The sequence below is a fragment of the Manihot esculenta genome, chromosome 2 (assembly GCF_001659605.2).
Source record: "Manihot esculenta cultivar AM560-2 chromosome 2, M.esculenta_v8, whole genome shotgun sequence".
In the NCBI taxonomy this organism is placed as follows: Eukaryota; Viridiplantae; Streptophyta; class Magnoliopsida; order Malpighiales; family Euphorbiaceae; genus Manihot; species Manihot esculenta.
In genome coordinates, this window is record NC_035162.2 from 12003966 (window position 1) to 12074066 (window position 70101).

At 34.5% G+C, this 70101-nt stretch overlaps 8 protein-coding genes across 13 annotated transcripts in view; 3 read left to right on the top strand and 5 right to left on the bottom strand.

Moving 5' to 3' along the window:
* Positions 1–6285: 6285 nt before the first annotated feature.
* On the bottom strand, positions 6286–8167 carry LOC110609271 (ethylene-responsive transcription factor RAP2-4). Its single transcript, XM_021748733.2, has one exon. It carries the CDS (start codon positions 7622–7624, stop codon positions 6557–6559), a length of 1068 nt encoding a protein of 355 aa, XP_021604425.1. The 5' UTR covers positions 7625–8167; the 3' UTR covers positions 6286–6556.
* Positions 8168–17889: 9722 nt separating this feature from the next.
* Positions 17890–22910, bottom strand: LOC110609152 (uncharacterized WD repeat-containing protein C2A9.03). Of its 4 annotated transcripts, none has more exons than XM_043954238.1 (9): positions 22625–22910; positions 22334–22507; positions 22076–22243; positions 21826–21912; positions 19365–19499; positions 19151–19261; positions 18966–19057; positions 18779–18884; positions 17890–18673 (listed from the first exon to the last, which is right to left on the bottom strand). In XM_043954238.1, the coding sequence occupies exons 2-9, from the start codon at positions 22484–22486 to the stop codon at positions 18173–18175; spliced, it is 1353 nt and encodes a 450-aa protein (XP_043810173.1). In that variant the 5' UTR covers positions 22487–22507; positions 22625–22910; the 3' UTR covers positions 17890–18172. The 4 variants fall into 4 exon arrangements, with proteins under 4 accessions (XP_043810173.1, XP_021604212.1, XP_043810175.1 ...); XM_021748520.2 differs by having other exon boundaries at positions 22334–22490; positions 22625–22909; XM_043954240.1 differs by lacking the exons at positions 22334–22507; positions 22625–22910 and adding an exon at positions 20076–20140 and having other exon boundaries at positions 22076–22127.
* Positions 22911–27348: 4438 nt separating this feature from the next.
* LOC110609362 (probable beta-D-xylosidase 7) lies at positions 27349–32113 on the top strand. The gene is made up of 6 exons (XM_021748892.2): positions 27349–28096; positions 28216–28515; positions 29085–29254; positions 29379–29476; positions 30469–31233; positions 31374–32113. Exons 1-6 carry the CDS (start codon positions 27707–27709, stop codon positions 31961–31963), a joined length of 2313 nt encoding a protein of 770 aa, XP_021604584.1. The 5' UTR covers positions 27349–27706; the 3' UTR covers positions 31964–32113.
* Positions 32114–35146: 3033 nt separating this feature from the next.
* On the bottom strand, positions 35147–37667 carry LOC110608025 (metallophosphoesterase 1). The gene is made up of 4 exons (XM_021747229.2): positions 37258–37667; positions 36427–37019; positions 35934–36020; positions 35147–35547 (listed from the first exon to the last, which is right to left on the bottom strand). Exons 1-4 carry the CDS (start codon positions 37522–37524, stop codon positions 35292–35294), a joined length of 1203 nt encoding a protein of 400 aa, XP_021602921.1. The 5' UTR covers positions 37525–37667; the 3' UTR covers positions 35147–35291.
* Positions 37668–38118: 451 nt separating this feature from the next.
* Positions 38119–42398, bottom strand: LOC110604617 (2,3-bisphosphoglycerate-dependent phosphoglycerate mutase 1). Of its 3 annotated transcripts, none has more exons than XM_021742880.2 (9): positions 41942–42398; positions 41141–41418; positions 40672–40895; positions 40264–40382; positions 40016–40172; positions 39776–39877; positions 39555–39674; positions 38529–38588; positions 38119–38390 (listed from the first exon to the last, which is right to left on the bottom strand). In XM_021742880.2, the coding sequence occupies exons 2-8, from the start codon at positions 41415–41417 to the stop codon at positions 38544–38546; spliced, it is 1044 nt and encodes a 347-aa protein (XP_021598572.1). In that variant the 5' UTR covers position 41418; positions 41942–42398; the 3' UTR covers positions 38119–38390; positions 38529–38543. The 3 variants fall into 3 exon arrangements, with proteins under 3 accessions (XP_021598572.1, XP_021598563.1, XP_043807892.1); XM_021742871.2 differs by having other exon boundaries at positions 38119–38424; positions 41942–42396; XM_043951957.1 differs by lacking the exon at positions 41942–42398 and adding an exon at positions 41513–41695 and having other exon boundaries at positions 38119–38424.
* A 3897-nt stretch (positions 42399–46295) lies between these two features.
* LOC110604959 (pollen-specific protein C13) lies at positions 46296–47364 on the bottom strand. Its single transcript, XM_021743243.2, has 2 exons — positions 47011–47364; positions 46296–46780 (listed from the first exon to the last, which is right to left on the bottom strand). The coding sequence occupies exons 1-2, from the start codon at positions 47162–47164 to the stop codon at positions 46455–46457; spliced, it is 480 nt and encodes a 159-aa protein (XP_021598935.1). The 5' UTR covers positions 47165–47364; the 3' UTR covers positions 46296–46454.
* A 5506-nt stretch (positions 47365–52870) lies between these two features.
* On the top strand, positions 52871–53980 carry LOC110606164 (FCS-Like Zinc finger 5). Its single transcript, XM_021744930.2, has 2 exons — positions 52871–53331; positions 53508–53980. The coding sequence occupies exons 1-2, from the start codon at positions 53042–53044 to the stop codon at positions 53668–53670; spliced, it is 453 nt and encodes a 150-aa protein (XP_021600622.1). The 5' UTR covers positions 52871–53041; the 3' UTR covers positions 53671–53980.
* A 15601-nt stretch (positions 53981–69581) lies between these two features.
* Positions 69582–70101, top strand: part of LOC110608819 (non-specific lipid transfer protein GPI-anchored 4-like) — a 690-nt gene continuing 170 nt past the window's right edge. Inside the window, exons 1-3 of the mRNA XM_021748111.1 lie at positions 69582–69831; positions 69919–69948; positions 70093–70101. The exon at positions 70093–70101 is cut by the window's right edge and continues 170 nt beyond it. Of these exons, the coding sequence (XP_021603803.1) occupies positions 69582–69831; positions 69919–69948; positions 70093–70101 (289 nt within the window). The remainder of the gene's footprint in view (positions 69832–69918; positions 69949–70092) is intronic.

The window sequence follows — 70101 nt, forward strand, 5'->3', positions numbered from 1 at the left end:
GTAGAGCATGCAAAACAGATTCACTTGCAACTCTACAAAGAGGACATAAATCATAATCAATAAATTTTCGCTTTCAGCGTTGAACATTAACCATGATTTTCTCATGTGCCACTTCCCACAAAAACACTTGAATTCGCTGTGGCACCCTAACCTTCCACAGCCCTTGCCAATCCATATTAGATCCTGACACTTCTGAATAAAACGTATCAAACCCTGACTTAACTGTATATAAACCAGAAGAAGAATGCTTCCACGCAAAACCATCCAAACACGATATATCATCAACTAAAGTAATTGATTGGAAATATAAAAGGACATCAGTAGGAAGAAGAGAATTTAAAATGTCCCAATTCCAGCCTACATTAGGAACCCAGAAATATCGAACACAAACCTGCATATTCAACTCAATCAACGGTTTAAGTGCAAAATTCCAAAGAGGCCCAACCGGAAGCCAATCATCCAGCCAAAATCTAGTGTGCATCCCATTATTCACATCTACAACTATCCCTTTTCGAAGTAGCTCCAAACCATAACAAAAAGATTTCCAATTGACTGAACCATTAGCTCGCTTAGCGACTTCCCAATGAACAAAACCCGACTCATATTTATTGAAAAGGCACCTAACCCACAAAGCTTGCGGATTCTTGTAAGCTCGCCAACACAACTTCCCTAATAGAGCCTGATTCATTTGTCGCATATTTCTGATGCCAAGACCACCTAACCGCTTCGGCAAGGACATTGTATCCCAATTAATCAGATGTACAGCTGGCTTCATATCCTTCCCATGCCAAATAAAGTTCCTGCATATTTTCTCTATTTCATTGCAAAGCGATACCGGTAAAAGAGCACTCTGCATCACAAAAATAGGAATAGCATTAAGAACTGATTGAACTAACGTTAGTCGTCCAGCTTTTGATAGAGCTCTCGCCTTCCAGCCATCAAGTCTGCCTCTCATTTTATCCAAAATACTACTATATGTCGAGACTGAAATCCTCCCATGAATAGATGGCACACCCAAGTATTTTCCTAAATCAGCAGTCAAAGGAATACCTGACCTTGAAGACAAAAGTGACGCCAAATCACTATCAACAAAAGGCGACAAATAAAGAGAAGACTTAGCTAAATTCACTTTCTGCCCGGAAACCTTAGCAAAGTCATCCAAACATGATAAAATCAAATCCAACTGTTCCACAGAAGCTTCTGCGAACAAAACCATATCATCCGCGAACATAAGATGAGAAATCATCGGACCATTACTCGAGATAGGAATCGGCTTCCATCTGCCTTGACGAACAAGCTGTTTAAACATTCTCGAAAGTTGTTCAATACACATAACAAAAAGATATGAAGACATTGGATCGCCTTGTCGCACACCACGAGTCGGTTTAAAAGATTCTAACTTCTCACCATTCCATAACACTGACATAGAAGATGTTCTAACACAATTCATAATATTAGAAATCCAAGCATCGGAAAAGTGGTAAGAACCCAGCACCCACTGAATAAAATCCCAATCTAGTCTATCATAAGCCTTTTCAAGATCAATTTTAATTGCCATAAAACCCCCTGATCGCTTAGACGTTCTCATAGTGTGCAAAACTTCTTGAAACACCACAATGTTATCAATAATTTGTCGGCCAGGAACGAAGCTACTTTGTTCCAATCCAATGAGAGAGCTCAAAACATCTTTCAATCTGTTAATCAACACTTTTGTAACAAGCTTATAAATCACGTTACATAAGCTAATTGGTCTGAACTGAGAAATAAATTCTGGACAAGCAATTTTAGGAATAAGAGTTAGCACCGTTTCATTAACTTCCTCTAGAAACTCCCTCCCGCCCAAGACCTCAATAATAAACGCTGAAACCTGTGAACCTACCGCATACCAAGATTTCTGAAAGAAAACTGCTTGTAGACAATCGGGTCCTGGAGCCTTGTAAGGAGACATAAGGCGCAAAGCATCATATACTTCATCATGAGAAAAAGGACGATCCAGAAGCAACCGTTGAGAAGAAGAAAGAGCAGGCCCATCAGGTCTAACAAAATGGCTGCAGTCAACCGCCAAATCTTTCGAATACAGCTCCTGATAGTAACCGCTAGCAAGCTCTTTAAGTTGACTAGAATCTTCAATCCACACATTGTTCCCATTTCTCAGCTTGAGAATTTGTTGCTTCTTGCGTTTAATCACGGTAGAAAGATGATAAAACCTTGTATTTCTCTCACCAGAAACAATCCATTCCTCCCTAGATTGTTGAAACCAGTATAATTCTTCCTGCTGCAAAACATCTTCAAGCTGTCGTCTCAGATTAAATTCCAGCTTCACTAAACCTCTCGTTCGCCGGATAGCTAAGCTTTTTTGAACACCATCAATTCGACGGATCAACCTCTGCTTATTATGAAAAATATTCCCAAACTCAGATCGGTTCCATTGGCTTAATGAGTCTTTGGTTGATTTCAAATTATCAAATAAAGAAGTATTTTGCTTCCAACCACGGGAAACAACATCAACAAAATCTTTGTGAGCTGTCCAAGCCGCTTGAAAATGAAAACGACGAACAGAAGAATTTGTAACTCCAAAGCAATTCATAAAAATAGGACAATGATCAGAATGCAACTTTGGAGCATGAATAACTGTAGCTCTAGAAAATGTCATGTGCCAAATCTCAGTACACAAGCAACGGTCTAATCGAGCAGCTTTATAAGAAGAATTAATACCACCCTTACTCCAAGTAAAAGGGGTACCTTCAAAACCCAAATCAATAAGTGAGTTATCAAAAATCCATTGCCGAAAATCACTAGCCCCAATACTGTGAACATTAACATAGCCGGTTTGTTCATTCTCGCTTGTAAAAGAATTGAAATCTCCCAACAATAACCAACTTTTCTCACTTCCATTGAAACCCAGAACCGAATGCCACAAACGTCTTCGTAAACTAATGTCAGGGCTGGCATACACAAAACTCACTAACCACGAGTCCCCATTATCAAGTAACACATTGCATGTAATAAATTGCGGATCTGTCGACACAAGCGTTAACTTAAAAAATATTTCTGACCATAAAATCCAGATACCTCCACTGAAACCAAAAGTCTCGACACGAACCCAATTATCATAACCTAGCTGTTTACAAACATTATCAGCTGAATGGCCAGAAATTCGAGGCTCAACCAAACAAAAAATCTGAGGCTTATAGATACGATTGTATTCCTTAAAAGCTCTCAAAAAATTAGAAGAAGCAGCACCCTGACAATTCCAAACTCCAATAATCATTAAAAATAAGAGAGAAAAGAAAGCCATGAGGATGACTGAACCATAATAGAACGAAAAATCTAGTAAGACCCCTCATTAGAAGGCATCTTACCAATTAAACCACTATTCTGAAATTCATTCAAGGAAGTCTGAGCAACAATTATCATCGCATCATCGTCAAGATTCATATCCTGATTACCATCTCCATTAGCTGCTGGGATATTGGGACGGGTTGGATGAGGAAACGAAGGATCATTAAAATTATCATGTTGATTCCTATCCAATTCTGTTTCTAAATTTGCAAGTCCCACCAATTTTGGGTTAGAAACAACCCAAGTCTTTGACTGATTCGTTCTATTATTCCCTTGAACAACTACATGGTCATCTTGTGCAGCAGCTTTTCTAGAAGATCCCTCTGATCCACTCGAAACCCCTCTAATTTTTAGAACTGAACTTTGCACAGCAGGCCCATTAGATCTCACATAGGAATCTAAAGCAATATTGGGAGTCTCCTCTCTTGTCACAGTAGAAACCACTTGACCCTTCCCTTTAGAATCCCGTAGCTTTTTCTTGCCCAAGACAGGACGAAAATCTTGTACCACTGGTGGAGTCCCATTATGTTCTATATGAGTCTCAGAATCCTGGAGAATAACTAGAGAACTAAAGGGATTATTATTGGCCTTCATCGTTGATTTACCCTTGTTTGACTCCCTCGGACCATGATCACCTGACCCAAATTTAAATACAGATTTTTCCTGAGGACGTTGATTACGTCTTCTATCCTTCTTAACCAGCATCCAATCACCAAAATCATCTAAAACAGCTGGATTAACCACCTGATTCTCGGGTAACTGAGCCACCTTAGGAGCAGGGTTACTATGAACCGAATTAGACACATTCTCTACATTCTCTGGCTGCAACTCTTTCCGCAACGAAGGACAATTATCCTTCATATGCCCAAAAATTCCACATGAAAAACAAACCATATGCAACGTCTCATATTCAATACGTCGAACTCTCCGGTTCAGCTTGAATTTCGACAAAAGAGGCTTCGTAACATCAACTTCAACACATAATCTCGCAAAATGCCCTCTTGTCACTCGGCTAGTGTTATTATCCACTCTGATAGGATCTCCTATCTTCCTCCCCAATCGCATAAGAAAATCCTCATTAAAATATTCAATTGGAAGGCATGGAAAACGAACCCAAACTGCCAAGCGTTCCAAGGAAACATTAAATGGATCAAAATCCGGGCACCATTGGCGAACTGACAAATAATGATCAGCTATAATCCATGGTCCACCCTCCAGTGCAAAATCAAAATCTTCCCTACTATTAAATCGAGCAAGAAAAAAATCGTTGTCCAGAGCAATTAAGTCAATAGGGGATTTAGGTTTCCAGAGTTCCTTCACCCTTCGCGATAAATAGGCATACCCTATTGATCTTCCAATCAGCTTGATAATCAAGGAGTTCTTCCATGGTTTACAATAACGAGATTTCTCAATTTTAGTAAGTTTAATATTAGGGCACTTTTCATCCTCCTCATCCTCTTCCCCATCAGAAAGCTCATACGACTCCTCATCATTCACTTCAACTGTGTCAGCAATCACAGTCTCGTTATTAGGACTCCCATTGACTAGCATATCCCTAAACGAAGGACCCATTGGAGACGGTTGTCCAACAGACTCAAACTTTCTACCGTCTTGTTCTTCTAAAGAGAAACCTCCTTCACCATCTTTACGCTTCCTACGGCCATTATGTTGCAAAAGATCATCCTCTTCCATACCCTCATTGCCGGAATCTGACATTCCGGTGGAATCACAATCGGCAAAAGTTCTAGAGCTATTGGCGGCTTCGGCAAGTTTTCCTAACTTAATCTTTATAATCACTTTTAAAATTTAAAGATAACTTTTTTATTAATATAATATAATAATCATAAAAAAAAAGTAATGAGTAGTTATTATATAACAGAATGTGATAAAATTTTAATAATTATAATACGCAATTGTAAAGTTTCTCCCATAAAAAAAATATTAAAACATCGTAATATTTGGTATTAAAAATATCAAAACTGGCTCTTTTCTAAACCATCAAATTTTTCATGAAATAAAATTACCATAAAAAATATATCTAACAAATCTCAATACATTTGTAATTAATTTTATCTACTAATTAATATCAATAAGATTTTTATTAAATTCAATAATTAACTTTTATATTTATTACACTTATTGTTTTTTAGTAAATTATTAATTTAAACGTAGAAAAATATATACAGACACTAACTAGATCAGTTCTTTGTCAATTTTTTTATGGATTAACTAATTACAATTCAGTTTATTTTTTATCATATTAATATTTATTTAAAATATATTAAATTTTATTAAATATTAAAAATATTTTAAATACTCTTAAAAAATAATAATTAATAAAATATTATTTTAAAAAAATAAAATAAAATATAATATTTAATGTATATATTATTATAATATCAAAATAAGAAGTATACATTAATTGACGTACAAAATTATTAGACCGGTGGATAGTTAATAACTTATAAATAATAATGGTATATTATTTTCTGTACTAAAAAAGAAATCTATCTTTAAGCTCAAATTGATTCAACAATCTTCAAATTTGAAGGCGTGAAAACATTATTTGGCCGTCCTTTTTCTAAATTTTCCTTTACTTTCGGCTGCAAGTGGCCTGCAGTGCACAATCATCGTTCCATCTGTTCATCATAGCGCCGTTCCATCCACAACAATGATGCGAGCTATGGCAAGAAGATTTTTTGAGACAATCTTCACTTTCAGAATTGATTTTATATATAGCTTTTATATACACTCGGCGCATCAACTCAACCGTTTTGATCCAATGCAATTTGGGACATTTGCTTCTATGTTAGAAGCCTTCAATCAAACAATTTTTTAAAATTTTGCTCATAATAAGGTTAACCATAAATCCCATGAGGGTATCGTCTTGTTTACGCAATTTTCAGTTGAATTACACATTCAAAATATAATAAACATTATACAGATACAATTACAATATTTTATCTAATATGAACACCAACTAGTACAAATTCTCCATGGCTAAGCAAGAAAAAGACAGCTAACCATGGTGCCACATTCACATCAATATCCACATTATTTACCCTAATAATACTTCTAAAGACATTGACGACTCTGACCCTGGCCCTGCAACTGCCAAAAACTTCATTGCAGCAACCACAATACCTGACCTAAAACCTTACACAAAACTAAAACAGCTGATCAAAATAAAAGCTAAGACATAAACATCACAAATCTAGGACAAGAGAGAAGCCCAGTCAATTTCATAAGATGGGTACTTCTCCAGATTGAAATTCCCAGAATCAACATCCAACGGTGCCTCTTCGAAATCCGGAAAAGTGAGATCTGACAAAGGCGAAGATCCACCAGAACCTTCGCTCTCCGTTAACAAGGGAGATGGTGTCTCAACCTTGCAACACTTGACCAGAGCATCTTCCTGCTGTGACTCGTCTTCCTTAGCCGCTGCTAGCACCGGAGTGGTCCCTACCTGAGCTTTCTTCTTGGTCGACGATTTCTTCTCAGCTTTTCCTCCTTGTTTCTGCGATTCCGCTAAGCTTTCACAAATAGCTTCGAGCTTCGCGTCAACTGAGGAAGGGAGAGGCTTGTACTCGCCGAACTTGCCTTGGATGTGGGAACCTTGGTGCCGGAGGTTGGGGAAGTTGAGCCTTGCGAAGTCACCTCGGAGCTTGTAAGCGGCCTTGTCATAAGCTAAGGCCGCCTCCTCGGCTGTATCAAAAGTACCAAGCCAGAGTCGGGTACGGTTCTTGGGGAGTCTGATCTCGGCCACCCATTTACCCCAGTGTCGCTGCCTCACTCCTCTGTAGAGTTTGGTGGGTTTCGGTGAGCCCACTTGCTTCATGGGGATGGGTTTGGGACCTAAAAAGCTGGGGGTATGGTGGTTCTGATTATAGTAACTCTGGAAATGGAAGCCATTTTGGTTCTGGAGTTGAACTTGGGTCTGGATCTGATGGATCTGGGTGGGGGTAAGGTGATTGAGCCCTATTGAACCGGGTTGCTGAAGAGCAGTGGGATCATCGATCGAGAACCCTGTTGAAAATTGAAGGGTAGTCGATGTGGAGCAACCATCAGGATGAAAAAAGGCCTGATCTTGGGAGGCAGAAGGAGAGTAAGAAAAGGGAAGGTAATTGTAAGAAGTAGAGGGAAGAGGTGGCAAAGAAGAAGGAGAAGGTGTAGTTGATGAGGAAGCACTTTTCATAAAAGGCTCAAGTGCTTCCATTAGCTCACCCCCGAAGGGAGCTGACTGAGGATGTCTGCTACTATAGAAATCCATAATAGCTGCCATGCCTTCAAAAGCTAAATTTCTCAACTAAAATTATTTAAAATCAAGATTAAACAGGAAAAACAACCTGTACTTAACCAAATTAAAGAACAGGTTTCTTTTGAAAGAAAGATCAAAGAGGTCTAGAATTAGACAACCCCTTTTTGATTCAATGCCTAACAACCAAACTTGAGGGACCAAAAAATAACCCTTCAAGCTGATTCAGCTATGAAAAAACAAAAAACAGCTGAAAATACAAGAAAATAAAGAGAAAAACTTGCGAAAGCTAATTAAAAAAACCTGGATCTCAATTCTGAAAACACCTGGCTTTCGAGAAATCCTTCTCAAGTTTGCTTTTTACTCATTTCTTTATAAAATTTTCAGAAAAACAAACCCCGAAAATCAGAACCTGAAAGGCAGATGATTAACAGAAAGGGATTCAGAGAGGCGGGGAGAATCAGAGGGGGAACTTAAGAAAAATGAAGAACACCAAAACCAGCAGCTAGAAATCTCTCAAAGCTCTCTTTTTTTGTCTCTCTTTTTCTAAACTCTCAAATCTCTCTGTTTACGCCCACACCTTCTCTAGCCAATATATAAAGAGGATAGGCCTTAATTATTTTAATTAACCACGTCGGTAATTCTGATTTTTCTCTCTCTAACCTAAATTTAATTATTATTTATTTGTTAATTTTCAAAGACCTCTCCCTCTCCTCATCAGCATAATCAGTCAGGCTCTACTGGTGACGTCTACCATGTTCAAATCAAAGCAAATGAGCCGTCCGATTTCTGACACGTGAAGGATAGTCTTAGTACTAATCGACACGTGTACAGCACTAACTGTCAAGCGACAGTGGGGAGTTGTTGTTGGCGTTAAATTTTCTCTCCAAAATTGTTGACTTTTGTTTTTTCCTTTCACACTTTCTTTTGTGGAGCCTCATAAAGGCTATCATGTTAGAGGGCAACGTTCCGCAATATTTTTAAAATATTTTTAGTATTTTAATTTAATTAAAATATTGTTATTTAATAATAAAAAATATATTTTTCACTCTCAAATAGCTTCAGCTTAAAATGTTTAAAATATAAAAATTTAATTTTGGGGATAAGGTTGTGCGCAATGACAATAGTGAGCCAGCACTGAGCAGAGTTGAATAAAAAAAACAGTTGCTGTTTTATTTATTTATTGGGTTCGACCGATTTTTGGAGCTGTGATCTCATATGAATAATTATTAATTTTATTTGGTAATTATTATTTATAAAATAAGATTTGTTTTATTGTTATTCTTTTTAGATGAGGTGTGGGAGTGGGACCATTATTCACTAATGGCTGCATCTAATTTTGGAGCTTTTATTTTACTCAAGGTTATGTTTTTATTGATTTTTAGAATTGCGTTACGATTTGCTTACTTTAATTTTGTTCGACTATTATGATTTTTTTTTTTAAATCACATACAAATATTTGAAAGGATGATATATGAAAGCGATCATGATATTTTACTTTATTTCATAATAATAATAATAATTTTATATATTTATCTGTGTTTTTATTTTATGTATTTTTATTTTTAAATGTGACACGTGTTTATATATATGTCTGTGTGTTTAAATATTTTTAAATTATTTTTAAATATTTTTAAATTATATATTTGTATATGTGTCTATGTGTGTTTAAATATTTTCATAAATAAACATTCAACTATATGTATACTAAAATTACTTTAAAAATAAAAATATTTTATATTTGTTGTAAATAATAAAAAATCCAAAACCATTAAACGGTAAGCTTATGATTTAGTGAATTGGAATTTTCTCATTTTGGTGATGAAAAGATTGGATTTCTTTAAAATATAGATAAATGAATTTTTATTTTATATTTCAACCATGTAATATTCGTTGTTATCAATGGAGAATGTTCTTTTCTTTTTGGTCTTATTTAGACAAGAGGATCCAATCTTCCCCTACTTTTTTTTTTTTTTGTATCAAATGTGCTATTCTATTACTGTATCTTGTAATCTCATTCAAGGTTTTACTTTCAATATACATTATCATCGAATGTCCCATCTCTTATTTGCAAACGACACTATTTTATTTACGGAAGTATCTGAGCAGGAAGTTATCCAATTAAAACACCTATAATGCAGCATCTAGACAAAGAATCAATTTTGGTAAAACTAATATATTTTTCAGCCATAGTGTATCTATTTCTATGCAAAAAACAATTTTTTCATTGTTGGGATTCTTAAATTCTGGATCTCTGTCTAAGTATTTTGGCATTCCTGTGGAGTGGGGCAGGTCAAAAATCCAGGCTTTAAACTATTTTAAGGACAAAGTTATGAAAAGCTTTAAGGATGGAAGATTAAAATCCTCTCACAAGCAGGCAAGGAAGTCCTTATCAAGACAATTGTGCAGGCAATCCCTTCTTTTATCACGACTTCTTTCAAGCTTTATACAACTTTTATTTAAGAAATCCATCAAGCAGTAATCCGTTTTTGGTGAAGTTCTTTTGATAAAGCAAATATCCACTGGATAAGCTGAAAAAAAATTATCCTGGAATAAGAAAGAGGGAGGCATGGGTTTTAAAGACTTGCACTTATTCAATGATGCTTTATTAGCAAAACAAGTCTGGAGAGTTATTAAGCATCCCCATTCTTTGTGGGCTCGTATCGTGAAAGGTATCTATTTTCCCTTTTCTGATTTTATGGGAAGTCTGTTAGTTAGTAGAGAGGCATTTCGTTTGGATATCGCTAGAATATATTAGGTCCCTGTTTTCTTAATGTGTGGAATAATGCTTGGGTTCCTACTTTACTAGATTTTCGCATTCAAAGCCAGCGACCTGAAAGGAGTCCAATAATCTATGTAGCTGATCTAATTGACCCTGTAACTAATCAATGAGACCCAATTTTGTTGGCAGATTCCTTTTCCCTTGATGAAGGTAAAGTAATTCTTAGTATTCCATTGGCTATGAATGCTAGAGATTTTTAAATGGTGTGGCACCATTCTAAGTGTAGGTAAGTCTCTGTTAAATCTGTCTATTACTAGCTCAAAAAGAAGGATACTGTTGACATGCCAGGTTCTTCTTCTCAATTTGTTCGAAACTTTTCCTTTTGGACAGATCTCTGGAAGCTTCTTATTGCTCCAAAATTTTTCAATTTTCTTTGGAAAGCTTGTAATAATGTTTTGGCTACCCGTGTAAACTTGTTTAGTAGAAAATGTTCTCCATCTCCATCTTGTCCGTTGTGTAACCAGGCAGAGGAAATGATAGAGCCTTTGTTCTTTCTTTGTCACCATACTTGTACTCGTGCTACCTGGTTTGGTTCCAGATTAGAATTCAGTCAAAATTTGCAGAAAGTTGGACCATTCCATGATTGGGTGCTTGTTACATTAAATCAAGTCAAGCAAGGTGATTTGGAGATGGTTTTATTATTCTATTATATTTGTTGGCATGTTTTAGAAATTCAGAAATTCTGTTATTTTTTATAATGTTTCTCTTGACCCGAGTGTAACTATTGTTAAAGCTCATAATGATCTTAATGAGATGCTCTCCATAGCATGTGGCCACCCCATTCTCTATCCCTTCAGCATCTCTTTGAAAATAGACATGTGGTTTGAACGTCTTCTGAATCTAGTTGTTTTAAAATTAACGTAGATGCAACTTTTAATCAATTTTTATCGATAGCAGGACTGATGTTATGGTTAGAGACTCTTCAACTTCTCTTTTGGTTGGTTGTGGCAAAAACCTTTTATTGTTTATCTCCTACTGCAGCAGAGGGTTTTGTAGTTCCTCTTGCTATTCAGTTTGCTATTAGAAAAAACTTCCTACCTTGTATGATTGAATCTTATTCAAAAATGGTTATTCAGCTTTGTTCTTCTCAGAATCCTCTTCTTTAAGAATGGAAAGCTTTTATTCATTATTTTAAACAATTATTGTTTAATAATCCTTTAATTTGGATTTTCTTTTGTTCTGAGGTCAATAAATTTTTATGTTGATTAGGTAGCTAGGTTTGTATATAGTGAAAAGTTATTTTCGAATTAGCTTTCCACCCCTCTTTCTAAATTAGTTGTGCTTGTTAGGAAATAATGGTATTTTTTTATTTTTACGAGTGAGTGATCTTTTGTTGATAAAAAAATTTAGGGAGTTTAGATAAATATTTGAATGAGATAAAATAATTTTGCTGGAAAATTCGTAATTAATCATTTATTATTATTGTTGTAATAACGTAAGCTCACGTGATTTGCCAATCTACTTTGTAGTGCTGATCATTCACGTATTAAACTGTTTGCTAAAATCTCGTTAAACTGCTAAGTGATTTGAAGAGATATATTGACCCACGCGCGGGTAATACAACTTCCAGTGTTGGAAAAAGGACGTTACACGTGGCTTGTTTTTTGGGGGGGGTGTGGTTAACACGCCTCATTGCATTGCTTGAATGTTAATCGTCGGAGATACAGAAAAGATACGAAACTAAACCAAAAGAGCTTATTGGTTGAGTTAGTTTACCATAATGAGTTAGCAAAACGAGAGAACCCCCATATCCGCTCTTGTTCTATAATGAATCTCGGGTTATGTTGGCAGAGAACCAGACTCGATCACATGTGACCCGAAATCCGGATGCTTGAGTAATGCATACTTGCATAGACATGGCATTAGCGTTGAAGCTCTGAATGTAGCAACATTTTGATTTAGCTTTTATGTGAAGCCAGCTGTTAGTTTTTTTTTTTTTTCAAATTAACTATATTCACGTTTAGACTGACTTTGGTATTATAAAAATACACATACTAGAAATTTACATAATTAAAATTTAATAATAGAAAAATATAATAAATTAATATACATGTCTATAGACAACCGCAAATTAATAATACTTTCACTTATTTATTTAATATTAAAGAAAAATTATTTAATAATCTTTACAAAATTTAAAGGGACCATATGGCCCTTGCCCCTACTGTGGATCGCCGCCCCCCGATGTTAGAAGGAAAATAAATAAATAAATAAACAAAAGGAGCATTTATGAAGTGAGTGAGGAATTTATAGGAGTTGATTGCAGTTAGGTACCTTACTTTCCACGGCAATTTAAAAGAAAAATTACGGCCCGTTTGACAATCGAAGTCAAAATGGTTTGGCAATTGGCAAAGTGACCCTTGCAATCTTTGAAATATCAGACTTGTGTTAAAAGGCCAGGAAGATTCACTAATAGCCATCATATTGCACTTCACATGCCATTTTTAAAGATTTCTATGAATGTAACTAATTGTTTTTTATTTTATTTTTTTACGCATTCGCAAGTGACATGTAATTATTATGTAATTTTCCCTTAAAAAGCAAGTATTGAATGATTTCATGAATTAAAAAAAAAAAAAGAAAAGAAAAGACTGGGAACATGTGAAGAGAAAATGGCATGTTCAGAGGAGAAAATGGTGGTGCGGCAACGGACTTCCAGTTACAGACCCAAGCGTAAGAGAAAAGCAAAACGAGTCTAGAACGTTTCCGTGGGGACCATTACCCTTTAGGAAACCTTTTTTCCACGCGGTTTCAGCCAGCCTCAGCCTCAACCAGTCAGCTCTTCAATATCACGCGGCCGTTTTCTTTTCAATCCATCAACCTATAGTCATTTGCCACGCGTACGCTATCGTCTGCTCCAGAGCAGCCTCCAGTCATTGGTCCTCCATCACCCAGAATCCGCTGCAGGCTCACGTGAAATCAACGTTGCAACAAGTTCAGTCGTTTTCGCTTGCTTTGTCTGAATTGTGATGAATCGAGTTGAGCTTGAAGTAATTCATACTAATTTGCTTTTCTTCTAATCTGAGCATTTCGACAAAAAGATTAAAAAAAAAAAAAAAAGAGCGTGGTTTGAGTTTAATTTTTTCTTAGTTTGGGTTTAATTTTTTCTTAATATAAAGGAGTTTCATATGTAACACCATAAAATATTAATATACGATTAAATATTTAAAACATAAAATACTTTAATGTCTGAAATATTAATTTTTTCTACATTTCTTGATTTAAATATTTTATTTTGTGTGTGTATATATATATATATATAATGATTACATACCTTATTATAATCGAATATAGTTTATAAGATATCAACCATTTAATACTTTTAACTTTTTTCATAGAAAAATAATAAATTAATTATAAAAGTGTATTTCACATAATTTATTTATATTATACAATAATTAAGTGGTTTTTGGTGTATATTGTGTCTAAACTTTGTATTGGAGGAACCTTGCCTTAGAACTGGTGTTCTCACAATATAAAAGTTAATGTATCTTTTTGTAAGATATTTGGTACTGCTGTAGATCACAGCCATAGAATAAAATCTATTGTTTGCATATAAGATAAATGTTTAGTTAATTTTGATTTACATATATATTTTTTGTCTGCAAGGGGAGGGATGAATCAAGTTCGATATTCCAATGATTCTGATATGTCATACTTCAATTAAATTATTAATCGTTGAGTTATCACATGATACACTCGCCTCCTACTTCCTATTCCGTATATAGATATATTGAAATTTATAATTTTGAAATATTTTCACATGTAAATAGAGTAAATGCATGTGTTTCAATAAAAATAAGAATAAAATATTTTGATTGATCACTTTTTTTAATATAATTTTTTTGACAACATATTCTATTGAAGAAAAAACATAATTATTATTGGTTAAATCTAAAAAATATGGACCAAATTCAAACTCAAAATTATAATCCAAAATACAAAAAGAGAGAAGCACCATTAACCAATGCCATGTATCACTCTCTTCAAAATTCGGCAAAAGAAACGGATCCAATGTTTGACTATGCTAATAAACATGTTTCTAACTAGCATTAGTCTTTTAAGCTTCTAGTTTGTTGGTGGCTGAAATGATTCTGGAGTTGACAGTGCTTTTTTGCTTCTTCAATCGGGTCTATCTTTCAGATTAAACTGGTTGTTAGATTGGGCCTCTAGATTTTAGGGTTTCAATCAGTTTCTTTTATGTTGGACCTAGAGATTTTCTATATCCAGATTAAACTGGTTGTTAGGTTGGGCCTCTAGCTGCCAAATGGTTTAAATAAAATGAGACTTCCCAATAGCAGGACACCAGAATAAATCTAGTGTTCAGTATGAAAATCGATATTAATAGCACATTTTTCAAATATAATTGGCATTATATTATACATAAATTTTAATTTGACTGATGTATTTATAGTATATTTTTATTTTTTTAATTAACTTGAAATTTTAATTTAATCTTATTCAAATATAAAATTTGAGAAAGTAATTTTATCTTGCTAAAAAAATTTTGTGACTGAAAAATGAAATCTAACTATATTAAAATTGTTTTCACAATCGAGAATTTTTAAATTTGAATTTCATTAAAAAAAATAGTGAAAGGGATTCCATCAGGCCTGAAAATAATGTGGAGAAAGGTTACATGTGACATAAACTTTGACCATTAAACTTTGTGAATGGTCAAAGCGAGTAAAGCCCATCATTGAATCCAGTTGAGCTGTAAAGGTAGGAAGGGGAAGGTGATTCCCATGAGCAAAGCTAAAGAAATTTTAGGAAGGAAACAAAAGAGGGTCATTTTCAAAAGCAAAGGCAGGGAAGGGGAAGGTGATTCCCATGAGCAAAGCCAAAGAAATTTTAGGAAGGAAACAAAAGAGGGTCATTTTCAGGGTAGTTTGATGTCATTATAACTCTCAACACATTTGGTTTGATTGGAAATTGTTATGGGATTGATCATATCGAGTTAATCACATATGCTTTTATATCTCTATAATATTTTAAGCGTAAGTGTAATTCATGAAAATCGAATTTTAATATTTTAAGCGTAAGTACAATTTATGAAAATCGAATTTTAATATTTTAAATGTAAATGCAATTTATGATAATTGAACTCTGACATCTAATATACAATATAAGTGTGTTTATCATTGCGGCACATTACGTGTGAGACTTTTTTTGTTACTATTTCATTTTATATTTTTAAGGTTCGGTATTATTTTAAATTTTTTATCTTTATGAATTTTAATTATCTACAGATTTTGTCCAGTTAATTTTCTCCACAAAGATGATATGTTGTTGTTATAGAGATCATCCAAAAATTTCTTTTTAAGTAAATAATTGATTATTGATAGTCAGATGTTCAAACTGAAGCATTAGCTCATAATGACGAGCTCTTGAGACTTCTAGGAGACTTTAATAAGAAGGTGATTATCACAAGTGTCGAAACTCAATCACAAGCAAAAACAGCAAGCTAATGGTGGCCCATGGCCATAATGGAGACTCTGGAAAATATTATAGGATGGAATGGTCGTTTCGTGCAAACATGTTATATGGTATAATAAGCCATGTGATTTTTTTTAAAAAATAAATATAATTAAAAAATTAATAAAAAAATTATCTTTTTAATTTATGTATAAAAATAAAATATATAAAAATTATAGAATAAAAGAAATAGTATATTTATTTTTATTTCTTGTCGATATATTATTAGCTTATAAACTAAACCTGTTCAATTTTCTCATTTTTTCTTTCTACTTAATTAGCTAAAGCCCGTAAACTTTACATAATTCTAACCATTAAAATGGTTTCTCCTTGTTTAAAATTAATATAATAATATAATTTATTTCTTAATATCAATTATAAATACATTAAATATTAATATTTTATATTAAATATTTTTTAAAAAAATTATTAATTAAAAAGTACGAGCAAATTTGAAGTAAAAACAAATAAAAAAATAAAGAAAAAAAAAATCTCAATGATTAAATAAATAATTTTAATAAAAGAGCTATAAATAAAAGCATTTCTCGTAAAATTTTGACAATTTTGATAATATTTTATTTTAATTTAAAATTAATTCTCACAAAATTTAATTTTTTTTAAAAAAAAATTATTTCAAAATTAATCATTTCAAATAATGATTATAAAAAATGTTTTATATATAATTGAAAATTTAATATAATTATCACCAAATATCCAGTTATCATAAAATTATTAGCGCCACCTTAATTTAAGGTATAGTTTGTTATTAATTTATAGGAAAAGATGCATAAAAAAATTAAATTTCTCAATTGTTTACAGTTGAATGTAAATTATTTTTTTAATAATTAACTCGAAATTATTGATTTTGATAGAATTAAACACTACCGTTAAAATTATATATCCCTTGGGATCTTTAATCCCATCCACCAAGTGCATGGAGCAATATCATGTTGAAAGATCTCTCCGGATTGAATATCTTAAATCGAAATGCGAGCTTCTTTCTTTTTCTTTATTATTTATTTTTTGTTTTCTTGAAGCATTGAGAACCGATAGATTCACTCAAGAAGAAAAAGGGGCGACTTGGTAGAATGATAAGAAGGAATATGGCATGAAGAGATGGTCAATGAGGACAAGTGAAGTACCAAATCAATTGAGTGGTCTTTGGCTCGTTGCCCATCCGAGACTCTCACATGACATGACCCACCACAACCACCTAGAATGGTCGAGAGGCGGTGCTTGTGCTTCATTTTCTTCGCCGTGGATTGGAATTTTGGCGTCAAATCTTCCTCCTGTCTACACTAAACAACAACTTCCACTTACCTTACGTTTTATGGGAGCAACAACAGAAGAACACATGTTCCAGTCTCCTGTTACTCCTAATAACTTGTCACACTTAGACACGTTGTCGGTCAGAGATTTCAATGTCGAGAAAAAACTAGAACTCTGAAGTTCCTTCCATGCACACGATCTTTCCTGCTTCCCTTGGAACAGATGTTACTCATTTGAGAGGAGCAAGATTTAAAAATTCCAAGTTCAAGAATGTAGAATGTCAAGTTTTCAAATTTTAGCATTGAGTAAAAAATATAGTTTTTCTGTAAGAAGCATACCATTCCGGTATACCTATATCCCGGATTTAGAATAAAACAACCTTGCAAAAAATAAGTCAGTTTATTATTTTTATTTCTTTTAATTTTAAATAAAAAATCCATTTTTAACATGAAAAATGTTCATTTCAACAAAGAAAATAATATCAAAGATGATTTTATAAAAAAATATTTAATTCATGGAGTCTAATAAAGCGATTAGGATAGCTAGTAATGACTGCAACAGCACGAACAGCAGGACAAATGTTTATCCAATGAACTAGGATCCTCAAGACGATTAATCCCAACCGGAAGCATGTCACTTCTATGCTAGGACTTGGGACTCCAGCCAAGTCGCAGATCATCCATCGTGTAAGTTTCCTCCCCCAAACCCCCTGCTGGAGGTATCTCAAATCCATAATTTACAAAAAAATAAATATATAAACAACAACTGGTACGCAAGTATCTAATATTTCAAAGAGAGGACAATTTGCCCAAGTCCTTTACAAAACCAAAATTTCACTCATTTCTGCCAGCTTCAAAAAATCACCTTCACAGAAATAGCTTCTTAAAAGCCAAAAAATATGAATTGTGAACTAAAAACCCGGGACTGCTCCATAATACAGAATTCAGCAACCGAAACAGGGCAAAAGCTCAAGCTTTGAACAAAAATTTGAAACAAGAAGCTTTAAACAATATGCACATTCATAAGATTAGGTTTTCTGTATGATTGCACTAGAACACAGAGTCCAAATAACAGTTGTAGTTCTTTCTGTTAAATTCTAACAAGCTACCATAAGTGCGGTCAGCAACCCCTACAAAAAGAGCTACTGCATCAGGGCTGAAGGATATACCAGCAATCTCCCCAAAAATGTCTATCTCCTGGCACTTCACATACCCTGATTCTGTATCGAACACATGAACAAAGTCTGCAGGCTCGGCCATTGCCAAAAACCGGCCATCTGAAGTGAAACTCAGTGCTCTTATTGCACCCATATTTCCTTTCAACACGGCCAAGGACTTGGATAGATTCCTTATATCCCACAGCCTACATGTAGTATCTTGATTGCCAGTGGCCAAAATTCGTCCATCAGGGTGCCAAGCTGATGCAAAAGAATAGTCCAAATGACCTTTCAGGTTACCAACCAACTTCCCAGAATGGGCATCAGTGAGCAAGCACTCTGTACTGTCCCCAAGGACTGCAAGTAATTTACCATCCGGGCTAACAGAGGTGTTCTGAGAAGGGGACAAAAAATCAACCATGGTGTAAGAATCAGATGTAAGATAAAATGCATTCCAGAATCAATTTGCATCAATTGTTTTCTCATGGAGGGCACTCACATTTACAGACCAATCAAAGGTGAAACGATTTAGGCAAGCAAATCTTTCAGCATCATAAACTCTAACAAGAGCATCATTGTTTGCAGTTGTAATCCTTATTGAGCCACTGAAAATATACAAGGTTCAAGTGTCTGTCATGGAGAAATGATGAATGATTTCACAATTGTCGTCTCCATATGTTCCTTACCTTTGGTTATGGTATACATCAACTGCATTTGTAATGGCATTCTCATCTGTTGTTATTTTTGTACAGAATGCAACTCCAGGTTGATTCAAATGCTGGCCCCCAAAAGATAAAAATATTAGTAAATGAGGAAAAAGAAATCATTTTCATTATTCATCGTGGTAGATACATATCAAGCCATCCCCTACCTTGCAGATAAGCTCTCCCTGAAAACCACCAGCAACTAAGAAGTTCTCTTTAACAGCCATAGTGCTTATTTGCACTCTTGAGAGTGTCTGAGACAACAATCCTGGACGTTCCTGTTGAAGGGGAAACAAAAACACAAAACTGTTTCAGCCAGGAAAGAATAGCAATATTATACAATGAAGACAATGATCAGCCTTAGGTCCTTAAGATGCATACCAGGGTAGGAACAATTGGTTTAGCCACATTGAGTACTTCTTTGCCTCTGCGGAGTAGTGATGACCAATGCATTACCGAGTAATTTTGCATAAGGTACACATCATGCTTTGATGTTGCCCATAGCAGGTTCCTCAGCTGCAAGATGCAAGACAAACCAAATGGAAAAGAACATCAATAACCTATTAAGAATAAAATTCAGAAATCAGACTTGTCCATCTATCAAAGAGATCATCTCAACACAGATAAAAGTATCAAACTATCAAATAGAAGGGAGACTCTCTGGATCAAGAGATGCAACTGAGACGAAGCCTTTTAAAAAAGAAAGTTGGAAACAAAGAATACAGCTAAAGACTAAGAAAACAATAAGGATTAAGATGTATCCAAAGGTAGAATTATTTCTACCTCCATGACAATTACTACGTTGTTCCTATAATCTTGTTTTTATATTATGATTTACTGTTCACTCAAGGCATAACATGCGTACTAAACAATGAGCTAATAATAAATGCAGCTGCTAAAAAATAAATCCACAAATTAGACATGAGAGGCTACAGCAAAGCTTTAGATGCATCTGATGGAGCCAATATAAGTGTAGCAAGTGAAAATACAATTTTGTATCAACAAGGCCCCTTGAGATGACACATCGATGCTAGTTTAGTATAGGAATTGGGACAGAGGCCTCTTAAATGCTCAAATATTTTCCTATCATACCATATAAATAACGTATCCATAATCGCGCCAGCTGCTCAGATATAACGCCCACCCTGCTTATAAGGCTGAAATAAAAAGCAATAGCAATCCTAAATGCCACAGATGGGTTAAAGCCAAAATAATATATTTCACAATCATAGGGAAAAATATATAGGCAAAAAGATATCACAGGCATAAAAAAAATAGATGGTCTACATATCAGAGCTTCATATTCCCAGTCTATATGGGAACACATCAAAACGAGTAAAATCACAGTGAATCCATGCAAGCAGTTAATCATATGTGAGGTAACAGAATATTAAGCAAGCAAGCTGGACATCATTGTTTTATACTTTTTTTAGTCTCCAACATGGCTCTTTGAGCTTGATCCCTATAAATCATTTGAAGAGAGTTTTGGATGCTGAAACTAAAACGATTCTCTATAGAAACAATTGATCAGCAGGTGCTTTTATGTTTTTCAGTGCATCTGTTGTCTCCAATACATGTGCAATGTGCATCTACAGTTTTCACAGTCCTTCCACAAATGCTCTCAAATTCACGAGTTACCTAACCAGGATTAACCATATCAGAAGTGCCATGTTTCTTCATGGGTGTGATGCATCAATATTTACAAGTTCAAACCAGATCATCCCATCAAACTATCTGCTATGATGATTTATTTTACCCTGTAAAATTGATATTTAAATTTTAATAAATTTTGAGAAATTGTTAACCAGTGCTTAGAAAGTATGCATCCTTTGGAAATCTGCATAAAAAAGGATTAGTGAATACAAATCCAACTTGATGCCAGTAAGTCGGTAACTAACACCATAAAATTTCTAAGAAAAAAAAAACATTCCATGCCCAAAAGCCAAAATTCTGTCCATAATTAGAGACTTTTGATCAATGAAGCCAGTTTTCAGAAACTATGCTTTTACATCCAGAATGACTTTGAGTCGCTAGCTTGCAGGCCAGAAGGGTATAATGGCCTCACTGGAGAGTAAATATAATTTAATCAGGACAACTTAAGCCAGTTGTTCACAAGTTAAATGCATCCAGATAATTTAACATATGAAAGGGATCAATATCAAACATCATACCTCCCATAAGTTCAGGCACAGAGTTATATGCGAGAGTTATAATCACATATAAAATATCCTTATGCGGACAATAACAAAATGACGAGACCTGCAAAACTATAAGCTAATGATATGTGCATCATGGAAGTTCATAGAATAGGAGAGATAGACTAACATGAAACATCAGGATTCTGACTCCTTAAAAGTAGCAGTAAACTGCAATTTTTACAAGATAAAATATTTGAAATGGATCGTGTACTAAACTTCTTGTTGACAATATATCAATTGATCAATCAATGTGAAGTGCTTATACAATTTCTCATAGGAAGCAATTCAATAGCTCATTGAGAGGCGAAGATCTATGATATGAGGAACTTGTACACAACGATTATGAATTGTCTTATGCATCAAAAGTGTAGACCACAAAAATGACGCAAGTAGGACTGAAAGAAGAAAGAGAAGAGAAGAGAAAACGAGCAATAATACTAAAAATAGGGGAAAAAAGGGCAAGAACTCAGAACTCTGCTAAAAGTAAATTTTCAGACCCAAGAAATTTAAATTTTAAACATCAAAATAAGACGCATGAGACTTCTAACTAAATGGGCAGCTGCTTTTTATTTTTTCTTTTTCTTTTTGGTGGATTTAGAATGAAAAACAAAAGAAAACGAGAGCAGAGAGACAAAAGCCTCTACCTGAAAATGCACGATTGTAGATTTGACAAGCCTTGTGTTGAAATGGAAGTCGTAAAATGTCTTTCCCTTCTCTACTTGCAAACACTCCTGCTAACAAAATATATTTAGCAACAATTCCAGAAAGTAATACCTCATCTCAAAATATATAAGATCAATTAACTTGGTTCAAGCGGGACAAGCTAAAGTAATAAAGCCAAAGGAATTTGAGAGAGAGAACTTGTTTGAAGGTGATGAATTTGAGCAAACTAACCTTGTCGAGCTCTTCGCGAGAGCGCGAGAGGTTCTCGTAGTTCTTGTACTGCTTTAATCTTGTCTCGCGGTAATTATCTCTAGAGAAATTAAGTCTCTCCCAGGGAATCCCCTGTATATCCTTCCCATTTCTAGCCTCCAAAGCCGAGGTATCAGTCTTGGGTTTACTCTAAAATCCAAAACAATATCGCCTATAAACACTATCACGGATTAACAAAAGTAACGCATGCATATAATTTGTTCGTGAACGGTAGCATACCGACTCGAAATCGTCTTCAAAATCCGAGTCTATGTAATCCAAATCGGCTTCTCTTTGAGGTTCGGGTTCAAGGAAAGGGTTATCTTCAAAATCAACGACGTCGTAATAATCATCACCTACGTATTCGAGATCATCGTTGTGGAAGTGAGCCATTATCCTAACCAAGAACAGACACTTTAACCAGTGAGAGTGATATTAACTAAAACTGGAGGGAAAGCTTAGAAACAAACACCCCGCCAAAAGAAATATTCTCTAAAATATAATATAATGAGCAAAATAAAAATAAAATACCTTCGAATATTGGTAGATAAATAGATCTCAAACGGAAGGACGACTGTTCGCTGCAAATGATCAAACAGAAGCGAAAAGGAAAGCGATTTCCTGATGGTTTACCGAGAAACAAACAGGAAAGCAATGATCCAGTGTCAGAAATTTTATTTTCTTTTCAGGAATCACGGTTACTGGATTCGAAAACGAGAGAAAGGGTACCAATGTTGAAATAAGAAAAAGGAAAAGAGATTAGGAGTAAGCAAGCATAAGTATCCAGAACGAGCTTCGCCAAAAGAACAAAGAGGCCATTTCTCTTTGAGTCCTACTTATAATTGCCAATGGGCAACGAGGGGACCCACACGAGTGGAACCCACAGCTCCACCAGCTTGGCTTAAGAAAACTGACGGTAATCGGTGGGCTGTAGAGGTTTAACCAGCCAAACGTTCATTTTTTAACGGTGTCGTTCCGTCGCTCCTCCGTCTCCAGTGGGATGAAAGTGGAAAATATCAAAGCACGAATACAAATTTCAATTGAGGTCGGGTCAGGAAGCAGGTGTATAATGCCAAGAGAGAATGTTATAGATCCTCGTTAATAATTATATTAAATTTTTTTATTTTAAAGAAAAATTATTTTTTTATTAATTAATTATATAAAAACAAATAAAAATATTTTAAAAAATAATTAGCTTAATTGAAAAAAAAATTAAAAAAAATACATTGACATATTTAATTTAATAATAAATACATAAAAGTAAATTTGAAAGGTTAAATTCTACTCTTTCAGAGTTTATTTTGCAGATATTATTTTATAAAATATAATAGTTTTAGTAAATACATAAATGTCAATGAAGGCATTTAAATTTAATTGTTCTTTAAATTTCTTACTCTTATTTTTATATGTTTTTAAGAAATAAAGAATAAAAGAATAATAATAAATAATATGTACCTAATTAAATTGATTTTTTTTTTGAAAAAATAAACTAATCTGTTCAGCCGAAATAAAGTTCAAATTTACCTCGCTGCCTGTTATTTTAGCTGACAGAACTCCATGAACGCGGCTAAAATGTACAGATAAAAGAATATATATCTATAATAATTGCATAATAATGTACAGAAACACCGTATTATACCACAAGAGACAAGACAAAGCCGTTATGTTGACTCGGGTACAGTTTCACTGCTACAGGCCGTAGCAATAAGCAACAACGCTCACTCAGAAAAAAAAAACATGGGATAAAAACAGCTGCCATTTTAAAAAGCAGCTTCTTAAGCAAAAGAAAAAAAAAGGTGGGGCCAGGAACTGTACCCCGTCCACTATCTGAGATATGGGGAGTCCACGTGGTTGGCTCACATCCGAAACTGCGAAAACATGGCAACTTCTGGTTTTACCACGTGTCTTACTTCAGCTGACGAGATCCTTCCTTCTTGTCTCACAAATGAGGCTAAACGGGCGTCATCTTGCTTTTTGGCTAGACGTTAGTGATAGGCTAACCATGGTTAGTGATTTAGTTGGTAAAAGGTTATGGTCCACCGCCCTCTCTCTCCTTACCCCTTAGTTGCTTTGTCTTTTTGCTGGTAACTTAGGACCCCACTGGCTCTACTAGGTTCTCATACGTTGTCCCGCTCCGAAAAAAACAAATTAAAAAAGGTAGGATCCATTTCTTGTTTCAGGTAAAATGTTGGCATTAGGTACGAAACTTATCGCCCCATCTGGCTTGCTTGCTTTGGTTTAGCACTTCACTGCTTCACATTTTTGCTTACTGCTGCCCTTTGTTTTTCCTCCAGATGAGATTTTGCTTGTTTTCGATAATTATTTTGCTGCGTTTGGATTTCGGTAATTGTTAATTTCGGAAAAGCAAGTTATTGAGGAAAATATTAAAGATTTATAGTATTTTTAATTAAAATTAAAATAGTGCTTTTTAATAATAATTTTAAATAAATGATTATATTCGTGAAGCCTCTTTCCAGAGGATTCTGAATGATTAAATCTTCTTACATATTCTTTTATTTAGAGAAAAAAACATGTTTTTTGCAAGAGGGACATAAAATATTAAAGTATTAAAAGAAACGGAATATATACTATAATGTATGTTCAAGAAGGTACTATAATATAGAAAAAAAAAAGTAAGTCCAATATTGTAAAGGCCCCAATTTTAATATTTAAAATTAAGAAAACATTTTATTAGTAATTAACTGTATAAATATTAATGTTTTAGAAAATATAAATATTAATACTTTTAAAATTAAATTTTTTAAAAAATCAGAATAATATTTTATTACACTATGATTATTTTGAATTTAAAGGTGCATTCATGAATTTATTTGGAAAAGAATATTTATTTCAACTTTAGTTTAAAAAAAAAAAAGTTAAGTGCTAATTTAGACATTTCATCGAATGGAATGTAAACAATTTAAAGCTTCCCACGATATTATAGATTTTTTTTATTAGTATATTAATAAATAAAAAGTTTTGATAGTAAGATATATTTATATATACATTTTAAGCATAACTACAATATTGTGTTTATTTTATTATTTACTGAAATTATTTAATTAATTCAATTAAAATACTTATTTACTATATAATATATGATGTTCTGAAATTTAAAGAAATTAAGATTTATGGTAGTTGAGTAAACTTGGTATGAGGGAGGATCATCCTCTCTTTTTATTCACTTTTTCTCATTTGCTAGTAACACTAACGGCTTTTCCACTATATGACACATATCCCTATCAGACAGATTCGTACATGTAGAAATGTCAGTTTTCTCACTTACGTCAAGAGGCCATTTAATTTTTTTTAGTGCGCATGTAAAAAAGGGTTGCGAAAGAATCGGGTCGAGTCCTTGGATTCAAATATGACCCGACCCGCTGAACATTTGACAGCTCACATCTGGTGTTAATGGGCTGTCTTGCCTAAAATCATTTTGAGATTTGGACATGATCTATTCTTGTGACTCTTGACTCGATCATGGGTGAGATGGTCAATATATATAAATTATGTATATAAAATTTATTTATATATATCATGTGCACCCTTAAAATGAGATTTCTATCTCTTTGTTTGAAAAAAAATTCAATTTTTTCATTTTTAGCATGGAAAGATTCAATTCTTTTTTTAATTTCTTTGAGAAAAATTTACATAAAATTATTTTTAATTTAATATAAAAAAATTTTAAATTGCTTTTCTTCGATTTTTTTTAAGTTGAAAGCGAGTACTCTCGTTTGGGGCTAAATAACTAATTTCTCCCTTTCTTTTTTAATATTTAATAGCAATTGAAAATTATTCTCTCTAAGAATAATTTGGGTCAATGATTGAATTCCTCTCCAAAACTTTATAATATGTAATTTATTATAATTTATAACTAATTAATAATAAAAAAAATTAGTTTTATATATACTTTCAAAAGTTTTACCAATTATACTAATTGATTTGTCACCGAATTATACTAATTTTTCACATTGAATTTATATTTTTAACAGGTGAATTCTTTTATGGAGATTTGAAAAACTGATTTTTTTTTTTATTATTATCATGTTTTCAAACATTATAATTTATAAAAAAAAGGAATTCTTATAAATTTCTGCTTTTTTAAATAGGGATACATCCTTAAAAAAGGAGTGGAATATAAAAAAATAATAAAAAAGAAAAACAGGCCTCGATCAATCTGGAGAATTTATCTGAAAATTTTCACCAAGTGGCCAACTATAAGAAAAATAGAGAAAAAGAGAAAAGAAGACAAGGGCAACACAGAAGCATCCATCTCTTTCTTGATTTGATTTGGAATTTGATTTTCTGTAAATGTTATTTTATATCAAATAAAACAATAATGACTTGAGAAAAAGAAAAAAAAAACAATAATGGTGTATGTCATTTTTCTTTTATATTTAAAAAAAAATATTATACCAAAAAAAAGAAAAAGAAGAATAAAGAAGTCTTCCTTAGCAATCAGACCAGTAGAGTCAGGCAACAGCTTTCAATCTCAATACAAATAAAAATAATACAAGGAAAATTTAATATGTGAGCCATACACTTCCAACTCTGTAAAAATATACAAGATTAACTATGTACTACGCTAATTATTTATTTAATTACATAAAAACCATAATTATGAATGCAGTAAATCCTGCTTAGATTTTACGACCATACTGGAGTTTTACGACCAACTACCCTACCTGTCGCAGTTATTCCTAACCACCAGCCGCTTTCAACTTCTTCTTCTTCTTTTCTCTGCCTTTTTTTTCCCTTTATTTTTATAGATCCATCCAATATTTAAATAATATGCAGCAGGAGATTACTTGCAGACATGAATAACCGACATTTCATGGTGTCAAATTCATGGGGAAGTAGGTAAGCATTAGGATAACGTAATTTACATATAATATATCTTTGCCCTAATACCATGAGATAGAGGCCAGTCACTTATCTCAGCCGTTGATTCAATGGCTAGATGTTGCATATAAAAAATACTTTGTCCAATTACCTTCAAAATCAAGGAAATATAATATATTTATTTCTAATATAATTTTTGGGTGTTTAAAAAATATATTTTTTTTTTCTTTGAGAAAATTATTCTTGTGCAGATGTTACAGCTTTTCAACGGGAAAGGGCAAATTAGCAAAGAAATGCTGAGCGAGGGAAACTAATGAAGTGGGCTGGGTGGCCTCGAACGTGGAATGGATTCTAATATGGACTCCTTGAACCCGCTCCGACACCCAAATCAAATGGCTGGTTGGCTCCGTACACTAACGCTTTACAAATCCTCACTCTTGAATCCCATTTTCATCCTGACCAATGGCAAACGAGATATATGGCAGATCAAAGTTGGGCTTAAAATCAAACTCCTTTGCAGACCCATGAAATTCAACTTCATCTTTTGCTTTTCCCGGTTGCGTTAGCTTTTTGATTTTTGTTGCAACTTGCAGGGAATCAAATTAAAGAACATTATTTGTCTTATCCAAAACCATAATTTTCCACCAAAACATTCTTACTCACGATCTGAACTCCGTCATTTTAGGAGAGATAATCATTGATCTACCATACTGCAGTGTTCAGTGAGCTCTTACTCGCCACTGGCCAGTGGCCACTCTCCAAACCACTATAATGAGATCCCAGACACTTTCCTACTTTATCTTTACTCTACTTGTCTTCCGAGTTGCCTCAACTCAGCCTCCATTCTCATGTGATCCTTCAAACCCATCAACAAGCTCCTATCTTTTTTGTAAAACCACAATACCCATCAGCCAAAGAGTCAGGGACCTTGTCTGCAGGCTCACATTAGATGAGAAGATTTCCCAACTCGTCAGCTCAGCTCCACCGATTCCACGACTGGGTATCCCGGCGTATGAGTGGTGGTCCGAGGCATTACATGGGGTTGCCAATGTGGGACGTGGCATTCATTTTGAAGGCACTATCCGTTCCGCCACTAGCTTCCCTCAAGTCATCCTCACTGCCGCTTCTTTTGACGCCTACCAATGGTACCGAATAGGTCAGGTGAGCCGTGAATAAAACTTGCCCGCTATTTAACACTCGTCTTACCAGCTTAATAAAATATACTAATTGGTTTAATGATCGAATTGTTTCCTTTTTTTTTTTCAATTTGATGTGTGAAGGTGATTGGAAGAGAAGCAAGAGCAGTGTACAATGCAGGGCAAGCCACAGGGATGACATTTTGGGCACCAAACATTAACATATTTAGGGACCCGAGATGGGGGAGAGGGCAAGAGACGCCCGGGGAGGATCCCCTGGTGACAGGGAAATATGCAGTTTCTTATGTGAGAGGAGTTCAGGGGGATTCTTTTCAAGGAGGGAAGCTTAAAGGACATCTTCAAGCTTCAGCTTGTTGTAAGCACTTTACTGCTTATGATCTAGACAATTGGAAGGGTGTGAATCGCTTTGTGTTTGATGCTCGTGTAAGCCTTCAACCCCAATGGCTCTTCCTTGGATTGATTGTGTTATCCAACTTTTTGTTTGCTTCAACCATTATTTATCTTACTTCTATATCCAACATCTGGAATAGTGGATGTTGTTTATTTTGGCTTTGGATTTATGTTAGTTTGGCTTTGTGGTTATTGCTTAACTTCTGGCAACGAAGAGTGGGAGAAAAAAAAATCACAACTTGGAAAAACCAACAAGGCTACTTTCCTAGTATTGGTTTTTGCACAAATTTCAAGAGAAAATGACTTCTAAGAAATTGAGGGTGTTCTTTCTTTTCTCTAGTCAAGTCACTTTTAAGATTTTCTTGTTCACACGCTTTAGCTTTATTGTTTGCTGCAGTTTGAACTGGTTCGTGTATCATGGGGTGGAAAAATAATTATCAATTGTTTATGTCTGTATGTGTGAAGTTTGCCATTGATGGATCACACTTGCGACAAATGCATTGTGTAATACAACGGTGAATGTGCATGACTGGCTATATGTAAACAATTATTTTGAGGATATGATATTACAATATGTTTATTTATTTTACTTTTTAAATCAGGTTACTATTCAAGATTTAGCAGATACCTATCAGCCACCATTTCAGAGTTGTGTGCAACAAGGGAAAGCCAGTGGCATCATGTGCGCTTACAATAGAGTGAATGGAGTCCCAAGCTGTGCAGATTTCAATCTCCTCTCCAAAACTGCCAGAGGGCAATGGGATTTTCATGGGTATTAAAAAGTGATTCATATGCACTGCAATTATTTTATTGCAAATGGTAGTTTAGCCGATATGAGGTGAATTCGATTGCAATTATTGACTTCTTGATTATCATAATCTTACAATAATGGTCAGGTACATCACATCGGACTGTGATGCAGTCTCCATCATCTACAATGATCAAGGATATGCTAAATCACCAGAAGATGCTGTAGTTGATGTGCTTAAAGCTGGTATGGGACCTTTCTTGACCTTTATTTTCTAGTGTCATAAATATCACATGTGCTTCTGTTTTTAGCATGAACTGGTAGATTTTAAGTCATTTGTCATTTGAGCTGCCCACATTATCTGTAATTCATGACTTCAGATTTTGGACAATTATGATCCTATGGGTCCCCTTATCAAAAACAGCCCATTGGTTTTCACCGAAAGTTTATGGTAATAAGCAATTAGCACATACTCCTACAGTCTTATCAAGCAAGTGGACTGACATTTATTCTCAATTCTCATGTTTTTTCTATTATAGTTTCCCTTTTACCCACTTCTGTTCATAGACTGTAGCTAGGTGAACATGGGTTTTTGAGTTGCTGGATTCATGAGTCATGCCTAAGATTATAGTCATTTCTATGAGAAATTATATAACAAAGCGGTGATACTCAGAGAGTATTGCTATTTTTCTTCTGGTCCTCTGTGGAAAAGACGAAAATCGGGTGTTCCATTTAAAATCACTGGACTCAGACTTACCTCATGTACTCTGTAAATTGCAATGAACTCACTGTAGATAATTGACAAGTCCATAGCTCTCTAGAACAAGGATCAATTCTTTTGAGCAAGCAAGTTAAAACACTTGGCAAAAGTCTAACCCTTTATTTCCTTGCTTGAGTAAAATGTTTAATTTCTATGAATAAGCACTAAATATGTTAAAAGTTGAAATGACATAAAGTCGTGTATTGCATCCTCATGAAGTTCATGATAACAATAAGGAAATTTCCATGTACTATGTATATGGAAATGAATGGACATTCGCAAAGCTTTTAATTCTCGCTTGCCATATGAATTTAACAGTTGCATATAATTCTGAAGGATTTTAGTTGCATTTTAAATAGATAGATTACAAGATGCGTGCATAGTCCATGATGCCTTTTATTTAGGCAATTCTTTGAACAAAGCAACTGTTTATTTTACCATAGTCTGTCTTTGAAAATTGTTTAACAATTAATTGCAGGCATGGATCTCAACTGTGGGTCATTCTTGCAAAAACACACTAAAGCGGCTGTGGAGCAGAAAAAGCTGCCTGAATCTGCAATAGACAGAGCTCTTCACAACCTTTTTTCTATAAGAATGAGATTAGGACTTTTCAATGGAAATCCAACGGAACAGCCTTTCAGCAATATTGGTCCTGACCAGGTGTGCTCCCAGGAGCACCAGATGCTAGCCCTTGAAGCAGCTCGCAATGGCATTGTCCTCCTAAAGAACTCTGCAAAACTCCTCCCACTTTCAAAATCTACGACCACCTCATTAGCTGTAATTGGCCCTAATGCCAATTCTGCACAAACACTTCTTGGAAACTATGCAGGCCCTCCGTGCAAGTCTGTAACACCATTGCAAGCACTGCAAAACTATATTAAAAACACTATTTATCACCCAGGTTGTGATACAGTTCAATGCTCTTCAGCTTCCATTGACAAGGCAGTTGATATAGCAAAAGGGGTGGACCATGTGGTACTGATAATGGGATTGGACCAAACTCAGGAGAGGGAGGAGCTTGATCGTGTGGACTTGGTGTTGCCAGGGAAGCAACAAGAACTAATCATCAATGTCGCGAGATGTGCAAAGAATCCAATTGTTTTAGTGCTTCTTTGTGGAGGTCCAGTTGATGTATCCTTTGCCAAGTATGATAAGAACATTGGAAGCATTTTGTGGGCTGGTTATCCTGGTGAAGCTGGTGGGATAGCACTTGCAGATATCATATTTGGTGATCATAATCCAGGTGAATTTCTAGGAAGAACGAAAAATAATAATAAAATGATATGTTCCCATATCTGCTGCATTTGTTGCAAGAAATGAATAATGTTGCTTTTGAAATTTATAGTTCTGACTTCTGATGGTTGATCACATCTTGTTATCCAGGAGGGAGATTACCAGTGACCTGGTATCCACAAGAATTTGTCAAAGTACCAATGACTGATATGAGGATGCGACCTGATTCCTCTTCAGGCTATCCTGGACGAACATATAGATTCTACAAAGGCCAGAGTGTTTTTGAGTTTGGTTATGGCCTCAGCTACTCGAAGTACTCTTATGAGCTCAAGTCTGTCACCCAAAACAAACTCTATTTAAATCAATCTTCAACGATGCATGTAATTGACAACTCCGACTCATTACGTTCCACATTGGTCTCTGAGTTGGGCGCAGAATTCTGCAAGGAAAGTGAGTTTTCAGTTAGAGTTGGAGTGGAAAACCAAGGGGAGATGGCTGGTAAGCATCCGATATTGCTGTTTGTGAGACAGGCAACGCATGGGAATGGGAGGCCAAGGAAACAGTTGATTGGTTTCAAAAGTGTGATTCTAAGTGCAGGGGAAAAAGCTGAAATTGAATTTGAGCTAAGTCCTTGCGAGCACTTCAGCAGAACTAATGAAGATGGTCTGAAGGTGATAGAAGAAGGAACACACTTCTTGGTTGTAGGAGATGATAAGTACCCAATTTCCATCATTGTTTGATAAGGAGATTTAGTTCTTCAAACAATTAAACTCAAGTGTCAAAATTTTAATTCTTGTGTCATTGTAATGATGAATGACCCCAGAAAATGGGTCAGTACCAAGTAAGAAATTATGTCATCAAGAAATAAGGACACGTTATCCTTCCTACTATATAACATAGAAATTGGATGTGGAGTTTCATCTCAAAGGTTCAGGCTTGAGATTTTTCTTTTTTAATTTTCTAAATGTTTTTCATTCTACCATAAATTTAATTTCCAAGACATTTGATTAGTTTATTGGGCTGGAGGAAGTTTGTGTAACTTGGGCATATCTCCTATAGCATTGGCAGAGATGTATGGATCATTTGGAGGCTGTTATACTGGTGCAGAGGAATTAATTTTGCTTTGTGTTTTAAATCACTCTGCTGGAGAAAATAATTTAGCAGCAAATTGTTTAGCTAGCAAGAGCTAGTGAGGTGTGTGATAAGCATTGAATTTCTACCATCTTCAACGTCCACGTCAACAATACTAGCTATTTTGCTTTTCATGAACCATCTCAATAGTGCTTTGATCGTGGTCAAAACACTACTTTAATAGCCATTGCCGAGCAACACCTATAAATTGTCATATTGGTCGCCCGGTCCTACCTTTCCCCTTCTTTTAATTTATCCTTTCTTTGTTCACAGAGAAGATAGACCATTGGGTGCATAACATGCAGATTTATGTCCATAACAATGGCCGTGAACAAGAATCTTATAGTTGATATTAGCTGATTAAGGCAACCATTTTAAAGGAAATATTACTTATGCCGGTAGCTTCCCACAAGTCATTACTAACGGGAAAGACCTGGGAGTTATGCAAATCCCACATTGCAAGGATTGCAGAGTTATATTATGAACTGGGTACCACAAAGGTTACTATGCAGTTGCCTGTCCCTCAACTGAAGTATCGGCAGTAAAAATAGAAAGAGGAGAAGATCAAGTGATGTTAGTTATGTCATGGGAGTTGATCAAGATCAAGAAAGGGAAGAATGTGATCGCATTGAAATGGTGCTTCTTTGCTGTGGGCCACTAGATGTATCTTTCGCCAAAAATAAGAAAATCAGAAGCATTTTATGAGCTGATCATCCAGGTTCGATGAATATAACCCAGGTGAACTTCTTCAGTGCTAAATAAATGATAATATGCTCCATTTCTTCGCATAAGAATAAGAAAAGCGTATTTTGCTTCTTTTATACGGTCAATTCAACGGTGTTTTACCATGCAGGAGGGAGACTACCAATGACATGGTATCCTAAATAGTTCCCCAAGATATCAATGACAGGCATGAGGATGAGGCCTCATTCATCTTCAGGCTATCCTGGCCGCACTTACAGATTTTACCAATGCAATAGGGTTTTTGAATTTGGTTCTGGTAAGTTACTCCAGCTATTCTTATGAACTTGTCTCTCTTCCACCGAAGAAGATATATTTAAGACCATTAATTGACCATAAAGCTGAAAATCAAACATTAACAGTCACAAGATAGTTTCGGAGTGAGGGGCAGAACTCAGTGAAAAGAACAAGTTTTTCGTCCTCCTAAGTTAAAAAATCACAGGCACATAACAGGCAGGCATGCATGATTGCTGTTTGTGAGGTAGGCAATGGCTGGGCGTGAAAAGCCAAAGGAAAAGTTGGCTGGATTAAGCATGGCATAATGTTGAAATTGAATATAAGCTGAACCCTTGTGAGCTCTTTAGTTGAGCTAATGAAGATGGCTGGATGGTGATGGATGAAGGGTCTCAATGTTTAGATGGCTGGATGTTGATGGATGAAGGGTCTCAATGATTAGATGGCTGGATGGTGATGGATGAAGGGTCTCAATGTTTAGATGGCCGGATGGTGATGGATGAAGGGTCTCAATGTTTGGGGTCAGTGCGACACAACACTTACACTTATTAGGGAAGGAAAATGCAATATTTACTTTTAGAATTTTAAAGTATTCACTATTACAGTACTTTAGTGAAAACACATTATATGTTTAACAAGTTTAAATTCAATATGATCAGGTTAAACTAATTATTTAACTAAAAGAACCTGGTTCTAGCAATAATTTGGCTTCCATCATGGATTGTCAATTTCAAATGTATAAGACAAATAATTTCAAATTCAAGGTAATATTTCCATTTGCTTTTACCAAAAAACAAAAAGAACACAAAGGGAAAATGAGATGCATCTGTCTCTCTCTCTAAATAATGACCATTTGATCATTCGAGCATACCAGAAATTATGTCCAACCTATCGTTTGCAGACTACGGGAAGCAAACAGAGGATTGTGAATTTGTGATGCAATATTAACCTCTTAAACATCAAAAGTTGAGCAAAGAGGGGAAGGAACAGTAAATATATGTATTCAGATGGAATGAATGCTCAAAGTAAAAATTATGAAAATAAAAATTCAACAAAGTATTTTGCGGTTTAGCATTTTGACACCCAATATACCCTGAACTTCAATCTGTTAATTTTTCCTTGACAAAAATCTGATGTGGCAAACAGACAAAATAATGAAATATTATTTTCCCTCAACTTGGAAATATGGATGCCATATGAGACAAAACAGCGGAGGCCAAGAAATTCGATTTTTTATTTACCTTCTTAAACTGTTGGGAAAAAAAATTATAAAGAAAAAACTTAAACTTAGCATAACTGCATAAGTAGACTCAAAACACATTCTCATCTCAGTTTCGAGACACAACATGATTCACAACCATTTCTGGTCATGGCCTCATGTCAAGTAGCAATAATGTTCCATATAATCGTCAGTCACTTTAGTGAACAGATTCAAGCCAACTGAGTGCACCACCATGTGATAGATTTCCATAGCTTGACGTTGTATTAGTTCATTTTCAATTGTGTGGCTACATGGAAATAAATCTTAGCTAGGACTTTGTCTAGAATAACAGAGTACCATGAAATCCCACTTTCAGATAATTGTGAAAAGGAGTCATGAACCTGACCACAATGCATTGGAAATAAAGCTTCACATTGTGATTTGAGATTAAAGTTTGCTCTTTAAAGAAAACAAGGAGAAGGTGGTCAATGTTCAGTAAGATCCTTAACGGACTACAAATTAGCATTCATGTATATATATATATATAAACTAGCCAAAATCAGGTCAAACAAAACTTTGTTCAAGGGATTCACCCTTTTCTATCCTCAACAATTACTAGGTTTCAAATGAGCCTCTATGAGTATAAGCTCTTTCACTCATTGTATAAATAATGATTATCATTGTAATGATATAAAATTCATAATTTGAATAATGTACAACAAAAAATGAGGTTACAGGTATTCCCACTTCATCTTAAAACTCTAAGCAGAGGTATTTGCCACCAGCCATATTGTCAATAACAGAATCAGAAAACACATATACACTATTAATACATGAGATTCTCTAGCAAGGGAGCAGTAGCTGACACTTACAAGTCTTCTGTCACTATGAAAAGTAGCAATTATAAAACCGGGGTTATCCCTCGCTTTCCATGTCATTGCAGGAACAGTCACCTCACGTGTCCCATCTGAGTGAGTGTGATCACAAAATTCATGGGTGTGTGCGCTGAAAATAATCCTGCAAATAGTGAGAGCCCACAATCAACCAACATACAGGAAAAGCAGGAAAATCGGAAAATACTAAGGAATAGATATGAAGCAAATAAATGAGCATGATAATGATAAAAAGTTTGCGACCAGAAGCATTGAGAAATTTAAAGAAACCAGTTCATCAACAATACAAGTACCACTTCATGCGTCTTTTAAACCTATGATACGTAAGTGGAACATAGTACCAAGAATCATCCACTTGTCCACTTATTCTCCACCATAGATAAATCATATCACGCAAAAAAGGATAACACATGCCCAACCAATATTATTAGGAAAAAAAGTCACAGCAGATACACAAATATATAAGAAAACAAAGCAAGAAAATGACTAGAGGATTCAATGTAGAATTACCTTGGCTTGAGAGCTTGAAGAATATATTCAGAAGCATTTGGCGGGATTGACTGCAATAAGTCATAGGGTCCACTATCGGTCAATTCCCTGAAGGAAATAATGAGGAAACTTTATGAAATAGTACTTCCAGCAATCTAAAACATATTCAGCAAATTTAAATACAAAATAAAAGACACATGAAGACATTATGAATTGTCAAGGCCAGAAAGATTAACACAAAAGCAACCTAATCTCAGTGAAACACTATCTTCCTACATGGGTTGTTTCTAAGAATAATATATACAATGAAGTGGGCATTCCACACCAAGTTTCATAACTTGGATATTTGGCATTCAACCGTCACATAGAATGTCTCAAATCACTCTCTTCAACAACAAATAAACAAGCAATAGTCATACTAAAGTTTAAAAAAACAAGAGAAACCTTGCTATAGATATTGATGTAAAACCTCGTGAAGAATAAAATGCAACTATGAGGTACAATATGCGCCCACCTGCTGTGCAGTGCATTTGAGCCAGGTTGAAAAAAGCTAGCAAATTTTTCAATATTTCTGCCCTCCCTACAACTGTCATTTGCTGTCTGGTGCAATGGAAAATGAAGGAAGAGTACTGGGCCAGATCCAGATGACATTGCATTCTCTCTCCACCTAAAGTTATCCAGTTCTGTGAACATTCCAGAATCATCCACCACCTTTGATATGTTTTCAATTTCCATTTGGAAATCTATGCTTTCTGTCTCTATTGCCCTTTCAACGCTAAACCGTAACTTATTATTGCCACAAAGCAATGCAACGGCATTAAGTGAGACAAAGCTAACATTACTAATTTCGAAGGCACCACAACCAGCTGAGTCTAAACCTGGAAAACTCCTAGCTAACCATTGAACAGATCTTACATCAAGCTTACTACATTCCCCGACATCCCTATCACCAAGAACAACATGGAACGGGAGCTCAAGAAACGGTCCCAAGATTCGATGAAAATTATGCAGCACAGATACCCATTTAATTTTTGTTAACTCAAATCCTTTAGCCGAAACATCACCCAATACTAGCAGCATATCAGGCTTCAAAGTATAAAAAGATTTCTGTGACAAATAGCATTAAAAAATATACAGATGGTTAGTTCCATGAAATTAGAAAAAAAAGGAAAATACCAATGTGAACTATAATGGTAAGTTCATTATTATTATTATTTTTCACATACCATTTCCACTTGCTAGTTCAATAACTTTCAAATGCATCAAAAATAGCAGTAATACTTAATTAAGCAATTAATCAAACATTAAGCATAGAAAAAGAAAAGGGAAGGGAAGAAGAGAGTACCTTGAAAAACTTAGACATGTAATAGTCTCTAAAATATTGATTAAAAAAGCCAGCTTCGGACCCATAAAGCAACAAATTGGCCACCATCATGACTTTCAAATCCTCCTTCGGCTTCTCCTCTTTAACGACATTATATTCTCGACCAGTGTGCGTCCTGCTAGGCACGATGGTGCAGGAAGGAGTTGATACCCAGTCTTCGTAGAGGAAGAAAAAGCCGAAGAGAAGGAGAGGCAAAAGCGACTTCCAATTCCATGTGGAAGGATCCATAGTTGTTGAGAGGGACACGGGAGAAGGAATCTAGGGGTTTTTGTTAGCAGCCATTGCCGTCGATTGTTGACCGTGTCATTTCGTTGCGAAGAAGATTGAGATCATTAAATCTTCAGATTTTTTCTTTCCCAGTACTTTAAATTTGTAGTTTAAAAATGTTAACAAGTATGAAATTTGTAAATTTTATTAAAAGTAACATGATTAATTAAACAATAAATCAATTTAATATATTTTACATATTTTTATGATATTTATACTTTTTTCTCTGTATTATTATATTATATGTTAGATATATGGAATGTGACCATTTTATTTAATAATTAAAATTTTAAATATAAATTAATCATTTAAATTATATTTTATGTAAATTATTAAATTACAATTTATAAAATTAAATCAATTTAAATATTTTTCAAATAATAATAATCAAATTTTAAGACAGAATTAGATAATATAAAATAAATTTTAATTAAAAGAGCATTAAATATATTAGATTAATTCGGTTATATTTTCAAAAATATTGTCATACGGGTTCATCTGATGGTTTACCTTGCAGACTTGGATAGATGATGAACAGATAAGAATGAACAAAAATGAGAAAAAGCAACTCTTCATCAAATATGTAATGGTTAAAATGGTCTACATCTTATAGAAAAGATGCTCTTTATTTATTTCAGTCCATCTATTACAAACATCAAGGAACTTCCAGGCGCATAAATATATCCTGAAGGGAACATGAGCAAGGACTCCAAATATGCAGACTTGGTTGACGAATGCTGTAGCATTTGGCTTCTGCTGGTTGACAGCAATCGCCGTAGATTTATGAACTATCTTCCCTCCATTGTCTATCTTCAGATTTAGAACAACTATAAAGATTTTCATGTGATGGGAGGTAGCCCCCTGAAGAAGTGAATATTGGAATTATTCAAGGAATTGAAAGCAAAAGGTGAACATAAGCAACTCAGCTTGAAGTTGTAATCAATTTAACAGCAAACTAAGCTCACCGATTCTAGGACATGTTAATGCCGCATCTCATCTAACTTCTGCCTGTACTGTGCTAATCGCTGCAGCAACATAGGGACGGTGTTAGTGTTGCTGTTAAGATACTTTCAAGGGACAAAACAGAGGGAAAGATGGTAAATAAAATTCATATCAACGATGAGTCAGTGCTTCCATTTATTTCTCTTCTACATAAAATCCATAATCTCACACTACAGTAGCAGAAAATCCCATAGACATTGGCTGTAACAGACAGTGAGAGCAGGTTGCTGAATGCTTGTTGGGGGATGGCTATAGATTGACACCTCAGGGATTTTTCCAGGCATTGAACACTTGGCTTAGAACTAGTGCGGATAATAGGGATGCAATTGGGTGATTAAGACACTTCATTATGGTGGCTCATTCATATTCTAATTAGGATGCTAAAACTATCCTGAATTTTGCATGATAATCCTAAGATCTAGCCAAACTTTGAAAGCAATTGGAATCAGAAACATATCAAGTAGTTCTCAGAACCACTAATACTATGCTTGTTTTCTAAATGAAACTCCGGAAAATAATTTATTTTTGGAAAATATTTACTGTGAGAAATGTTTTGTGTGGAAATATTTTCCCTGAAAAATATTTTCCAACAAAATAACTTATATTCCTTTTTTTAAAAAATATTTTCTCTACAATGCCTTTCTCTACTTGATTATGACTTCCTTCAATCAAGTAGAGAAAGGCCTTGTAGGCTTATCAAAACATAATATGATCAATAGTATCACTTCTTTTCACCACGGATACTAAAGTGAGTGAGTACGGTCTATCAATGTCACAACTCGAATAGGAAGAGTAGCAGAAAAATGAGAGAAGGGAGCAGGGAGGAGTAAAAAATGCATTCTTAACTACTAAATGGATCATGAGGGCATCTGTAAAATTGATGAACTCAATCATCCATATCATGCTGACAAGTATGCAAATGTAACCTTCAAAAATGAAAACAAGGAATTCTTGAAAAAAGAGAACAGCAACAATTAGAAATTACATACCCTAGTATATGCATAGACCCCAGCCTCAGTTGGTCCTGCAGGGCTTCCCCTTCTAATGAACTTCCCCTCTTTAAATATGTAAAGCATAGGTATTCCAGTTGATAGTTCTAAACTTATCACCTGTCAGAAAGAAAAAAAAATTGAAAATTAAATTCATATGTAATAAAGTAAAAAAAGAGGAAAACCATAAAGATGATAACAATATCATAATAGCTGGTCACCTCCTGGGAAGTTAACTTGTCAAGATACATAATTATGGACCTCAATGAATTCCCATGGGCAGCAATCATTACATGCTTCCCAGAACAAAGCTGGTGTTCAATCTGTGTTGCAAAATTTCTGCAGTCAGATACTAATATATAACCACTGAATGTTTTTAAAAACCAACAAATTTGAAACATCAAATTGAGGGCAAAGAAACCACAAGATAATTAGGTAAGGAACAACACAATCACACAAACCTGATCTTTAAAGTAAGCAACAGCTCTTTCAGCACACATTTCTAAACTCTCCCCATTTGGTGGAGGTATGTCATAACTTCGCCGCCACTCATGAACTTTTTCCTTGCCAAATCTATCTGCTGTTTCTTGCTTATTCAGACCCTGTAATTCTCCATACCTATTGAAAGAGACCAATATTTATAACTTGTGCAACGAAAGATAAGCCAGGATTACCAGTAAAAGGGTAAGAGTGGAAACTAAATGATTACATTCTTTCGTTTAATTGCCAAGCTGTTATAACTGGAATGGATTGCCTCATTGTGTCTTCACTAAAAATTTGACTCCATGCCCTTGCCTGTTCACTCTCATTGTGCATAATGATTGGCACCTGTTAACGGTTCATTCATATGTTAGAAAATAAAGAAATCAAACAGAAAACCTCTTCAGTGGCATCAAAAACTCAAAGTTTGGATGAAATTCAAGTGTTATGTGCATTGTTTTAATGGTGCCTGAATGAATTCCAAATGTGCTAGCTTAACAAAATATGATGCTGATATTTAGTCATGTAGGTCCTTCAATTAAAGAAGGCAGCGAATGGCTAGAGTGTTGATATTATTAGCTTCTAAGATCTGAACCAGTTATTTTCTAACACCTAATGAGATATATCCCTACATTACCTTTCTACGACGGTGCTGAGTCATGGCAAGCATGGCAGTCATCTGTGCACGAATCAAGGATGATGTATATATCATGTCGACAGGTATGTTGCTGATTCTCTTACCAGCTTCAATTGCCTCTTCAACGCCTTTCTTTGTTAATGGCACATCGACACAACCAGTGAACAGGTTCTTTTCATTCCATAACGACTCACCATGCCTGATGAGTATCAGAGCTGCCTCACCTGAAATACATAGCATACAGTGGTATATAAGGATGAGTTTAGTCTTCAGCTCATCTCAAGGCAGCGAATAATATAAATCAGAGGTAGTAATATTACTGTGAAATCAACTACCAGCAAGAACTTGGCGTATTAGGATTAATGTCAAGAATCCATAAAGAGAAGGCCTTTAGAGAACTGGTATTATGATTATATAAATGTCTCCTCTGAATGAATGTGAAACGTTGATTAGAATGAAACTGACTTACTTGATTTCTTTTGAATTCCATTGGTGCTGTCATTTGATGAGGTTGAAACTGGATCAACCACTGAAGTTTGAGAAGCAGAGGCTTGAACAACACTAAAATTCCTTTTACCAGCGCTATAACCTCCCTTTCTTGAGATTGACAATACGGCATCAACCTTAAAACCTTTTGAAATCGACTTCACCGAGACATTCCCAAACTCTTGATGAAATCCAGAGTTGTGAAGATGTTGATGGGAAAGAAGAGTCCCTATTGCTTGGTGAAACACAGCACTGGCCATTCTGAAAATTCAAGTCCCAATAATGATGTAAGGAAACAAAAAATGCACAAAAGGGCTTCTTCCAGCAATAGTTGAAGGTAAAAAGAGAAAGGCACCATGTGCGAAAATCTACGCTAGCAGGGAGCATTAGGAAACAGAATATAGCATATTCCTTCCTCACGGTCAAAGAAAAGGTGAGAAGAACGAACTTAAAGTAAGGCCATTCAACAAGTTCATAATCATGTTCCAGCTGAAAGCTTTTATGGCAGATTAAATCAACATCATTCGCAAATATAGATCTGTATTCGAAGATGACTGCTATTATTACAAACCCATGGTCAAAACTGGCGAATCCAAAGCCTAATTCACATCAAAATCTCAGGCGCAACATAAATAAAAGCCAGTTAAGAATGTGTGAAAAACATTATACGCGAAAACATAGATTAAAGAAACATACCTGAACGAAAAATAATGGCAAAGAAATAAAGAAACGCAATAAAGAAGCAAACTTTAGATAATAGAGAAATTGGGCAGGAGAATCTCACCTTACTATATAAGCGCGCAAACGATGATAACGAAGAACAGAAAATAAAATCAAAATAAATAGGGAGAGTTTATTTCGAGAAAAGGTGACGGAGAAGATGATGAGAAGTGGAAGAAGGTAGCAAGCTAAACGTCCATTTTCAATTCAAAAGGACAGAAACAGAGAGGGAAAGTACGCAAGGTAGATGGGTATGTGAGGAATCATGAATATAGAAGAAATCGATGGAGGTTGTCTTGTAGATGCTGCGATGATGCTATGGGAACAATGCGATGACAATTTTTCCTCCCTTTTCCTAGTTGGCAAACAGACGGAAATCGATGGGCGCTTTGTGTTAGTTCTTATAGGATCTTTATGCGAGATTACAAAACTGATTTGTTTTTTAACTTGAAAAGGATTTGAATTTTGTTTGTGTTTATCTTTAACCTGATCACTTTTTTCTTTAAAAAAATTGTAAATTGTTAGTAATTTCCTTAGAACTATTCTCTGAAATTATTATTATTTAAAAAAAAAAAAAGAAACAGCTCTTGACTTGCTCCAACTCACTTCAAATGATTTCTAGCGTTCCTTTGTTGACCATAAATTAGTCTACTCTTTGATTATATTGCTATTTAATATGTATATTTGCAATTGTTTATTTCGTATTTTGCTGGATTTCTGAATTGAAACATTTATTAATAAAGAGGAAATCCGAGTGATGGAGTATTTAGTTTTGCTTTTTCTTTTTAATTTTATGGAGATTAGTAACCAATATTTGAATTGAAAACTTAAGTCAATATTAATTCTAATTACACTACTCTCAATTAGTAAATGTTTAATTATTAGGTATTATTAAATTATAAAATTTTAAAACATAAGGTATTTTGGCATCTAAATTTTGTTTTTTATATGTAATTAAGTAAAATCATAAACTTATGTAAAGATAAAAAATTATGAATCATGTGAATCATGAATGGAGTCAAACTTCTAAGCATATAAATTATTGAATAACCCACAATTATTTCCAGAATCATGTTAGGAATAATTATTTTTAATATTGTTTATTTTATTATATTAATTATTATTTTCTTTCACTTTTATATAGAATAAAAATGGTTAGATAATTATTTTTAAAAACATTAATATTTGTGTTATTTTCTTGTGATGTGAAATAAAGCAAAGTTTTGGTTCCTCCCAACAACCCTTGGAGAAGGCTGAGGGACCAAACCCTCCTAACCTAACCCCAGCCCTGAGAGAAAAAAAAAAAAATCAAAAAATCAAAACCAGCCCTTCAAAGTCCATAAACACCACCTAACTCCATCGCCCATTTTTGTGGAGTTTGACGCCTAAAATTGATATATATTTTTAAAATACAATAATTTAATTCTTATATTTTAATTCCATTGGCATTAGGTTAGAAGTTCCCCAGTTATGCTCCACTCTCTCGCTATCTCTCCGACGATTCAAATTATTTCACTTCATCATCTCTCCTACTCCAATATCCATGTTTCTAGTTTCCATTTCAAGCACTCAATATAACAGGAAAATAAAAAGAACTAAACAAGAGTTTTGGAGCAAGCTTCTTTTATTTTATATTTAATAAAATTATAATTTAAATTGATATATTTATTTTATAGGTATATTATAATTTAAAAAAATTATCCCTCCAGTTAGATTAGGGGTGCGCAGTATTCGATTCAAATCGAAAAAATCAATCGAACCGAACCGATTTAAAAATTTAGTTCGATTTTTTATATATTTCAATTCGGTTTGATTTTTAATTTCAAAATTTTCATTTATTTTGGTTTGGTTCGATTTTAATCAGAAAAAAATTGAAAAAACCGAACCGAACCGATCAGTGATAATAATATATTTTTTCAATAATATAGAGAAATTAAATCATATTAAAATTAAAATATTTTAATTAAATTTTAAAATATTAAAAATAAAGTGTAAAAAATAAAAAAATTATTAAAAATTGAAACCGATCAAATCGAACTGAACAGAATCGAATCAAATCGGTTCGATTTGATTCGGTTTATGACCAAAATCGATTCGGTTTGATTTTTATAAACACTAAAATTTCAATTTTCAATTTATTCGATTTGATTTAATTTTAAATCAAACCGATCGAATGATCCCCTACCTCTACGGCAAGAGAAGATGTAAAAATAAAAAGTTCTCTCACTATTGATTATTTAATTTCTTTATCTGAATAATCAGAACAAATTATTAGATAGAATGTATATAAAAAAAAACTATTGTATTTAAAAAGTTAGAGAAATATATTTATTAATTTTATTAAATTTTAAAATCAGATTATCATTCTCGACATATTAACATAGGCTTCTCTCATCCAAATTAGTTGAATAGTTTTAAGCTTTTCAATATGTTCATCCATTGTTCTGTTTTCACCTTTTCCTCCGTGACAGAGATGCCAATCAATCAGCGCATGGTATTGGTACTAAGTTTCTGTTAAAAGACAATTTTAGATGCAACGCCACATTCCAGAACCATTTTGTACTGAGCTTGCCACGTGGATGGCTTTAATGCGAACCTTTTTTGGGAATAAATGTAAATTTTATTTTATTTTAAAAAAAAAGTTGAGGAAATCCTTTTTTGTAATAAAAATCCACTGATAATTTAAGGCCCAAGGCCTACTATTAAGATTATTGGCCGATATATATACATATATATATTAATATTCGTATTTTATTATTATATTTCATGAAGTAATAAATATTCGTCATTATATAAATTAATTGTTCAAATACTTAATCATGCAACCTTAAGTAATGTAGTAACGTTAATTTCTATTGAAAGTACAAATTTGTCATAGTTTTAAGTTTATAATTTTGTTATTACTTTGATAATAAAATCAAATTAAATAGTAAAAATTTAAAAATGTGTTTTTTTTTTCTCTTAAAAACAATTTTCTAGTATGAATATCTAGTTGTACAAATTCATGCTCAATACATATGGGTTGTGCTCACTTCCTCTTCAGTCAGATATTGAGGAAATATATTTAATACATGGCTTCCCTCCTTTGCTAGATGTCTTTGGAGGAAACTCATGTATGAAATATTTTCTCAACTGAGAATGATAGACAGTTAGATAGTGGCTTATAGAGCTTTGCCTCGAAAGGAGGCATTGAGATATCGAAATTACACCATTTTTATCTTTGCCAATGACATTTCGATCTGTAACAGTCTTTTCATTTGGAGACTGGAGATCACATGATCCACTGGTATATTAAGTCTCTTGATTTAGGTCATGATCCAGTTTGTGCCATTTATCATTGTTGAAGGAGATTAGGCTACTATTTTTTAATTTTTGTTTGCAATGAGGCAGTAGGCCTTTTTCAGTGTCAGACGTACAGCTTCCTCTTCCCGGTACCACCTCATTCGGAGTGGGTTCTCCTTTTTTTCCATCCAGATAAGGATGTATATAATATTTTGTGGTGATTTTTATTCGAGCATGTTGTTCTTTTTGTGAAAAGAGAGTCCCTTTTCCTGCTTGATATGTGATTGTGTTGATTATGACTTTTTCTTTGTGTTTTTAGGTCGGAAACGCACTATATCTGCACATGCAATGAGGATATTAGGGAGAAAGCAGTTGAGAAAATTTAAAACCGGTGATCACTTGGGCTTTCTTCCTCTTCTTGGTTTCTTAGTGTCACTTCCCTTGGCTCTAATGGGAAGATTCCAATTTCGAAGAACTCCCTTCTTTTTTTACTGTCGGTTTTCCATCGTTCTCAATTCTGCTATGCATGTTTCTTCTGATGTTGCCATTTGCTTTTCTTTGTTACAAAGGCACTTATTTGTTGCCGTTGATCTTCTTCTCCGATCGTCACTTCGTCAGTGTAGTTAGTAAGGCTGCTGTCGTCTATTCAAAGAGAGATTCCTCCATCGAAAGCAAAAGTTCTGGTGTGTGTGGAAAAGAAGAGGGGTGCTATTTCGGGTTTAGCTGTCGTCGTCTGTTCAACTAGAGATTCCTCCATTGAAGGCAGAAGTTCTGGTCTATGTGGAAAAGATGAGGGCGCTATTTCGAGTTTGGCCGTCGGGTCTGATATGGGCCAAGTTGGTTGGAGAATTCTAGGATTTGAGTGTTATTTAAATTGTATCCTCTGGCCCTAGAGACTTGGTTTTTTCTGTATTGAATGAATTACTTTGAGAAAATAAAAAATTTACACATATTCTACCTTATTTTTATTTTTAGGATTATTGTAAATACGCTGTTTTGTAATTTTAAATGGTACAATTCAAATACCGAGTCTGGGTTCGAAGAGCAATACAAACCTCAGAATTGGGCAGATTAATGAAGGAAACACAGGCTCCAACATTTACATTCACCAGCAAGCAAGCTGTCCACAACAGATACACAACAAAACAAATCCAACCCGATATATCGTAAAAGTCCATTAACGAAAAAATTAACAGTCCTCTAAACAACATAAGAATCCGGAATATAATAATTATAGATAAATAACAGCAACGATTAATCAACTACGCTCATCACAGGAATTTCCAAAGAAAAATCTAATCTTCATACTCCTGGTATTGCCTGAGAAGCTCAGCACAACCAGATAGGGCCTCCTCCTTCGTGAAACCCATGGCATTGGCAAATCGTTTGTTTGATGCAAGGCCATTGTAATTGGTCAAGATAACACGGGCACGGTCACGCCCAGATGTTGGTGAGTTGCAGTCCTTGATGGGGCTGCTAACAACCATAGCATCGCAGAGCTGATCCTGATGATCCTCATCAACATAGATCTTATATGTTCCTGTTGAGTCGGTTGTTCCTTCCTTGCTGTACACAAGATCCATTGTCTTCCTGTTCTTGCATTCCAATCTAACCTTAGCACCTATACCAAACAACACAATAATCTCCAAATCATTTAACAATCTTCCACACAAAATCCGATCATATAATTTCTAGTAAAGCAAAGGAACATTGGAGTAGAAATTTCACTTCTAGTTCACTGTATAAGTAAAGAAATGTGAGCAGATCTAGCAATCAATCAGCGAATGTGGACATAAATATGTACAAATCGATGAAAATGAAAGAGATAAAGAGAAAGAGACGGAGTTATACCAGCGATATAGGTGGTTTTGGGGGTCTCAAATCCAGCACGGCAATTGTCACAGAACACACGGCCTTCTACCTCAAAAGGGTTTCTGGCGGGGCGAGCGGCGCTCACAAGTGCCGGAAGCACGCAGAGGGCGAGCAGCAACAATGATCGAGCCATTGGGTTTTGGATCAGAGAACTACAGAGACCAGGGATAGTTAAATAGAGATGGAGAGAGATATTCAAACGAAATAGAGCGGCGGAAATGGGAAAATGATGAAATGGACAATAAAGTAGAAGAAGATAAGAGTGAAGCGGAAGGAAAATCAATTAGCAACGTAAAGCTAATGCGGTGATGGCGCGTGGAGAAATGTTCTGGTGTATCCACGCGTCCTTTGAAACTATAGATTGAGTGGTAGTTTCGTCATTAAGGCCAAACTATTTAAGGGCTAGGGTTGGTCGTGGCGGATTGTGGTTGGAGGATGATTATAAAGGTCGAAATGGAGGGATGGGAACAATTGTATGAGAAAGAACGCGGTATTAAACTACTAATTGATCGCAGCTGGAGATGTCGGTGCTCACATGAAGGGCTTCGAGTGCTCTTTGATTGCCCTAGGCTAGGGAAGAAAAGTGTGGATCAGCTGTACTCCAGCCTATGGAGAGGAAACTGTATGTACATGCTGTCATCACTCATGTGCCCCGTTTGACTTGTAGATTCTCACTTGCGAGTTGCGACCAAGGTTATGTTTGGATCCGAAGAAAAGAAAATAGAGTACAAAAAGATATTTTGAAAATAAAATAAAAGTATTTTTCTCTTCTATTTTTTATATTTAAATTAAAAAAAACTAAAAGAAAAAGAAAATAATAGCACACAATAATAAAAATAAATTATTCATTTTTTTTATACATATAGTCTAGACTTATAAGAATAATGATTACGTTTAAAAAAATGTTCTCTTTCTAAATAAAATATCTAAGAAAAAAAACTAGGTTATATATATATATTAGGTATTATAATTATTGCTAATTATTTACTTCCGTCACCGAGTTGAGTTGGGCTGCAAAATCCCAACTTTCGGTTAATTACGGTCAGAAATAGAATGGGCTTAGTTGTTTTTTTTTTTTTTTTTGCGTAATGGGCTTAGGTTAGTGGTAAGGAACCATAACCTAACTAGGCTTGAACTCCGAATTAGCTGCGACTTTCCAATGCTTTGAATTAACGAACCTAACACAAGCTAAAATTGGGCTAAGATCGCCTAAACTTGGGCCTATTTACCCATTGAAACACTCTTCCAATCAGAAATTGATGGCAGGACACATTTCATCCACCTGGAAGGAATGATAAACAAGTTGACTTCTGCTAAGGCGATCGATTAAGCAAAAAGTAGAGCACTACAATAGAACAATTTTCTAACTTAGGCTAGCATTTGCTCTGTTTAATCCCAAAACCAACAAGATGATGATGGACTCCACTCGTTTATCAAAGTGGGGTTTCCACTTCCAACCATGTGATAGTTAGGAGTCGATTTCATCCATTGTATATGAATTTTAAGAATCCTAACAGTAAAATATCTAAACTTTAGCATTACACGATGCATAGTTTTAGCATTATCGATTTCTATCCCGTGAGCGAGTTAATCCCAAAGATCATATTCAAAGTGATTCATCTTTTTGCTTAGGGCCCATGGCTGTTAACTGTACTCTCAAGAACGTGAACCACCAATGGAGTCTAGAGCTAGCCTGGAGTGGATGATCAACCATGAACTCTATATTTGGATTAAAATTTGAGCCGAGTGGAGCTCATCAAAGATAAAGACTAGCACAGTAACTTCAAAAGAATGGGATTTGTTGGCTCAGAATTGGGAACCAAACATTTATTAATCTATAACATATTGTTAAAGTGAAGGTGTGTAGATGATATGGTGTAATCTTTTTACCCAAGAAATGGGATTGGAGAAACAGAAATAAGTGGAGTGCACTGGAGATGGAAGTGACAACGTCTAGCCTTTTTGCAGGCATCATTAGTTTTGTCCATGCTCTTCTTAGTGCCTAACTTCAATCATTATTACAATGCTAATTCTATTTTTATGACGCTGTTTTCACAGTGGTCCATGAATCAATTTCGACGTGAGGAACTCTCTCTCTCTCTCTCTAACCTCAGGAATTTTTTTTCTTCAACTACTGATTAGCTTCTGATGTTGGTGGTGGGGAGCATCCTCTTACTGTTTCGTGCTCACATATGAGTGTGTGGAGGGGAGGGAGAGTTAAGTAGCAATTAATAAGAAATATCTAAGGCTGAGGGATTAATAAGATGAGCTGTTGAGTAGTTGTAATGTGTGGGTTCCAGAAGTTTGGAAGGGGGTTGATGATGATTACGAAGGGAGGGGACCAGAATGAGTAAAAGTAATTGTTATGCCTATGGCCGTGCAATCATTGTCAATTGATGTGTTTCTCTTTGTGAGCATCAAACAAAGCTACACATATGAATAATTAACATCATAATGGCAACCCCTTTTCCCTTATTAACAAGATAGAAATAGCCAACTTCACGCTCAGTAACTCCATTTTCTACTTTGCCTAATTGCTCAATAAACATAACTTTGAACATGTTTATATACAACTATTTAAGTTTATTTATGAAAAAAAGAAGGCTAAAACAATTATTTCTGTGAGTTGGGTTGAGCTGAATATTGATGGGGCTTTTAGAGGTAATCCAAGTCGAACTGGGGACGGTGGAATTCTACGTGATGAGTTGGGAACATGGAGATGTTGGTTCATGATTAGGCTGACCTTCAAGCATTGTTGCATGATCATCTTTGTTTCTCTAATGTCTGAGTGTGTATGGACTTGTTGAGGCAGCCTTGGCAACTTATATTTGAAGCGTTGTTTTAGAAAAGTAATTAAATTGCTGACAGATTGGCAAATTTGACTATTGAGATATTGGCAAATTTGAACCTTTAATTTTTCTTTTTTTTTTTTTTTAAGTTGCAAACTTCAATTTAATTCAGTTGATCCAATCCGTTGCACTTTTTGGTATGGTGGGTATCAAATACTGATGGCATACAAAATTCTGCATCTTTAAAGAATATGTTGACGTTTGAATCCATCTAAAAACCAAATAAAACTATATGTGATTTTCGAAATCTTTAGTGCTGAGCTACCCAATCAAATTCCATGAGTGACTTGGTTAGCAGCTACCTCTTCTTTATTTTGTACAAATTGGTATTAAATTAGGTTTTCACATGCTTTCTGTCTATATATTAAAATTCTTAATCAAATAATTAACGTTAACCTAATCAAGTTGATGCACTTTGCAACTCCTAGATTGCATTGTGCTTTAAAAAATTAAAAAAACCTAGTTGAATTTCTTTTATTTCCTTTTCACGTCATCTTTCTGTTTTATTCTTCTCTTTCTTAGCTCACCATGAAAGGATTAGGAAAGTGCTTGGAAACTGTAGCAGATGTTGTAGTAAATTTATTAATTTATTTTTTTAAAATAAATGAAGATTTTAATTAGGTGATATTAAAGTACAGATACAGTAATAAATTATAAAAAAATTTGGGGATTTGATAGTAGTTATCCTTTTAATTATCACCAGCACTATCAATCAGAAGAAAATGGGGGAAACCTTGAAGCTATCAAAATCACAAGGAATAATTTCCTTGATATTTTCCAAATGCTCCTAATTTGATTCCTATCTTCAACACCAGATGTTATAATTCTAAATTTCGATCCATTTTGCACTATAATAAAAGTCATATCTATGCAAATAATTTTTTGCTTTATTTAATAGCATCTTCTGCATATCTTAAAAAGAAGCAAAATGTAACTTGAGATTTTAATTATATACATCTTGTGATAAAGAGATGGGTAACATATTCAACTTTCCACTTCACTATCCATATTCTTATCCATAATTATTGTGGAAGGAGTATTATAATTTTTGACAGTTTAATTCTCATAAATAATATAAATTTTTATTAAAAATACTTTATTTATATGAGCTCTTTCTTAAATACATAAATAAAAATTTAATTTTTATTTTAAATTCTAATGTTCTTTAATTTTTTTTTTACTTAATATTTCAAATTTTAAGTTGGGTACATTAATTAAAATGATAGGATAACGTGAGCATGATTTATTAAGTTTTTTTTTTTTAATTTATTAATAAAATAATTTGATTTCAAAAAAAAAAAAAAAGCTCTCAAATTCATATGCATAAGAATTATAATTATGTAACTAGTTGAGTTAATATATATATGCAGACACATGAACATGGGAGGGCTCATCTCAACCCCTCAAAATAATTGATGGACACATAGCATTTGCTAGCTACAGAAAATGACTACAAATATCTATATATGTGTCATGCCATCATTCACCCCACTAATATTTAGGATCTTTAATTAGCTGGACATTCAAGTTTTAAGCCTATAAAATTCTATTATTTTTTATAGCATTATAAATTTTTGAATAATTTTCATTCATGCTAACTGAATTTAAATTAAATTATTGTTTCATTACAGTTACTAAATTTCAAATTATTTCATAAAAATTATCAACATTTAAATACTTATTTGAAATAGTCATTCGGATGGTAAAAGTAACTAAAATTCAATAACCGTGAGTGAAAAATTATATAGCCACATCTGCTCTATACTCTATCGCTGATTATTTAAAAAAATGATGATCAGAGAGTTTCTATTTAATCTGACTATCCAAATTCCTCGTTAGGACTCATTTTTTTTATGAGTCGACGTCATCTTTACCTTTCCCATTCTTCAACTATGGAAATGTCAATTCTCCTTTCCCGACTCCTTAACGGTAATCTACCATTATCTTCCATCAGATAAGCCGAACTCTAATCTGGACTTACCTGTGGATGCCTTCTCCTACGATCATTTTCGCATGTATGAGTTCAAGGTAAGATGTTGCATACATGGGAGGTCACATGGCTGGACAGAATGTTTATGTGTTCATCCTAAGAAGAAGGCTCGTTGCCGAGATCCTCACAAGTATCATTACATCAGTACAACCTGCTCGGACTTTCGTAAGGGTGAGTGCAAGAAAGGGCAGATGCAACTGCACTTGCAACAATGACGAAGGAGACAAAGGAGGAAGCTATTGCTTTAATACGAGAGAAATTGTGGACTATCCATCGACAGACGACAGAGTACTCTTCTCGACGATCGACAGTCATGATTTTCTGTGCTTCACCGATACCATCACTCGTGGACTCCATAGTCAGGTCCTCTATCAAGATTGAAGACAATGATGATGAAGTGACAGGCGACGAGTGGTCTGTAAGAGTAGATATAACTGCACGTATGCATTTCATCAAAAAATTAATTCCGAATTATTGTTTTAAATAAATTAAAATTCAGTTTACTACCGTAAAATAGTGATTTAAGTTTAATTACACTCTTAAATTCAAATGTATGAAAATTAAAATTTAATTAAAATTTTCTCTAATTAAATATTAATTTTAAAATATAAAATTAAAAGCTGACATACTCACACTATTTGCGTCAAATTTTATTGTAAAAATGGGCAAGCACGAGAAGGACTGGCACAAATGAACATGGAGCAATATGCATGGTGAGGTGATGGAGATATTAAACAAATAAAAATTGCTCCAATTAACTCTAAAGACTCCCCAACTCTACCATCCCCAGGGGCAATATAAAAATCTTATTTCATTGACGTGGTAGCATTTGAGTGGCAATTGAAGCTCACTAGATTTTGACTGCTGTCACCCACTGTAGAAAAGAGAGTATCCAAAGCTCTCCCCTCATCAACTAAAAAGAAAATAAATTAATACAAAATTTTTTGACGTGGATATGCCTTATTATAAAAACATAAAAAGCTGGCAATTATATCAACGGCTAAGATTCACTCCTCGGTTTCTGGCTCTTCCTTTATTTTCCCAATCTCCATTTCTCCTTCACTTCTCTACCCACCTCCTCTCGCTCTCTCAAATTTCCCCTTCCTCCGGGAAGAAGAAGAACAAAAGGAAGGCGTGGCTGCTGCTGCTGTAAAGGAAGAGCTGCTTAAAGATGTTGTTGGGGAAGAGACCTAGGGGTCCAATGAAGAGAACAACAAGTATGTCAGAGATCACCTTTGATTTAGACTCTGAATCAGCTCCACCGTCGTCTGATCCGCACATCGCCCATAAACAGATGGCGGGTTTTGGTGCCCAGCTAGATCAACGGTTCTTGGTTGCCACCGTATCACCCAGAACCCATAGAAGGGCTTCCGCTGATTTCTTGGAGACTGCTCACTTCCTGAGGGCTTGCACCCTCTGCAAGCGCCGCTTGGTCCCTGGCCGTGACATCTACATGTACAGGTACCTAAACTTCATCAATATCAATTTCAAGCTCTTTAAACTTAGTTCTTTTTCTTATTAACTTGGTGGGATTATTAGATACCACACAAAATAATGCTTTTTTTTTTTTTTTTCTCTCCTCCGTAATCTCTGAGTCTTTCATGTGCTAAATTTGTTTTAATTGTTGTTTGGCTTAGGGGGGATAGTGCTTTCTGCAGTCTAGAGTGTAGGCAACAGCAAATGAACCAAGATGAGAGGAAAGAGAAGTGCTCATTATTAGCGTCGAAGAAAGAAGTTGTTGCAACCTCCACCACCGCACCAGAAGTCTCCACTAAAGGCGAGACAGTTGCCGCTTTATAGAGTCACCAGTAACCAGCCCAGAGTGGAAAATGATTTCACCCGCTTAATTCTATAAATATATATAATTTGAAGTTGTAGAATTATATATATGTATATGCAAGTGGGTTTGCTTCTGCTAGCTTTTGTATGCAAATCAATGGGCAATTTTTGAAGCTGTTATTTTATGTGGATCCACGACTTAAGCAAAGCAGCTCCAATCTGTAGTTCTTCCTAGTGGTTTTTTTTTTTTTTTCAAAAAAAAAAAGTTATCGTCTTGTTTTCATCTTGTAAGGGAAGAAAATTACAGATTTACAAGATTTGTTTTTCTCAATTATTGCTGTTGCTGTTAGTGAATGGTGGATCATATATTGGTGAGAGAATTGATGGGTTCTTGGGTTGAGGTTTGAGTGGAATGGTATTGATTTTGAAGAAGATTCCCATCGTTTTCATTGCCTGCCTTTCGGTTTTGATGCATCAAACCCTTGCACAAAACAGGTGTTAGAATTGAAAGAACCAGAAAATCCTCTTCCCTCCCCCTTTTCTTCTCGACAAAAATCCATAACTCTCCTTTGTGATGCAATTTGACAGTAGATAATTTTTGCAAATATTCTCACGGTACATTTTTTTCATAGTTTTGGCTGTGGAAGCACCGTGCATCAATTGGAGTTTGATTCCCTTCTGTTTCTTTTTATTGGCTTGTGTTGGTTCATTTATGTTCAGCTCCACAAATCCGACAAAAAAAAAAAGTAAAAAAGATTTTTTCTTTCTTTATAAATTTTGTGTGTCATATAAAATTAAATTAATAAATGGCACAAATATATTATATATTAAGGGAAATAAACATTGTTTAGGTAAAAATTGAAATTTGAAGCAATTCGAGACTTAACCTGGTAAAAACTGTATCCTGATAGACATGAGAGTTCTAAGATTCGACTCTCCCAACTCCCTATTTTAAAAAAAACAGAAATTGAAGTGGCGAGGGATAAGAAGATTCTTAATGTGGATTCAAGTTAAAAGCGGGATTAGTGGGAATGAAAGAAGGGAATCTGTGGCCTAGTCAGAATTGCATGTAGTGGGTCCCTTTTTGCACAATACAAGGAAAATGGGAAAAGATTCATTTGGAGGGGACTCATTTTACCCACTTAGGTGTGCTCAGGTGGGACCACATAAAAATGAATACAAGTGTCCCCACCATCTCTTCTGTCTATTTGAGTCCATATCTCTACCAATGCTATTCTTTTATTTTATTTTATCATATTTTTTATTTTATTTAAATAATAATTATTTATAAGTATTGAGATGAATAATTTAATATTTTTTAAAATAAAATTAAAATTTTAATTCTCATAAATCAAATAAATATTAATTAAAAGTATATTCTTCTATTTTTAAGGTTGAAAGCCTAGTAAATCCACCCTTCTCTACCTAAATAGAGGTATGCCTTAGATTTATATAGCTTATTAGCTTTAGATTAATGGGCCATTCATTAGTTCATTCAAATTATTTTGACTTTATTACAAGTTGATAATATCCAAATATAGGCTTCTTTTATTTTTACATTAAACATTTCTTTATAAAAATATATTTCGAGATAATAAAAAATTAGTTATTAAATACTATTTTATTAAAAAAATTAAAAAATATTTATTTTATTTTAAAAAATATTGATAATATTATTGAATTTTTATCAACATTGTTTTATCATTATAATTCTTTTGTAGCAAATAATAGCACATTAAATTTCATAACGTTGGTGATAATATGTTATTACTAATTTTGTTTGTTATATTAAAAAATGAAAAATATTATGAGTTAAACAAAAAAATAAAATTTTCTATTTCAAACAAGAAATGTGATAAAAAATGAATGAAATAAAATAAAATATTTTTTTTAAAAAAAATCTTTAATTCCAAATAAAGAATTTATGTATGAAAATGAAATTTTTAATGAAAAATAATTGGTAAAACCCTTCTATAGTGATGTATTTAGAATAACCACTATAAAAGGTCACAAAATAGTTATAATTTTCGCCCTCAATAATTTAATAATATTAGTATTTTAGATGGTTAGTATAACGTTTAATAATTTTTATCAATTTAATGGTGAATTTAAATTTTATCACTAAAAATATTTAATGACAAATTTTATAAAAATAAAGATTAATTTCTTGTAGTGATATTTAAGCCTAAAAGAGATTTTCTTATGTGTATATATATAAAGGAAGCTAGTTGGCAATAACATGCTATGAAATCTGTAAGATGGTGGGGATTGAATTTCTTCTGTGGCTCTCAAATTGGCAATTGGAGAATATAATTAATAATGGGATCCAATACGAATGCAAAAATAATTGCTGCATGCTTTTCACAGAATCTTATTATTCAGTTCTACTCCTGTTATTTATTCATCACTTATTCCGCTTTCTCATCACCATTACTGCAAAAAATTAGCAAATCTGGCTTAGCTTAATTACTTTTCTTTTAAGTAATTATAAAATAATAAGAAGAAAAGGCCAAGAATTATGAAAAGCTCACATCATAAAAATAATTAGAGGTGTCTGTGCATACTGCCGCCGACGATGGGGGAAACAATTGCCATAATAATTGAGCAAAGCTTTTAGGGTTAGCATGCAACTACTTCTCCAAATTAAATCCTTATATTTAATTGTAATTAACTTATAAACGACAAGTCTCCCACTTGTGCAAGTGGGATGTGTCCTCATCAACCCTTTAAACTTAATTCACTAACAAATAATCAAATAAAATAAAGATATTATAATACAAATCGGACGGCTCCGGTGCAGCTGACTTGCATTCTGTGCATCCTAATTAATTTCATGTGCTGGTCACCACAAACCAACATTAACTTCATATTCATACTCTATTCTAATATTTTAACTTACATAGCCTCCCAATTTCATCAATCACTCCTACTTAAACACTTCATTTTTAGTTAGTTTTAATATGTTTATGAAATATAAGTTTTATGGGGAGGTTGTGCGATTACGACACTTGATTTAGAAGATTCGATTCATGAGAAAAATCAATGAATAAGCTCGGTTAGAGAGATAATAAATGAAAATAGTAAATATTATTTTTGAACAGATTAAGGTTATCATAGCAGTAAAATGGTATATCGGAGAAACAAAAAAAATAATCATTCACTTTAGTACAATAGAGATATATATACCTATAATCATATAATATACACTCATAGCACGTTCCATCAAACAAGATAAGTGTGCTTTTGATAGATTTTTTAAAATGATTCATTAATGGCGGACAACACATTTAAATTTCATATGAATACGGGAAAAAGGAAATCGAGATCATGGATGTGAATGTCCTAATTGATTTTTTACAGATAGTGTTTAATAGAGTCCGATCGAATAGAAAGTTCTCTAAATCGTAACAAAAAAATTGAAAACACAAATCACGACTAAAAGATTGGAAACAAGTATCCAAATCTTAATGAAACTTATATAAGTTATCAAAGTCCATTGATTCAATGATTGTAATTAGTTATTTGATCCAAGTTTATTACTTCTTTCATTTTATAATTATCGGTCCTAAAATTACGTAGAGTTTGATTTTTAAATATAAAAATTATTTTTTTTCAATATAAAATAAATATTTAAATTCGAAATTGAAAATAAGTATTTAAAGGAGACAGTGACTACGCTTCTATAATGGGTGGCAACAAAACCCATGGTTGCTTCAATAAGGACACCTTTGAAGCAGGTTATTCCAACAATAAAGACAATTCATACGCAATCTATGCTCAAATAAATAAATTTAAATGAGTTTGATTAATTTCATTAATAATTGAGTCTTTCTGAGTTGTGTTTCTAATTTTTGTGGTATTTTGTTTTTTTATATAGAGTATTTGAGTGTGCAAATTGATTTTAAATAAATTTATCGGTTTTAAAATAAAATTTGCTATAATTTTAGATGATGTGTAGTTTTAAATTTGATGAATATACATACTCTGATATATATATATATAAAATTTCATCTACGATAACTAACCAACGAACAGCATGACGTATAAATAATTAATGTGGTTTTGAATTCAAATTTTAAATATAGGCTATTTTTAAAATTTGAGAATGAACATTTTATTCTTAATAGCTTCTTCGATGTAAATTTAGATTAGTCTAATTACTGAATTCAAAATATAAAATAGTTAGATAAAAAATCAAATATTTGAAACATATTTCAATATATGATAAAATAGGCTTAAATGTTAAAAAGTTAATATTTTATAGACAAAATTTTGAAGTTTGCAACAACATCAAAGAAAATTAATTAATGTGAAAGGGAAAAAAAATATGTCAAAACAAATTTCCCCCTCATTGTACAGTAATTTCTCGTGAAGCAGTTGCCTAATATGTTAAAAGGAAAAGGTTTGAAAGAAAAAAACAAGTGAATACTTGATCAATAATTAAGCCAAGCCAATTGAATCAAAATTAACCAAGAAAATTTCAATTCCTCCAACCTAGGAAAAATTGTAAAGGACTGGCTAGTTGTTGGTTATTTAGGTGCAAACTAGGCCATGTCTCCTGCATGATGGTCCAGCAGTACCACTCATCACCAAACTCATTGGTCTAGCCATCTTCACCCTTCACAGTAATATTAAACATTTATGTTCAGCAAAAAAACAAGATCTAACCACTACTCCAAATGGCTGACGGCCACATGTATATGTGTAAATACCATTATGTGCTGTGCAGTAGAGGCCATGAAAATCCCCCCTTCCAAAAAAGGCTTTTACATCAGGCATTTTTGTTTCCCAAGCCAAAAACTACCCTCTCCTTCTTGTTGCTTTCATAGAGCCAACCAAACCAATTGTGAAGAGGATATGAGTAATGTTGGACCCCACAAGTCACTACCCGATACAACTTTACACCTCAGCTCTGTGGACCCCTTTTTTATTAGCCTTGTCCTCTGATTTTCGTTCCTTTTCCTACTTGTTTGGGTTTTTTAGACTTTTCGCTACCTTTGTGATTTAATGTATATTTAAAATCTATTGTCAGCGATTATTTTTTCAAGGAAAAATTTCAGTTGAATGCGATTTGAGAGACGGTAAAATGGTTCTATACTTATTTATGTTTTGATCTGTAACAGACTGTATCTAAATACATATTTTACTTTTTTTTAATTTAAAACTTTTTAACTCCTATGAAATTATTATGGTTGTAGCGTTAATATTAGTACTTAGACCTCTCAGGAGTTTATAACTAACCACTCTCCAATCTACTAGCATCTTTTATCTCCAAGTTTAATGTGGACGTAGCTAAGTTAAAAGTGGAGCCAATATGTTTATTACCCATGATTATTAAGGTTCATTATTATCATTTGTGGAGATCCTTTATGAACATTTTACTGTTGGAAAGCATCATATGCAAACAAGTTGTGCAAGTAAAAAGGAAGAAAAATAGAGATGACGAAAAAAGATACTTTGATTGATCTTTGAAGGGCTATATAAAGAGAGAGAGTTGAAGAACAGAGAGCCAAAACACGTGAAGAATATTTTTCCCGCCTTTGCTAACAGATTAACTAACTTTCTTAAACATTAAACACATCGTTTAACTTAAAACCCCAAAACCCAAATTACACCGTTTTATTAACTTTTCATCCCCCTCAAGATGGTGCTGATTAAGACGCGACACCAAGCCCATCTTGGACAATAGTGAAGTAAAAAAAGGAGGTGTCAGGAACTTGGTGAATAGATCTGCGAGCTAAGCTTGAGATGGAATATGAACTAGTTGAATGAAACCTTTGCTGAGCTGATTTCATACCACATGACAATTTATGTCTAGATGCTTAGTGCGTTCATGAGACACTGGATTGTTGGCTATGTACATTGCAGCTTGATTATCACAATAAAGTGGTATTACAGAAGGTAAAAGGAGATAGAAATCTTGAAGAAGAAAAGAAATCCATTGAAGTCCGCAAACAACAGAGGCCATACTTCTATACTCGGTTTCAGTAGAAGATCTACTCACTATACTTTATTTCTTGGATTTTCAGGAGACTAAGGAAGGTCCTAAGAATATGCAATATCCTCTGATTGATTTTCGAGTCATAGGGCATGAAGCCCAATCAGCATCAGAGAATGCTTACAACTGGAAAGAATTTTTTGCAGGAATGAAAAGACCTTTATCCGGGCAACCCTTCAAATACTTAAGCACATGAATGGCTACTACCCAATGAGGCTGTCGAGGATTTTGCATGAACTAGCTAAGCTGTTGTATTGAGAAGGTAATGTCAAGTCTAGTTAGGGCTAAATAGAGCAGTTTGCTTATGAGTCTCTTGTAAGAATCAGGATTGGTGATTAAGTTGCCTTCTTCAGAACTGAATTTTGCATTTCTAAACATTGGGGTGGAAACAAACTTGGTATTGATCAGGCCAGCATCCTTGATTAAATCCATGACATATTTTTGTAGGTGAAGAAACATTCCAGAAGGTGACCTTACTAATTCAAGGCCTAAAAAATACCTTGCATAGCCCGAATCTTTAATGGTGAATTTTTTTTGTTCAGAAACCTCTAAACATTGTGAATAACTCTTTCATCAGGCCCTTAATTAAAATATCATCCACATATACCAGGAAAGTCACAAAAGAGGATCCATTTCCTTTTGTGAAGAGGCAATGATCTGCAGTTGATTGTACGAAGCCAAAATTTATTAATTGAACTATAAACTCTTTATTCAACTGTCGACTGGCTTGTTTTAAGCCATGTAAGAACTTAATCAACTTGCATACTTGACCCGGAGTAGCTTTATTATAATCCTCTAGAGGGAGCAAGTATAGATCTTCTTCAATGTAGCCATGCAAGAAGGCATTGTTAACATCTAGTTGACGTATTGGCCATCCAAAACCAATAGCTATGGTTAAAAACATTTTGGCAGTGACTAGCTTGGCTACAGGAGAGAAACTGTAATACCCTGCTAGACTCCGGTATCGGAATTCCTACCGTCCGGTAGAATTTCGGATGTCGGAAACCTCTAGAAGAGTGAAACCATGTTTTCATAAAATGACTTAATGTATTTTATGGTTTTAATCAAGTAAGAAATGAGTTTTTGCATGAAAAATAATCTTGGAGGAAGACCCAAGTTCGGCCACCGAACCTCAAGTTCGGCCGCCGAACGTGCATGCGCTTCGGGTGTGCCTTAGGCCCCCAAAAGCATAAGTGAGGAAAGTCCAGGTTCGGCCGCCGAACCTTATGTTCGGCCACCAAACATGGCATGCATGCGGAGGCACGTTCGGCCCCCGAATGTGGCCTAGCCAGCCACCTATAAAAGGGTCCCTTAGCCGAAACGGGTGAGCTTTTCTCCCCATTTTCGGCCAAGGTGAGCTCTCCGCCGTCCCTCGTCGATTTTGAGTTTCTTCCTTCCATTCTTCTTGATTTTTATGAGTTTGCAACTTTGTTTTGAAGATTTTTGAGCATAAAGCAAGTTTTGAAGCTTGGAAGACTCAGGAGCTCTCTCCCTCTGTTCTCCAAGTTTAGGTCGCCTCCCCTCTCGATCTTCAAGAGGTAAGGGTCGATCTTGAACTCTTTTTATATTTTAAGTAAGTTTTAAGTTGATTTATGGGGTAGAAATGCATGTTTAGGTTAGATGAGCATGGTTAGGTTTTATGTGAACTTGTGGACAATGTGAGTTGATGTGTTGTTGCTATGTGTTGTAGTTGGGGTTTAGGATAGTTTGAAACCCCTAGGAGCTGATGTATGTTTCTATGCATGTTTTGGTTGAGTTGTATGCTTGATTGAAAGGTTGGGAGGCGTTTGTGCATGTGTGAGCCGAGTTTTTACCCTTTTGGCAGAAACCAGATTCGGCAGCCGAAGGAGTTTCGGCTGTCGAACCTGCCTGGGAGGCAAGCCTTTCGGCTGCCGAAGCCTGCCCCCGAAAATGGACTTTCGTCTCTGGAGGGCACTTTCGGCCGCCGAAGGTGCCGCCGAACCTGCCTGACTTTCGGCTCTGGAGGGACTTTCGGCCGCCGAACCTGCCGCCGAAAGTGCCCTGTTCAGCCTTCCTTTGCATGTGTTTGCATGATTGTTTTGAGGTGTTTTAGGGGGTTTTGGGGGATGTTTTTAGAGTCATGTTCTAGTATGTTTGGTCCCTCATTTGAGTCCACCTGTGTAGGTTCGGACCCGAGGAACCGAGGACCCCAGCAGTGAGTCAGCTGCTTCAGTCATTTTCATAGCTAGCCAGAGGTGAGTAGAATAAACCTTTATGTTTTAAAGCAAATAAATTATAAAGTTTGAGCATATTCATGCATCATGAATGCCATGTGATATCCTAGGTTGTTTGCATTAGAATTCACGAATATGCTGCATTACATAATTCTATGATGAATGTGGATGGATGTTGGATGATCCTTAGTCCTCGATATGATGCGATGTGATATGATACGGCATGGTATGGTATGGAAGTCTGGTTGACCCATTCTACGTCCCGACACTATGTAAGAGAAAGACCGGTTGACCCATTCTACGTCCCGGCACCTTGGAATGTAGAGGACTATAGGTGACAACACCATCCTTGATGTGATTTGTTTGTGATGTGTTGCATTCCATGAAAGCATGAAAAATTTAATATATGATTTAAATGTATTACTATTCTGCTCACTGGGCTCTAGTAGCTCACCCCTTTCCCTAATTCCCCAGGTATGCAGGTACGGGATAGACCAGGAGGTCAGCTAGAGTAAAGTCTTGTTTATGTAATAGTTAGTGGTGGACATGACGGATATTGAAATGTATTGTATTGAATAGTTATGTAATGAACTGATATTATTGAGGATTAGAATGTGCTTGACCCTAGCTTTTATGGTTATCCCTTTTGATACATTATCTCTCCAAAGTAATGATTTATGAATGTTTTATATAAACCAAACTTAATGTATGAATGTTACCCCATTGGAGCATTGATGAGGATTCCAATGTGGGGTTGATGATTAGATATGATTTATGCATGCACAGGTTGAGTTTGGTAATTGAATGAGAAAAGTTCAAATTTTTATGTATATGTTGATCATGTATGGGATTAAACAGGTTTACAGATTGTATGTCAGGCTTGCTACGGGTCCCGGCGGCCTTAAGCCGATCTGGATCCTAGCGCCGGTAGCGGTCCGATTTTTGGGTCGTTACAGAAACTATCTACATAATCAATTTCTTCAACTTAATTATATCCCTTTGCTACAAGTCTTGCCTTGAACCTATCAATTGTACCATCAGGTTTGTGTTTGATTTTGAACACTCATTTTGATGCAATGACTTTCTTTCCATGAGGAAAAGTAGTAAGTTCCCATGTGTCATTGATTTTCAAGGCTTTTAATTCTTCTTGCATGGCTTCAACCCATTTAGAGTCCTAGCTAGTTGTCTTGTAATCCTTTGGCTCATTGAGAAGAGCTATATTAGCAGTAAATTGATTGTAGTGTGAGGTGAAGCTGAATGAAGGAGGTTTGTTAATAAAGCAACTTATTTCATGAGTCACAACTACAAAATATTAAAGCCAAGCAGGTTTAACAATAGACCTAGATCTTCTCCCTAATACTGGTGCAACATCTGTGTTAATAGGAAGAGGTATTTGAGGTGATTCATGAGCCATATCAGTAGGTAGAGGAATTGGTGAGACATGATTTAGACAATGAGATGTCTCTGTTTTCTCTTCATCATAAGACACTATGGGAAGTGGTACAATAGGAGAAGATTGAGTGTTCAGCATTTTATAAAGAAAATTATCCTCATAGAATACATCTCTTAATGCAAATATCCTTTTGTTAGCTAGATCAAAGAGCATGTAACCTTTATGATCTGCAACATATCCCAACAGAATGCACTTTGTTGCTCTATGAGCAAACTTGTCCTTATGTGGCTTTGTAATAGTAGCATAGTACAGAGAACCCACTGTTCTGAGATTTTTGTATTCTGGAATCCTCCCATGCAATATTTCAAAAGGTGTTCTCCATTTGAAAATAGAAGTGGGTAGCTTATTGATGAGATGTGTGGCTGCCAACATGCACTCACTCCATAGAGTCTTTGGAAGGTTGGCCTGGAATATTAGAGCTCTTGCTACCTCCAAGAGATGATTATGCTTCGTCTCCATGACCCCATTTTGCTATAGGGTGTAGATGCATGTCTTCTGGTATATGATGCCTTTATCTGCAAAATAATTATTGAAAGCTGAGTTTATGAACTCAGTTCCATTATCTGTCCTCACCTTCATTACTTTGAGCTGAAACTGATTCTCAACCATGCTACAGAAAGTCTTTATAGCAATAAATGCATCGGCTTTGTTAGTTAACATGTATGTCCAAGTGCACCCGCTAAAGTCATCCACAATGGTAAGAAAAAAATGTGCACCAGTAAGAGAAATTTCACTGTAAGGGCCCCAAAGATCGATATGCAGCAATTCCACTATTATCGAGGAAGATATACTACTTTTATTAAATGGTAATCTGTGTTGTTTTGCATAAGAGCATACATCACAATGACTATCGTAATGTTCTTTATTTACAATGCTGTGAATATGAGAGTTTATTTGAAGATACATGACCAAATCTCCTGTGCCAAGTCTCAACTGAAATTGAGCACTTATTCACGGATAGATGTGCTTGAGGAGAGGCTTTATTATTTGATTCCTATGTTGCAAAAGAAGCTTTATCCAATATGTATAGCCTATTGATAAGCTTGCCTATTACCATTATTCTTTTAGTCCATTGGTCCTGTAGAATACACATATCGTTATCAAAAGAAATAAACACATTTGATTATTGTGCTAGCTTGCTTACAGACAACATATTGTATTTAAAGGTAGGGATGTACAAAATATTGTTGAGAACCATATTAGAAGATAGCATCACGGTTCCCATGTGCAATATTTACTGGTGAGACCCATCAGGTAATAATACTGAACTTTGCTTCTTCGTTGCTTCTTGGTTACAAAACAGTTTACTATCATAGCAAATGTAACTTTTAGCCCTTGAGTCAATTATCCATTGATCAATGTTATTTAAGGGAAAGACAATAGTGGAGGTACCTGCAAATCCAAAGAAGTCTGATCCTGGAGATTCAATTTCTTTGCCTTTTAGAAGCCTAGAAAATTCTTGTTGAAGAACATTGGCCAAACTTGCACTCCAATTTTGTGGCAAATTCGTTGAATTCTTTGAATTTGAAGATTCTACCTCCTTTAATGAATCTGCTATGAAGGCATGGTGCTTATATCCAGATCTAGATCTTTTCTGCTTCAATTGTTTGAACTAGTTTGGATAGCCGTGCAGATTGAAGTTGGTATCTTTAATATGGCCTGAATTCTTGCAAAAATCACAGTGTCTTTCTTCCCTTCTGTTAAAATCTCTTTTCTTAAAGTTTTTACCACCTTCATTGTTAAATTGTCCCTTAACTAACAGATCAGAGATCTTATCATCTAAATCATTAGCAATTACATTAACTTGTCTTTGTTTTTCAACTTGCAAAACCATGGAATAAGCTTTGTTCACACTTGGTAAGGGATCCATAATTAAGATCTGATTCTTAACATGATCATATGAATCGTTTAGTCCCATAAGAAATTGCATTATATTTTCTTCATTTTCTCTTTCAATGAAAGCTCTAGATGCTTCACATTCACATGTTGGTAAAGGTTTCAAGACACTCAGCTCATCCCACAATTTCTTAAGTTTTGTGAAGTGTATTGCTACTGACATGACTCCCTAACTATTCTTGTTTATATCTCGTATAATTTGGAAAACCGGAGGACCATTACTTTCACCAAAAAGCTCCCTTATTGAAACAGCCGGGCCCGAACTGGCCCAAATAACTTTTGAACCTACTTTCCATTTGGTCCAAAATGGTTAACCCAAATTATTTAGTAGTTCTATGCTAGCTATTATATACAATTCAATTTCCTTCAAATCTTCCGATGTGGGATAGATTTGCGCCGCAAATCCGCAAGCAAGCAGCTGAAGCTGCTGACTATCGCACTTATTTCTTTCCACAGTGTTTTTGTATCACTTATGTATATAAAAGCCTCTACTATATCTTTTGAAATAGAGTTTAAGATCCAATAACTAATCATACTGTCTGCTTTCATTTATTTTACATATTATGGTGTACCAACCCTATGGATTCATATGTTACCATAGATAAAACCTAGTTTAACTTTGGCCTTTGAAGCTAGAGTTATAGAACGACTCCAAGCAAGGTAATTTATGTCAGTTAGGGGTGCAGAGACAAGCACCATACCTGGATTATCAGAATTGTGCAGGCTTAACGAATCTGACTCAACTTTCGGTTGTGCTTCAATATAACGCTGCCTGCCATTATTGCTTTCGTCAAGTTCTCTTATGCCACCATGAGAATTGATTTGAGAAGAAATAATAATCTTGAATAAGGAATTAGAAGAAATTCATATCATTGTGTCCAGAGAAAATCATGTGCAAGTAAAAAGGAAGCATAACAGAAATGGCAAAAAAAAATATTTTTATTGATCTTTGAAGTGCTATATATATATATATATATATATATATATATATAGTGAGAGAGTCGAAAAAGTCTGAAAAAGAGAAAAGCAAAGAATGTGAAAAATATTTTTCCTGATTTTGCTAACAGATTAACTAACTTTCGTAATCATAAAACGCACCATTTAACTTAAAATCTTAAAACCCGAAACATACCATTTTATCAACTCTTCAGAAGTCTTATTATTGGCAAAGAATATGAGTTTTTTGAGAAATATCATTGAAAAATTCTTTTTTATTTATTAATGTTTGTAACGGTTTTTCTGTGCTCGCAAATATCCAAAGGGTTGTCAAGAATATCTTAAAATTGTTTAAGAGGAAAAGAAATCAAGCTACTCACACCTTAAATTTGAAAGTTCATTTAAGATACTTTTAAATGTAATAAATGAATTTTGTAATTTTTTATTTGTCATCATGTTTAATAAATTTTTCTGTGAGAAAAAAAAAAAGAAGAAACACGATTTCAATACTAATGAAGTGGTTGGAAAAATGCAAATACACTAAGGTCCAAAAATACAAGAAAGGAGAGTGATGAGAGAATGCGTTTTCCACCAATAATGAACCAGCTATAAGAGTTTGTCCTGACACAATCAAGTAGACGTGGATGCATTGTGAGCCATTCGTGAGGAGTTAGCCATGCTGATCTTATATTTACATGTGAATCCATTATTCTGAAATTGATTTGGATATGAGCTAGGGTTTGAGGACAAGATGCTAAATGAAGGGTTGCTTGCAGAATTATTGAATCTTGGCAATATCTATACTCTATCCGAGTCATGTGTTTAAAGGATATATGATTCAATTGGCTGAATCACTTGTATCTGGCGACAAAAATAAACAAAATTGGTGGGAAAACAAGAGTATGGGCATAGTCCAAGAAATTAATGATGTGCCGGGTGAGCATTCGGTCGGTTTGGTTTAAAATCGAATTGAACTGAATAAATTGAAAATTAAAATTTTAATATTTATAAAAATTGAACCGAATCGATTTTGATCAGAAATCGAATCGAATTGAACTGGTCTGATTCAGTTCGATTTGATCAGTTTCGATTTTTAATAGATTTTTTATTTTTTACACTTTATTTTTAATATTTTAAAATTTAATTAAAATATTTTAATTTTAATATGATTTTTAATTTTTTTATATTATTGAAAATAACATATTATTATTACTAAATCGGTTTGGTTCGGTTTTTTTGATTTTTTTCTTATTAAAATCGAACCGAACTGAAATAATCGAAAAATTTTGAAATTAAAAATCGAATCAAATTGAAATAAATAAAAAATTAAATTAAAATTTTAAATTAATTTAATTCGATCAATTTTTTCGATTTAAACCGAATACTGCACACCTAGTGGCAAATCCTTAATACGGGCAAGCATGGGCTAAAGCAAAGTCATATAAATATAATTGGGCCTTGTGAATGGAGGCTGGAGAGTGGAGGGGGCTCCACGATGTGGGAATCACAAATTACTTGTCTTCTCTCATTATCATAAAAGTGATAGGACTTTGGTCTCTAGTGGAAAAATGTTTTCTTTTTTAAATAATAGTGATTTTCATGAATGAATCTCATCCCTGTTCCACTTCAATATTGTCCTACACTCCTAATTTTACCTCTACTGAATAAATTTTACTTTTTTCAAGATATTCACGGTTAGTGTTTTGTTTGAAATCTTTCCTCCTCATACAGCTTCACCTTATTATCATGGCAAAAACTAAACAGGCTATTTCATATGGGCCCAAATAGGATCCAAGTCCAAATCAATTTGGATCTGTTCGAGCATTGGAGTACAAGAAAGAAAGAGCATTACGGTATTTCATCAGCCCAATGGACCAGAAAGAAGGCCTCATTTTTCTTCCATTAATAATTTAGAATTGAATCATTAACAAAAAATTTATTATATCATTTTGAAAATATATTATTAAAATAAAATAATAAATAATGGACACATTATTAATTTCTTTATTAATAAAATAACAAGAAATAAGAAACAGAAAAATAGGAAAACTGCAACATTATAGGAAGCTCCTATGGCTATGGCTTGTTCTTTGAAACTCATAAATATTAGGCAACGAACACGCAAATCATAATAATAACACATAGATCAATTCATCATTTTCTAATAATGGTAATTAATAGTAGAATTCATCAAAAACTTCTTCAGCAATTAACTGTTTTTTTTTTTTTGTTAAAATTAAAACATAAATTAATAATGAAACAAAAATATCAATTAGGGGTAGTTTAATTTGTTCGCCAATTTATTGTATTGGGTAATTGAAAATAATATATAGTAGCAAATTTGTTCAATAAGAAAGAAAATATTAGTTAATTTGAAAAAATCAACAAAATTTCCCTACTTGAACGGGTTGTTTAATCACATAACCGAAAGATACTTTAAATTCCAAGTTTTCAATTCCAATTTCAAACCATAACTTTATTTCACTTGCTTTATTACACAAACGTTAAACTCTAACCAACAATTATAACATCAACTTCATCTTGTTCCCTACAGATTCTGCATTGCTTTCTTTAGCTTTGCTTGACCATCCAATTAACCAAAACTATGAGATTTCTGTTTCTCATTTCCAATTTGGCTACACTGGCAATGTTAGCCCACTGTTCTCGCTATAATAAACACCATAAACACCATATGGCAAAAGCACCATCTCCATTCTTCTCACTTCTACCAGTAATACCACCAGTATCAGTCTCACCCTCACCCTCATCACCATCACTCTCACCCTCATCACCATCGCCATTCTTCTCACTTCCACCAGTAGTATCACCAATATCACGCTCACCCTCACCCTCATCACCATCGCCATTCTCTTCACTTCCACCAGTAATACCACCAGTATCACGCTCATCACCATCGCCATTCTCCTCACTTCCACCAGTAATACCACCAATATCGCGCCCCTCACCATCGCCATTCTCCTCACTTCGACCAGTAATACCGCCAGTATCACCATTACCATTATCACCATCATTCTCACCCTCATCACCATCGCCATTCTTCTCACTTCCACCAGTAATACCACCAGTATCACTCTCCTCATCACCATCACTCTCACCCTCATCACCATCGCCATTCTCCTCACTTCGACCAGTAATACCACCAATATCACCATTACCATTATCACCATCATTCTCACCCTCATCACCATCGCCATTCTTCTCACTTCCACCAGTAATACCACCATTATCATCATCATTCTCACCCTCATCACCATCGCCATCACCATCACTCTCATCACCATCACTCTCATCACCATCACCGTCACCATCTCCATCACGCTCATCACCATCACCATCACCATCTCCATCACCATCATCACTCTCATCACCATCACCATCACCATCACCCTCCTCATTTCCTTCAATGCAACCTATAGAAACTCCTGCACCATCCATGGACGATGAATGTAACACCGTTTTGTATGATATGGTAGATTGTGTACCTTATTTGAGTGTTGGAGGCAAGAATACACTTGATCCCTCATGTTGTGGTGGATTCAGAAGTGTTGTGGCGGTTAATCCCATGTGTATATGTGAAGGACTCGAGAACAGTGCAAAACTGGGGATCGAGTTGAATATGACTAGGGCTGCCCTTCTGCCATCTGCTTGTGGGATTGTTGTTCCTCCCATCAGCAACTGTCACAGTGAGTGAAAATGATGATTTTAATCTCATCTTTACATTCTTGTGCTCATAACATTTTGACGGATTTCTTCTAAATGTATATTTGCAGTCTCTTTGCCTCCTTCAAGTCAAGGAGCAGGTGCGTTTTTGTTGTATACACCAACGAGTCTTTGGTTTAAAATCTTGTAAAATAAATGGGTGAATAGTTTTTTCATATTTGAAGGCTTTTTTTGAAAAAATTTCCGTGCATTGTACATATGACATATACACTTGATGAATGCAGTTGGTTCTC

What these genes read in the sequence shown, in the direction of transcription:
- LOC110604617 (XM_021742880.2), bottom strand. Translation starts at nt 41,417, where the DNA reads ATGGCCAGTGCTGTGTTTCACCAAGCAATAGGGACTCTTCTTTCCCAT. An exon ending in TGGAATTCAAAAGAAATCAA is followed by an intron (nt 40,896 to 41,140) that starts GTAAGTCAGTTT and finishes TATGTATTTCAG; the next exon opens with GTGAGGCAGCTCTGATACTC. An exon ending in TTGCTTACTTTAAAGATCAG is followed by an intron (nt 39,878 to 40,015) that starts GTTTGTGTGATT and finishes TTTGCAACACAG; the next exon opens with ATTGAACACCAGCTTTGTTC.
- LOC110608025 (XM_021747229.2), bottom strand. Translation starts at nt 37,524, where the DNA reads ATGGATCCTTCCACATGGAATTGGAAGTCGCTTTTGCCTCTCCTTCTC. An exon ending in ACATGTCTAAGTTTTTCAAG is followed by an intron (nt 37,020 to 37,257) that starts GTACTCTCTTCT and finishes TATTTGTCACAG; the next exon opens with AAATCTTTTTATACTTTGAA. An exon ending in CTTCAAGCTCTCAAGCCAAG is followed by an intron (nt 35,548 to 35,933) that starts GTAATTCTACAT and finishes CACTATTTGCAG; the next exon opens with GATTATTTTCAGCGCACACA.
- LOC110609271 (XM_021748733.2), bottom strand. Translation starts at nt 7,624, where the DNA reads ATGGCAGCTATTATGGATTTCTATAGTAGCAGACATCCTCAGTCAGCT.
- LOC110609152 (XM_043954238.1), bottom strand. Translation starts at nt 22,486, where the DNA reads ATGGCTCACTTCCACAACGATGATCTCGAATACGTAGGTGATGATTAT. An exon ending in TTGAAGACGATTTCGAGTCG is followed by an intron (nt 22,244 to 22,333) that starts GTATGCTACCGT and finishes TTTGGATTTTAG; the next exon opens with AGTAAACCCAAGACTGATAC. An exon ending in AGGGAGAGCTTATCTGCAAG is followed by an intron (nt 19,058 to 19,150) that starts GTAGGGGATGGC and finishes TTTGGGGGCCAG; the next exon opens with CATTTGAATCAACCTGGAGT.
- LOC110606164 (XM_021744930.2), top strand. Translation starts at nt 53,042, where the DNA reads ATGTTGTTGGGGAAGAGACCTAGGGGTCCAATGAAGAGAACAACAAGT. An exon ending in CGTGACATCTACATGTACAG is followed by an intron (nt 53,332 to 53,507) that starts GTACCTAAACTT and finishes TGTTTGGCTTAG; the next exon opens with GGGGGATAGTGCTTTCTGCA.
- LOC110609362 (XM_021748892.2), top strand. Translation starts at nt 27,707, where the DNA reads ATGAGATCCCAGACACTTTCCTACTTTATCTTTACTCTACTTGTCTTC. An exon ending in GCTTTGTGTTTGATGCTCGT is followed by an intron (nt 28,516 to 29,084) that starts GTAAGCCTTCAA and finishes TTTTTAAATCAG; the next exon opens with GTTACTATTCAAGATTTAGC. An exon ending in AGTTGATGTGCTTAAAGCTG is followed by an intron (nt 29,477 to 30,468) that starts GTATGGGACCTT and finishes AATTAATTGCAG; the next exon opens with GCATGGATCTCAACTGTGGG.
- LOC110604959 (XM_021743243.2), bottom strand. Translation starts at nt 47,164, where the DNA reads ATGGCTCGATCATTGTTGCTGCTCGCCCTCTGCGTGCTTCCGGCACTT. An exon ending in CAAAACCACCTATATCGCTG is followed by an intron (nt 46,781 to 47,010) that starts GTATAACTCCGT and finishes TGTTTGGTATAG; the next exon opens with GTGCTAAGGTTAGATTGGAA.